Source organism: Balaenoptera ricei, chromosome 1 (genome assembly GCF_028023285.1).
Source record: "Balaenoptera ricei isolate mBalRic1 chromosome 1, mBalRic1.hap2, whole genome shotgun sequence".
Classification (NCBI taxonomy): domain Eukaryota; kingdom Metazoa; phylum Chordata; class Mammalia; order Artiodactyla; family Balaenopteridae; genus Balaenoptera; species Balaenoptera ricei.
Window position 1 is genome coordinate 140028244 of NC_082639.1, and position 72089 is coordinate 140100332.

Sequence of the window (72089 nt, forward strand, 5' to 3'; positions counted from 1 at the left end):
ACAATGCTCCACGTTGAGGTTTTCTCCATGCTCCGTTCTTCTCCATGCCCCATGCCCTTGTCATCACTATGCTACATGACCCTTTTCATCACAATGTTAAATGGTCATTATCATCAAAATGCTCCATGATCCTTGTAATCGCAATGCTCCATGGCACTTCTCATCACAATGCGCTATGACCCATATCATCACAATGTTCCATGCAGTGGTCTTCACCATGCTCCATGCCCTTGTCATCACAATTCTACATGACCCCTTTCATCACAAGGCTCCATGACAACTTTCATCCCAATGCTCGATGACACCTGTTTTCACAATTCTCATTGGCCCTTGTCATCACAATGTTACATGACCCCTGTCATCAAAAAGCCTCATGACCCCTGACATCACAATGCCCGATGACCCCTTACATCACAATTCTCCATGACTCTTGTCATCACAGTGTTCCATGCCCGAGTCATCACAATGTTCTATGAATTTATCATCACAATACTCCAAGGCCCTTGTCATCACAATGCTCCATGACCCTTGTAATCACAATGCTCCTTGACACTTGTCATCACAATGCTCCATGGCCCTTGTCATCACAATGCCCTATGGCGCTTCCCAACACAATGATCCATGACTCCTTTCATCACAATACTAAATCACCACTGTCACCACAAAGGTCCATGAACCGTTTCATAACAACGCTCCATGACCCATTTCATCACAATGCTCCATGAACGCTTTCATCACAATAAACCATGACCCATTCCATCAACATGCTCCAGTACCCCTTTCGTAAAAATGCTCCATGACCCCTGTCATCACAGTGCTCCATGCCCCCTGGCGTCACAATGCTCCATAACAACATATACCACAAAGCCCTATGACCCGTTTCATCACAATGCTAAAAGGCCCTTGTCATCAAAATGTTCGATGGAGCTTGTCATCACAATGCTCCATGCCCAATGTCATCAAAATGCTCCATGACCACATTCATCACAATGCTCCATGACACATTTCATCAAAATGATAAATGGCCCTTGTCATCACAATGCTCCATGGCGCTTCTCATCACAATGCTCCATACCCCCTGTCATCACAATGCCCCATAATCCCTTTTATCACAATAATACATCACCCCTTTCATTACAATACTCCAGTATGCCTTTCATCACAATGCTCCATGGCCCTTGTCATCACAATGCTCCATATCCACTGTCATCAAAATGATTCATTACCATTTTCATTACAATGATCCATGACCCGTCTCATCACAATGCTCCATGTTGAGGTCTTCTCCATGCTCCGGTCTTCTCCATGCTCCATGCCCTTGTCATCACAATGCAACATGGCCATTTTCATCACAATTGAAAATGGCCCTTATCATCAAAATTTTTCATGACCCTTGTCATCACAATGCTCCATGACGCCTGTCATCATAATGTTCCATGCTGTGGTCTTCACCATGCTCCATGCCCTTGTCATCACAATTCTACCGGACGCCTTTCATCATCATGCTCCATGACGAGTTTCATCCCAATGCTCCATGACACCTGTTGTCACAATTCTCCATGACTCTTGTCATCACAATGTTCCATGCCCGAGTCATTGCAATGTTCCAAGAATTTATCATCACAATGCTCCAAGGCACTTGTCATCACAATGCTCTATGTTCCTTGCCATCACAATGATCCTTGACTCTTTTCATCACAATGCTCCTTGACTCTTTTCATCACAATGCTCCATCACCACTGTCATCACAATGCTCCATGACCGCTGCCACAACTTTGCTCCAGGACCCTTTTCACAACAATGCTCCATGACCCATTTCATCACAATGCTCCATGAAGTCTTTCATCACAATGCTCCATGATCGCTATCATCACAATAAACCATGACCCATTCCATCAACATGCTGCAGTACCAATTTCATCACAATGCTCCATGGCCCCTCTTATCTCAATGCTCCATGACCCTTGTCATCCCAATGCTCCGTGACCACATTCATCACAAAACTCCATGACCCGTTTCATTACAATGCTAAAAGGCCCTTCTCATCAAAATGCTCCATGGCGCTTATCATCACAATGCACAATGCCCAATGTTACCACAATGCTCCTTGACCCCTTTCATCACAATGCTCCATGGCCCTTGTCATCACAATGCTCCATGGCCCTTGTCATCACAATGCTCCATTATCCATTTCATCACAATAATCCATGACCACTTTCATCACAATGCTCCAGACGCCTTTCATCACAATGCTCCATGACACCTGACATCACAATGCTTCATGACCCCAGTCATCACAGTGCTCCATGCCCCGTTTCATCCTAATGCTTCATGACACCTGTCATCACAATGCTCCATTGCCCTTGTTATCATAATGCTCCATGATCCCAGATATCACAATGCTCCGTGCCACATTTCTTCACAGTGATCCATGCCCCCGTCTTTACAATGCCCCATGACCACTGTCATCACAATTCTCCGTGACCACATTCATCACAAAGCTCCATGACACGGTTCATCACAATGCTAAATGGCTCTTGTCATCACAATGCTCCATGGCGCTTCTCATCACAATGCTCCATACCCCCTGTCATCACAATGTTCCATGCTGTGGTCTTCTCCATGCTCCATGCCCTTTTCATCACAATTCTACATGACCCCATTCACCACAATGCTCCATGACGAGTTTCATCCCAATGCTCCATGACACCTGTTGTCACAATTTTCCATAGCCCTTGTCATCACAATGCTCCATGACTCCTGTCAACAAAAAGCCTCATGACCCCTGTCATCACAATGCCCGATGACCCCTGACATCACAATTCTCCATGACTCTTGTCATCACAATATTCCATGCCCGAGTCATTACAATGTTCCAAGAATTTATCATCACAATCCTCCAAGGCACTTGTCATCACAATGCTCTATGGCCCTTGCCATCACAATGATCCTTGACTCTTTTCATCACAATGCCCCATCACCACTGTCATCACAATACTCCATGAACGCTTTCATCCAAAGGCTCCATGACACCTTTCTCAACAATGCTCCATGACCCATTTCATCACAGTGCCCAATGAACGCTTTCATCACAATGCTCCATGATCGCTATCATCACAATAAACCATGACCCATTCCATCAACATGCTGCAGTACCCATTTCATCACAATGCTCCATGGCCCCTGTTATCCCAAAGCTCCAAGACCCCTGTCATCACAGTGCTCCATGCCCCTTGTCATCACAATGCTCCATATCTACTGTCATCACAATGATTCATTACCACTTTCATCACAATGATCCATGACCCGTCTCATCACAATGCTCCACGTTGAGGTTTTCTCCATGCTCCGTTCTTCTCCATGCCCCATGCCCTTGTCATCACTATGCTACATGACCCTTTTCATCACAATGTTAAATGGTCATTATCATCAAAATGCTCCATGATCCTTGTAATCGCAATGCTCCATGGCACTTCTCATCACAATGCGCTATGACCCATATCATCACAATGTTCCATGCAGTGGTCTTCACCATGCTCCATGCCCTTGTCATCACAATTCTACATGACCCCTTTCATCACAAGGCTCCATGACAACTTTCATCCCAATGCTCGATGACACCTGTTTTCACAATTCTCATTGGCCCTTGTCATCACAATGTTACATGACCCCTGTCATCAAAAAGCCTCACGACCCCTGACATCACAATGCCCGATGACCCCTTACATCACAATTCTCCATGACTCTTGTCATCACAGTGTTCCATGCCCGAGTCATCACAATGTTCTATGAATTTATCATCACAATACTCCAAGGCCCTTGTCATCACAATGCTCCATGACCCTTGTAATCACAATGCTCCTTGACACTTGTCATCACAATGCTCCATGGCCCTTGTCATCACAATGCCCTATGGCGCTTCCCAACACAATGATCCATGACTCCTTTCATCACAATACTAAATCACCACTGTCACCACAAAGGTCCATGAACCGTTTCATAACAACGCTCCATGACCCATTTCATCACAATGCTCCATGAACGCTTTCATTACAATGCTCCATGATCGCTATCATCACAATAAACCATGACCCATTCCATCAACATGCTCCAGTACCCCTTTCGTAAAAATGCTCCATGACCCCTGTCATCACAGTGCTCCATGCCCCCTGGCGTCACAATGCTCCATAACAACATATACCACAAAGCCCTATGACCCGTTTCATCACAATGCTAAAAGGCCCTTGTCATCAAAATGTTCGATGGAGCTTGTCATCACAATGCTCCATGCCCAATGTCATCAAAATGCTCCGTGACCACATTCATCACAATGCTCCATGACACATTTCATCAAAATGATAAATGGCCCTTGTCATCACAATGCTCCATGGTGCTTCTCATCACAATGCTCCATACCCCCTGTCATCACAATGCCCCATAATCCCTTTTATCACAATAATACATCACCCCTTTCATTACAATACTCCAGTATGCCTTTCATCACAATGCTCCATGGCCCTTGTCATCACAATGCTCCATATCCACTGTCATCAAAATGATTCATTACCATTTTCATCACAATGATCCATGACCCGTCTCATCACAATGCTCCATGTTGAGGTCTTCTCCATGCTCCGGTCTTCTCCATGCTCCATGCCCTTGTCATCACAATGCAACATGGCCATTTTCATCACAATTGAAAATGGCCCTTATCATCAAAATTTTTCATGACCCTTGTCATCACAATGCTCCATGACGCCTGTCATCACAATGTTCCATGCTGTGGTCTTCACCATGCTCCATGCCCTTGTCATCACAATTCTACCGGACGCCTTTCATCATCATGCTCCATGACGAGTTTCATCCCAATGCTCCATGACACCTGTTGTCACAATTCTCCATGACTCTTGTCATCACAATGTTCCATGCCCGAGTCATTGCAATGTTCCAAGAATTTATCATCACAATGCTCCAAGGCACTTGTCATCACAATGCTCTATGTTCCTTGCCATCACAATGATCCTTGACTCTTTTCATCACAATGCTCCATCACCACTGTCATCACAATGCTCCATGACCGCTGCCACAACTTTGCTCCAGGACCCCTTTCACAACAATGCTCCATGACCCATTTCATCACAATGCTCCATGAAGTCTTTCATCACAATGCTCCATGATCGCTATCATCACAACAAACCATGACCCATTCCATCAACATGCTGCAGTACCAATTTCATCACAATGCTCCATGGCCCCTCTTATCTCAATGCTCCATGACCCTTGTCATCCCAATGCTCCGTGACCACATTCATCACAAAACTCCATGACCCGTTTCATTACAATGCTAAAAGGCCCTTCTCATCAAAATGCTCCATGGCGCTTATCAACACAATGCACAATGCCCAATGTTACCACAATGCTCCTTGACCCCTTTCATCACAATGCTCCATGGCCCTTGTCATCACAATGCTCCATGGCCCTTGTCATCACAATGCTCCATTATCCATTTCATCACAATAATCCATGACCACTTTCATCACAATGCTCCAGACGCCTTTCATCACAATGCTCCATGACACCTGACATCACAATGCTTCATGACCCCAGTCATCACAGTGCTCCATGCCCCGTTTCATCCTAATGCTTCATGACACCTGTCATCACAATGCTCCATTGCCCTTGTTATCATAATGCTCCATGATCCCAGATATCACAATGCTCCGTGCCACATTTCTTCACAGTGATCCATGCCCCCGTCTTTACAATGCCCCATGACCACTGTCATCACAATTCTCCGTGACCACATTCATCACAAAGCTCCATGACACGGTTCATCACAATGCTAAATGGCTCTTGTCATCACAATGCTCCATGGCGCTTCTCATCACAATGCTCCATACCCCCTGTCATCACAATGTTCCATGCTGTGGTCTTCTCCATGCTCCATGCCCTTTTCATCACAATTCTACATGACCCCATTCACCACAATGCTCCATGACGAGTTTCATCCCAATGCTCCATGACACCTGTTGTCACAATTTTCCATAGCCCTTGTCATCACAATGCTCCATGACTCCTGTCAACAAAAAGCCTCATGACCCCTGTCATCACAATGCCCGATGACCCCTGACATCACAATTCTCCATGACTCTTGTCATCACAATATTCCATGCCCGAGTCATTACAATGTTCCAAGAATTTATCATCACAATCCTCCAAGGCACTTGTCATCACAATGCTCTATGGCCCTTGCCATCACAATGATCCTTGACTCTTTTCATCACAATGCCCCATCACCACTGTCATCACAATACTCCATGAACGCTTTCATCCAAAGGCTCCATGACACCTTTCTCAACAATGCTCCATGACCCATTTCATCACAGTGCCCAATGAACGCTTTCATCACAATGCTCCATGATCGCTATCATCACAATAAACCATGACCCATTCCATCAACATGCTGCAGTACCCATTTCATCACAATGCTCCATGGCCCCTGTTATCCCAAAGCTCCAAGACCCCTGTCATCACAGTGCTCCATGCCCCTTGTCATCACAATGCTCCATATCCACTGTCATCACAATGATTCATTACCACTTTCATCACAATGATCCATGACCCGTCTCATCACAATGCTCCACGTTGAGGTTTTCTCCATGCTCCGTTCTTCTCCATGCCCCATGCCCTTGTCATCACTATGCTACATGACCCTTTTCATCACAATGTTAAATGGTCATTATCATCAAAATGCTCCATGATCCTTGTAATCGCAATGCTCCATGGCACTTCTCATCACAATGCGCTATGACCCATATCATCACAATGTTCCATGCAGTGGTCTTCACCATGCTCCATGCCCTTGTCATCACAATTCTACATGACCCCTTTCATCACAAGGCTCCATGACAACTTTCATCCCAATGCTCGATGACACCTGTTTTCACAATTCTCATTGGCCCTTGTCATCACAATGTTACATGACCCCTGTCATCAAAAAGCCTCACGACCCCTGACATCACAATGCCCGATGACCCCTTACATCACAATTCTCCATGACTCTTGTCATCACAGTGTTCCATGCCCGAGTCATCACAATGTTCTATGAATTTATCATCACAATACTCCAAGGCCCTTGTCATCACAATGCTCCATGACCCTTGTAATCACAATGCTCCTTGACACTTGTCATCACAATGCTCCATGGCCCTTGTCATCACAATGCCCTATGGCGCTTCCCAACACAATGATCCATGACTCCTTTCATCACAATACTAAATCACCACTGTCACCACAAAGGTCCATGAACCGTTTCATAACAACGCTCCATGACCCATTTCATCACAATGCTCCATGAACGCTTTCATTACAATGCTCCATGATCGCTATCATCACAATAAACCATGACCCATTCCATCAACATGCTCCAGTACCCCTTTCGTAAAAATGCTCCATGACCCCTATCATCACAGTGCTCCATGCCCCCTGGCGTCACAATGCTCCATAACAACATATACCACAAAGCCCTATGACCCGTTTCATCACAATGCTAAAAGGCCCTTGTCATCAAAATGTTCGATGGAGCTTGTCATCACAATGCTCCATGCCCAATGTCATCAAAATGCTCCGTGACCACATTCATCACAATGCTCCATGACACATTTCATCAAAATGATAAATGGCCCTTGTCATCACAATGCTCCATGGTGCTTCTCATCACAATGCTCCATACCCCCTGTCATCACAATGCCCCATAATCCCTTTTATCACAATAATACATCACCCCTTTCATTACAATACTCCAGTATGCCTTTCATCACAATGCTCCATGGCCCTTGTCATCACAATGCTCCATATCCACTGTCATCAAAATGATTCATTACCATTTTCATCACAATGATCCATGACCCGTCTCATCACAATGCTCCATGTTGAGGTCTTCTCCATGCTCCGGTCTTCTCCATGCTCCATGCCCTTGTCATCACAATGCAACATGGCCATTTTCATCACAATTGAAAATGGCCCTTATCATCAAAATTTTTCATGACCCTTGTCATCACAATGCTCCATGACGCCTGTCATCACAATGTTCCATGCTGTGGTCTTCACCATGCTCCATGCCCTTGTCATCACAATTCTACCGGACGCCTTTCATCATCATGCTCCATGACGAGTTTCATCCCAATGCTCCATGACACCTGTTGTCACAATTCTCCATGACTCTTGTCATCACAATGTTCCATGCCCGAGTCATTGCAATGTTCCAAGAATTTATCATCACAATGCTCCAAGGCACTTGTCATCACAATGCTCTATGTTCCTTGCCATCACAATGATCCTTGACTCTTTTCATCACAATGCTCCATCACCACTGTCATCACAATGCTCCATGACCGCTGCCACAACTTTGCTCCAGGACCCCTTTCACAACAATGCTCCATGACCCATTTCATCACAATGCTCCATGAAGTCTTTCATCACAATGCTCCATGATCGCTATCATCACAATAAACCATGACCCATTCCATCAACATGCTGCAGTACCAATTTCATCACAATGCTCCATGGCCCCTCTTATCTCAATGCTCCATGACCCTTGTCATCCCAATGCTCCGTGACCACATTCATCACAAAACTCCATGACCCGTTTCATTACAATGCTAAAAGGCCCTTCTCATCAAAATGCTCCATGGCGCTTATCAACACAATGCACAATGCCCAATGTTACCACAATGCTCCTTGACCCCTTTCATCACAATGCTCCATGGCCCTTGTCATCACAATGCTCCATGGCCCTTGTCATCACAATGCTCCATTATCCATTTCATCACAATAATCCATGACCACTTTCATCACAATGCTCCAGACGCCTTTCATCACAATGCTCCATGACACCTGACATCACAATGCTTCATGACCCCAGTCATCACAGTGCTCCATGCCCCGTTTCATCCTAATGCTTCATGACACCTGTCATCACAATGCTCCATTGCCCTTGTTATCATAATGCTCCATGATCCCAGATATCACAATGCTCCGTGCCACATTTCTTCACAGTGATCCATGCCCCCGTCTTTACAATGCCCCATGACCACTGTCATCACAATTCTCCGTGACCACATTCATCACAAAGCTCCATGACACGGTTCATCACAATGCTAAATGGCTCTTGTCATCACAATGCTCCATGGCGCTTCTCATCACAATGCTCCATACCCCCTGTCATCACAATGTTCCATGCTGTGGTCTTCTCCATGCTCCATGCCCTTTTCATCACAATTCTACATGACCCCATTCACCACAATGCTCCATGACGAGTTTCATCCCAATGCTCCATGACACCTGTTGTCACAATTTTCCATAGCCCTTGTCATCACAATGCTCCATGACTCCTGTCAACAAAAAGCCTCATGACCCCTGTCATCACAATGCCCGAAGACCCCTGACATCACAATTCTCCATGACTCTTGTCATCACAATATTCCATGCCCGAGTCATTACAATGTTCCAAGAATTTATCATCACAATCCTCCAAGGCACTTGTCATCACAATGCTCTATGGCCCTTGCCATCACAATGATCCTTGACTCTTTTCATCACAATGCCCCATCACCACTGTCATCACAATACTCCATGAACGCTTTCATCCAAAGGCTCCATGACACCTTTCTCAACAATGCTCCATGACCCATTTCATCACAATGCCCAATGAACGCTTTCATCACAATGCTCCATGATCACTATCATCACAATAAACCATGACCCATTCCATCAACATGCTGCAGTACCCATTTCATCACAATGCTCCATGGCCCCTGTTATCCCAAAGCTCCAAGACCCCTGTCATCACAGTGCTCCATGCCCCTTGTCATCACAATGCTCCATATCCCCTGTCATCACAATGATTCATTACCACTTTCATCACAATGATCCATGACCCGTCTCATCACAATGCTCCACGTTGAGGTTTTCTCCATGCTCCATTCTTCTCCATGCCCCATGCCCTTGTCATCACTATGCTACATGACCCTTTTCATCACAATGTTAAATGGTCATTATCATCAAAATGCTCCATGATCCTTGTAATCGCAATGCTCCATGGCACTTCTCATCACAATGCGCTATGACCCATATCATCACAATGTTCCATGCAGTGGTCTTCACCATGCTCCATGCCCTTGTCATCACAATTCTACATGACCCCTTTCATCACAAGGCTCCATGACAACTTTCATCCCAATGCTCGATGACACCTGTTTTCACAATTCTCATTGGCCCTTGTCATCACAATGTTACATGACCCCTGTCATCAAAAAGCCTCACGACCCCTGACATCACAATGCCCGATGACCCCTTACATCACAATTCTCCATGACTCTTGTCATCACAGTGTTCCATGCCCGAGTCATCACAATGTTCTATGAATTTATCATCACAATACTCCAAGGCCCTTGTCATCACAATGCTCCATGACCCTTGTAATCACAATGCTCCTTGACACTTGTCATCACAATGCTCCATGGCCCTTGTCATCACAATGCCCTATGGCGCTTCCCAACACAATGATCCATGACTCCTTTCATCACAATACTAAATCACCACTGTCACCACAAAGGTCCATGAACCGTTTCATAACAACGCTCCATGACCCATTTCATCACAATGCTCCATGAACGCTTTCATTACAATGCTCCATGATCGCTATCATCACAATAAACCATGACCCATTCCATCAACATGCTCCAGTACCCCTTTCGTAAAAATGCTCCATGACCCCTGTCATCACAGTGCTCCATGCCCCCTGGCGTCACAATGCTCCATAACAACATATACCACAAAGCCCTATGACCCGTTTCATCACAATGCTAAAAGGCCCTTGTCATCAAAATGTTCGATGGAGCTTGTCATCACAATGCTCCATGCCCAATGTCATCAAAATGCTCCGTGACCACATTCATCACAATGCTCCATGACACATTTCATCAAAATGATAAATGGCCCTTGTCATCACAATGCTCCATGGTGCTTCTCATCACAATGCTCCATACCCCCTGTCATCACAATGCCCCATAATCCCTTTTATCACAATAATACATCACCCCTTTCATTACAATACTCCAGTATGCCTTTCATCACAATGCTCCATGGCCCTTGTCATCACAATGCTCCATATCCACTGTCATCAAAATGATTCATTACCATTTTCATCACAATGATCCATGACCCGTCTCATCACAATGCTCCATGTTGAGGTCTTCTCCATGCTCCGGTCTTCTCCATGCTCCATGCCCTTGTCATCACAATGCAACATGGCCATTTTCATCACAATTGAAAATGGCCCTTATCATCAAAATTTTTCATGACCCTTGTCATCACAATGCTCCATGACGCCTGTCATCACAATGTTCCATGCTGTGGTCTTCACCATGCTCCATGCCCTTGTCATCACAATTCTACCGGACGCCTTTCATCATCATGCTCCATGACGAGTTTCATCCCAATGCTCCATGACACCTGTTGTCACAATTCTCCATGACTCTTGTCATCACAATGTTCCATGCCCGAGTCATTGCAATGTTCCAAGAATTTATCATCACAATGCTCCAAGGCACTTGTCATCACAATGCTCTATGTTCCTTGCCATCACAATGATCCTTGACTCTTTTCATCACAATGCTCCATCACCACTGTCATTACAATGCTCCATGACCGCTGCCACAACTTTGCTCCAGGACCCCTTTCACAACAATGCTCCATGACCCATTTCATCACAATGCTCCATGAAGTCTTTCATCACAATGCTCCATGATCGCTATCATCACAATAAACCATGACCCATTCCATCAACATGCTGCAGTACCAATTTCATCACAATGCTCCATGGCCCCTCTTATCTCAATGCTCCATGACCCTTGTCATCCCAATGCTCCGTGACCACATTCATCACAAAACTCCATGACCCGTTTCATTACAATGCTAAAAGGCCCTTCTCATCAAAATGCTCCATGGCGCTTATCAACACAATGCACAATGCCCAATGTTACCACAATGCTCCTTGACCCCTTTCATCACAATGCTCCATGGCCCTTGTCATCACAATGCTCCATGGCCCTTGTCATCACAATGCTCCATTATCCATTTCATCACAATAATCCATGACCACTTTCATCACAATGCTCCAGACGCCTTTCATCACAATGCTCCATGACACCTGACATCACAATGCTTCATGACCCCAGTCATCACAGTGCTCCATGCCCCGTTTCATCCTAATGCTTCATGACACCTGTCATCACAATGCTCCATTGCCCTTGTTATCATAATGCTCCATGATCCCAGATATCACAATGCTCCGTGCCACATTTCTTCACAGTGATCCATGCCCCCGTCTTTACAATGCCCCATGACCACTGTCATCACAATTCTCCGTGACCACATTCATCACAAAGCTCCATGACACGGTTCATCACAATGCTAAATGGCTCTTGTCATCACAATGCTCCATGGCGCTTCTCATCACAATGCTCCATACCCCCTGTCATCACAATGTTCCATGCTGTGGTCTTCTCCATGCTCCATGCCCTTTTCATCACAATTCTACATGACCCCATTCACCACAATGCTCCATGACGAGTTTCATCCCAATGCTCCATGACACCTGTTGTCACAATTTTCCATAGCCCTTGTCATCACAATGCTCCATGACTCCTGTCAACAAAAAGCCTCATGACCCCTGTCATCACAATGCCCGAAGACCCCTGACATCACAATTCTCCATGACTCTTGTCATCACAATATTCCATGCCCGAGTCATTACAATGTTCCAAGAATTTATCATCACAATCCTCCAAGGCACTTGTCATCACAATGCTCTATGGCCCTTGCCATCACAATGATCCTTGACTCTTTTCATCACAATGCCCCATCACCACTGTCATCACAATACTCCATGAACGCTTTCATCCAAAGGCTCCATGACACCTTTCTCAACAATGCTCCATGACCCATTTCATCACAATGCCCAATGAACGCTTTCATCACAATGCTCCATGATCACTATCATCACAATAAACCATGACCCATTCCATCAACATGCTGCAGTACCCATTTCATCACAATGCTCCATGGCCCCTGTTATCCCAAAGCTCCAAGACCCCTGTCATCACAGTGCTCCATGCCCCTTGTCATCACAATGCTCCATATCCCCTGTCATCACAATGATTCATTACCACTTTCATCACAATGATCCATGACCCGTCTCATCACAATGCTCCACGTTGAGGTTTTCTCCATGCTCCGTTCTTCTCCATGCCCCATGCCCTTGTCATCACTATGCTACATGACCCTTTTCATCACAATGTTAAATGGTCATTATCATCAAAATGCTCCATGATCCTTGTAATCGCAATGCTCCATGGCACTTCTCATCACAATGCGCTATGACCCATATCATCACAATGTTCCATGCAGTGGTCTTCACCATGCTCCATGCCCTTGTCATCACAATTCTACATGACCCCTTTCATCACAAGGCTCCATGACAACTTTCATCCCAATGCTCGATGACACCTGTTTTCACAATTCTCATTGGCCCTTGTCATCACAATGTTACATGACCTCTGTCATCAAAAAGCCTCATGACCCCTGACATCACAATGCCCGATGACCCCTTACATCACAATTCTCCATGACTCTTGTCATCACAGTGTTCCATGCCCGAGTCATCACAATGTTCTATGAATTTATCATCACAATACTCCAAGGCCCTTGTCATCACAATGCTCCATGACCCTTGTAATCACAATGCTCCTTGACACTTGTCATCACAATGCTCCATGGCCCTTGTCATCACAATGCCCTATGGCGCTTCCCAACACAATGATCCATGACTCCTTTCATCACAATACTAAATCACCACTGTCACCACAAAGGTCCATGAACCGTTTCATAACAACGCTCCATGACCCATTTCATCACAATGCTCCATGAACGCTTTCATTACAATGCTCCATGATCGCTATCATCACAATAAACCATGACCCATTCCATCAACATGCTCCAGTACCCCTTTCGTAAAAATGCTCCATGACCCCTGTCATCACAGTGCTCCATGCCCCCTGGCGTCACAATGCTCCATAACAACATATACCACAAAGCCCTATGACCCGTTTCATCACAATGCTAAAAGGCCCTTGTCATCAAAATGTTCGATGGAGCTTGTCATCACAATGCTCCATGCCCAATGTCATCAAAATGCTCCATGACCACATTCATCACAATGCTCCATGACACATTTCATCAAAATGATAAATGGCCCTTGTCATCACAATGCTCCATGGCGCTTCTCATCACAATGCTCCATACCCCCTGTCATCACAATGCCCCATAATCCCTTTTATCACAATAATACATCACCCCTTTCATTACAATACTCCAGTATGCCTTTCATCACAATGCTCCATGGCCCTTGTCATCACAATGCTCCATATCCACTGTCATCAAAATGATTCATTACCATTTTCATCACAATGATCCATGACCTGTCTCATCACAATGCTCCATGTTGAGGTCTTCTCCATGCTCTGTTCTTCTCCATGCTCCATGCCCTTGTCATCACAATGCAACATGGCCATTTTCATCACAATGTAAAATGGCCCTTATCATCAAAATTCTTCATGACCCTTGTCATCACAATGCTCCATGACGCCTGTCATCACAATGTTCCATGCTGTGGTCTTCACCATGCTCCATGCCCTTGTCATCACAATTCTACCGGACGCCTTTCATCATCATGCTCCATGACGAGTTTCATCCCAATGCTCCATGACACCTGTTGTCACAATTCTCCATGACCCTTGTCATCACAATGTTCCATGCCCGAGTCATTACCATGTTCCAAGAATTTATCATCACAATGCTCCAAGGCACTTGTCATCACAATGCTCTATGTTCCTTGCCATCACAACGATCCTTGACTCTTTTCATCACAATGCTCCGTCACCAGTATCATCACAATGCTCCATGACCGCTGTCACCACTTTGCTCCAGGACCCTTTTCACAACAATGCTCCATGACCCATTTCATCACAGTGCTCCATGAAGGCTTTCATCACAATGCTCCACGATCGCTATCATCACAATAAACCATGACCCATTCCATCAACATGCTGCAGTACCAATTTCATCACAATGCTCCATGGCCCCTCTTATCTCAATGCTCCATGACCCTTGTCATCCCAATGCTCCGTGACCACATTCATCACAAAACTCCATGACCCGTTTCATTACAATGCTAAAAGGCCCTTCTCATCAAAATGCTCCATGGCGCTTATCATCACAATGCTCAATGCCCAATGTCACCACAATGCTCCTTGACCCCTTTCATCACAATGCTCCATGGCCCTTGTCATCACAATGCTCCATGGCCCTTGTCATCACAATGCTCCATTATCCATTTCATCACAATAATCCATGACCACTTTCATCACAATGCTCCAGACGCCTTTCATCACAATGCTCCATGACACCTGACATCACAATGCTTCATGACCCCAGTCATCACAATGCTCCATGCCCCGTTTCATCCTAATGCTTCATGACAGCTTTCATCACAATGCTCAATGACCCCTGTCATCACAATGCTCCATTGCCCTTGTTATCATAATGCTCCATGATCCCTGATATCACAATGTTCCGTGACACATTTCTTCACAGTGATCCATGCCCCCGTATTCACAATGCCCCATGACCACTGTCATCACAATGCTCCGTGACCACATTCATCACAAAGCTCCATGACACGGTTCATCACAATGCTAAATGGCTCTTGTCATCACAATGCTCCATGGCGCTTCTCATCACAATGCTCCATACCCCCTGTCATCACAATGTTCCATGCTGTGGTCTTCTCCATGCTCCATGCCCTTTTCATCACAATTCTACATGACCCCTTTCACCACAATGCTCCATGACGAGTTTTATCCCAATGCTCCATGACACCTGTTGTCACAATTTTCCATAGCCCTTGTCATCACAATGCTCCATGACTCCTGTCAACAAAAAGCCTCATGAACCCTGTCATCACAATGCCCGATGACACCTGACATCACAATTCTCCATGACTCTTGTCATCACAATATTCCATGCCCGAGTCATTACAATGTTCCAAGAATTTATCATCACAATCCTCCAAGGCACTTGTCATCACAATGCTCTATGGCCCTTGCCATCACAATGATCCTTGACTCTTTTCATCACAATGCCCCATCACCACTGTCATCACAATGCTCCATGAACGCTTTCATCCAAAGGCTCCATGACCCTTGTCATCACAATGCTCCATGACCGCTGTCATCACATTGCTCCATGACACCTTTCACAACAATGCTCCGTAACCCATTTCATCACAATGCTCCATGAACGCTTTCATCACAATGCTCCATGATCGCTATCATCACAATAAACCATGACCCATTCCATCAACATGCTGCAGTACCCATTTCATCACAATGCTCCATGGCCCCTGTTATCCCAAAGCTCCAAGACCCCTGTCATCACAGTGCTCCATGCCCCTTGTCATCACAATGCTCCATATCCACTGTCATCACAATGATTCATTACCACTTTCATCACAATGATCCATGACCCGTCTCATCACAATGCTCCACGTTGAGGTTTTCTCCATGCTCCGTTCTTCTCCATGCCCCATGCCCTTGTCATCACTATGCTACATGACCCTTTTCATCACAATGTTAAATGGTCATTATCATCAAAATGCTCCATGATCCTTGTAATCGCAATGCTCCATGGCACTTCTCATCACAATGCGCTATGACCCATATCATCACAATGTTCCATGCAGTGGTCTTCACCATGCTCCATGCCCTTGTCATCACAATTCTACATGACCCCTTTCATCACAAGGCTCCATGACAACTTTCATCCCAATGCTCGATGACACCTGTTTTCACAATTCTCATTGGCCCTTGTCATCACAATGTTACATGACCCCTGTCATCAAAAAGCCTCATGACCCCTGACATCACAATGCCCGATGACCCCTTACATCACAATTCTCCATGACTCTTGTCATCACAGTGTTCCATGCCCGAGTCATCACAATGTTCTATGAATTTATCATCACAATACTCCAAGGCCCTTGTCATCACAATGCTCCATGACCCTTGTAATCACAATGCTCCTTGACACTTGTCATCACAATGCTCCATGGCCCTTGTCATCACAATGCTCCATGGCGCTTCTCATCACAATGCTCCATACCCCCTGTCATCACAATGCCCCATAATCCCTTTTATCACAATAATACATCACCCCTTTCATTACAATACTCCAGTATGCCTTTCATCACAATGCTCCATGGCCCTTGTCATCACAATGCTCCATATCCACTGTCATCAAAATGATTCATTACCATTTTCATCACAATGATCCATGACCCGTCTCATCACAATGCTCCATGTTGAGGTCTTCTCCATGCTCTGTTCTTCTCCATGCTCCATGCCCTTGTCATCACAATGCAACATGGCCATTTTCATCACAATTGAAAATGCCCCTTATCATCAAAATTCTTCATGACCCTTGTCATCACAATGCTCCATGACGCCTGTCATCACAATGTTCCATGCTGTGGTCTTCACCATGCTCCATGCCCTTGTCATCACAATTCTACCGGACGCCTTTTATCATCATGCTCCATGACGAGTTTCATCCCAATGCTCCATGACACCTGTTGTCACAATTCTCCATGACTCTTGTCATCACAATGTTCCATGCCCGAGTCATTACAATGTTCCAAGAATTTATCATCACAATGCTCCAAGGCACTTGTCATCACAATGCTCTATATTCCTTGCCATCACAATGATCCTTGACTCTTTTCATCACAATGCTCCATCACCAGTGTCATCACAATGCTCCATGACCGCTGTCACCACTTTGCTCCAGGACCCTTTTCACAACAATGCTCCATGACCCATTTCATCACAGTGCTCCATGAAGGCTTTCATCACAATGCTCCACGATCGCTATCATCACAATAAACCATGACCCATTCCATCAACATGCTGCAGTACCAATTTCATCACAATGCTCCATGGCCCCTCTTATCTCAATGCTCCATGACCCTTGTCATCCCAATGCTCCGTGACCACATTCATCACAAAACTCCATGACCCGTTTCATTACAATGCTAAAAGGCCCTTCTCATCAAAATGCTCCATGGCGCTTATCATCACAATGCTCAATGCCCAATGTCACCACAATGCTCCTTGACCCCTTTCATCACAATGCTCCATGGCCCTTGTCATCACAATGCTCCATTATCCATTTCATCACAATAATCCATGACCACTTTCATCACAATGCTCCAGACGCCTTTCATCACAATGCTCCATGACACCTGACTTCACAATGCTTCATGACCCCAGTCATCACAATGCTCCATGCCCCGTTTCATCCTAATGCTTCATGACAGCTTTCATCACAATGCTCAATGACCCCTGTCATCACAATGCTCCATTGCCCTTGTTATCATAATGCTCCATGATCCCTGATATCACAATGCTCCGTGACACATTTCTTCACAGTGATCCATGCCCCCGTATTCACAATGCCCCATGACCACTGTCATCACAATGCTCCGTGACCACATTCATCACAAAGCTCCATGACACGGTTCATCACAATGCTAAATGGCTCTTGTCATCACAATGCTCCATGGCGCTTCTCATCACAATGCTCCATACCCCCTGTCATCACAATGTTCCATGCTGTGGTCTTCTCCATGCTCCATGCCCTTTTCATCACAATTCTACATGACCCCTTTCACCACAATGCTCCATGACGAGTTTTATCCCAATGCTCCATGACACCTGTTGTCACAATTTTCCATAGCCCTTGTCATCACAATGCTCCATGACTCCTGTCAACAAAAAGCCTCATGAACCCTGTCATCACAATGCCCGATGACCCCTGACATCACAATTCTCCATGACTCTTGTCATCACAATATTCCATGCCCGAGTCATTACAATGTTCCAAGAATTTATCATCACAATCCTCCAAGGCACTTGTCATCACAATGCTCTATGGCCCTTGCCATCACAATGATCCTTGACTCTTTTCATCACAATGCCCCATCACCACTGTCATCACAATGCTCCATGAACGCTTTCATCCAAAGGCTCCATGACCCTTGTCATCACAATGCTCCATGACCGCTGTCATCACATTGCTCCATGACACCTTTCACAACAATGCTCCATTACCCATTTCATCAAAATGCTCCATGAACGCTTTCATCACAATGCTCCATGATCGCTATCATCACAATAAACCATGACCCATTCCATCAACATGCTGCAGTACCCATTTCATCACAATGCTCCATGGCCCCTGTTATCCCAAAGCTCCAAGACCCCTGTCATCACAGTGCTCCATGCCCCTTGTCATCACAATGCTCCATATCCACTGTCATCACAATGATTCATTACCACTTTCATCACAATGATCCATGACCCGTCTCATCACAATGCTCCACGTTGAGGTTTTCTCCATGCTCCGTTCTTCTCCATGCCCCATGCCCTTGTCATCACTATGCTACATGACCCTTTTCATCACAATGTTAAATGGTCATTATCATCAAAATGCTCCATGATCCTTGTAATCGCAATGCTCCATGGCACTTCTCATCACAATGCGCTATGACCCATATCATCACAATGTTCCATGCAGTGGTCTTCACCATGCTCCATGCCCTTGTCATCACAATTCTACATGACCCCTTTCATCACAAGGCTCCATGACAACTTTCATCCCAATGCTCGATGACACCTGTTTTCACAATTCTCATTGGCCCTTGTCATCACAATGTTACATGACCCCTGTCATCAAAAAGCCTCACGACCCCTGACATCACAATGCCCGATGACCCCTTACATCACAATTCTCCATGACTCTTGTCATCACAGTGTTCCATGCCCGAGTCATCACAATGTTCTATGAATTTATCATCACAATACTCCAAGGCCCTTGTCATCACAATGCTCCATGACCCTTGTAATCACAATGCTCCTTGACACTTGTCATCACAATGCTCCATGGCCCTTGTCATCACAATGCCCTATGGCGCTTCCCAACACAATGATCCATGACTCCTTTCATCACAATACTAAATCACCACTGTCACCACAAAGGTCCATGAACCGTTTCATAACAACGCTCCATGACCCATTTCATCACAATGCTCCATGAACGCTTTCATTACAATGCTCCATGATCGCTATCATCACAATAAACCATGACCCATTCCATCAACATGCTCCAGTACCCCTTTCGTAAAAATGCTCCATGACCCCTGTCATCACAGTGCTCCATGCCCCCTGGCGTCACAATGCTCCATAACAACATATACCACAAAGCCCTATGACCCGTTTCATCACAATGCTAAAAGGCCCTTGTCATCAAAATGTTCGATGGAGCTTGTCATCACAATGCTCCATGCCCAATGTCATCAAAATGCTCCATGACCACATTCATCACAATGCTCCATGACACATTTCATCAAAATGATAAATGGCCCTTGTCATCACAATGCTCCATGGCGCTTCTCATCACAATGCTCCATACCCCCTGTCATCACAATGCCCCATAATCCCTTTTATCACAATAATACATCACCCCTTTCATTACAATACTCCAGTATGCCTTTCATCACAATGCTCCATGGCCCTTGTCATCACAATTCTCCATATCCACTGTCATCAAAATGATTCATTACCATTTTCATCACAATGATCCATGACCCGTCTCATCACAATGCTCCATGTTGAGGTCTTCTCCATGCTCCGGTCTTCTCCATGCTCCATGCCCTTGTCATCACAATGCAACATGGCCATTTTCATCACAATTGAAAATGGCCCTTATCATCAAAATTTTTCATGACCCTTGTCATCACAATGCTCCATGACGCCTGTCATCACAATGTTCCATGCTGTGGTCTTCACCATGCTCCATGCCCTTGTCATCACAATTCTACCGGACGCCTTTCATCATCATGCTCCATGACGAGTTTCATCCCAATGCTCCATGACACCTGTTGTCACAATTCTCCATGACTCTTGTCATCACAATGTTCCATGCCCGAGTCATTGCAATGTTCCAAGAATTTATCATCACAATGCTCCAAGGCACTTGTCATCACAATGCTCTATGTTCCTTGCCATCACAATGATCCTTGACTCTTTTCATCACAATGCTCCATCACCACTGTCATCACAATGCTCCATGACCGCTGCCACAACTTTGCTCCAGGACCCCTTTCACAACAATGCTCCATGACACATTTCATCACAATGCTCCATGAAGTCTTTCATCACAATGCTCCATGATCGCTATCATCACAATAAACCATGACCCATTCCATCAACATGCTGCAGTACCAATTTCATCACAATGCTCCATGGCCCCTCTTATCTCAATGCTCCATGACCCTTGTCATCCCAATGCTCCGTGACCACATTCGTCACCAAACTCCATGACCCGTTTCATTACAATGCTAAAAGGCCCTTCTCATCAAAATGCTCCATGGCGCTTATCATCACAATGCACAATGCCCTATGTTACCACAATGCTCCTTGACCCCTTTCATCACAATGCTCCATGGCCCTTGTCATCACAATGCTCCATGGCCCTTGTCATCACAATGCTCCATTATCCATTTCATCACAATAATCCATGACCACTTTCATCACAATGCTCCAGACGCCTTTCATCACAATGCTCCATGACACCTGACATCACAATGCTTCATGACCCCAGTCATCACAGTGCTCCATGCCCCGTTTCATCCTAATGCTTCATGACACCTGTCATCACAATGCTCCATTGCCCTTGTTATCATAATGCTCCATGATCCCAGATATCACAATGCTCCGTGCCACATTTCTTCACAGTGATCCATGCCCCCGTCTTTACAATGCCCCATGACCACTGTCATCACAATTCTCCGTGACCACATTCATCACAAAGCTCCATGACACGGTTCATCACAATGCTAAATGGCTCTTGTCATCACAATGCTCCATGGCGCTTCTCATCACAATGCTCCATACCCCCTGTCATCACAATGTTCCATGCTGTGGTCTTCTCCATGCTCCATGCCCTTTTCATCACAATTCTACATGACCCCATTCACCACAATGCTCCATGACGAGTTTCATCCCAATGCTCCATGACACCTGTTGTCACAATTTTCCATAGCCCTTGTCATCACAATGCTCCATGACTCCTGTCAACAAAAAGCCTCATGACCCTTGTCATCACAATGCCCGATGACTCCTGACATCACAATTCTCCATGACTCTTGTCATCACAATATTCCATGCCCGAGTCATTACAATGTTCCAAGAATTTATCATCACAATCCTCCAAGGCACTTGTCATCACAATGCTCTATGGCCCTTGCCATCACAATGATCCTTGACTCTTTTCATCACAATGCCCCATCACCACTGTCATCACAATACTCCATGAACGCTTTCATCCAAAGGCTCCATGACACCTTTCTCAACAATGCTCCATGACCCATTTCATCACAATGCCCAATGAACGCTTTCATCACAATGCTCCATGATCGCTATCATCACAATAAACCATGACCCATTCCATCAACATGCTGCAGTACCCATTTCATCACAATGCTCCATGGCCCCTGTTATCCCAAAGCTCCAAGACCCCTGGCATCACAGTGCTCCATGCCCCTTGTCATCACAATGCTCCATATCCCCTGTCATCACAATGATTCATTACCACTTTCATCACAATGATCCATGACCCGTCTCATCACAATGCTCCACGTTGAGGTTTTCTCCATGCTCCGTTCTTCTCCATGCCCCATGCCCTTGTCATCACTATGCTACATGACCCTTTTCATCACAATGTTAAATGGTCATTATCATCAAAATGCTCCATGATCCTTGTAATCGCAATGCTCCATGGCACTTCTCATCACAATGCGCTATGACCCATATCATCACAATGTTCCATGCAGTGGTCTTCACCATGCTCCATGCCCTTGTCATCACAATTCTACATGACCCCTTTCATCACAAGGCTCCATGACAACTTTCATCCCAATGCTCGATGACACCTGTTTTCACAATTCTCATTGGCCCTTGTCATCACAATGTTACATGACCCCTGTCATCAAAAAGCCTCATGACCCCTGACATCACAATGCCCGATGACCCCTTACATCACAATTCTCCATGACTCTTGTCATCACAGTGTTCCATGCCCGAGTTATCACAATGTTCTATGAATTTATCATCACAATACTCCAAGGCCCTTGTCATCACAATGCTCCATGACCCTTGTAATCACAATGCTCCTTGACACTTGTCATCACAATGCTCCATGGCCCTTGTCATCACAATGCCCTATGGCGCTTCCCAACACAATGATCCATGACTCCTCTCATCACAATACTAAATCACCACTGTCACCACAAAGGTCCATGAACCGTTTCATAACAACGCTCCATGACCCATTTCATCACAATGCTCCATGAACGCTTTCATTACAATGCTCCATGATCGCTATCATCACAATAAACCATGACCCATTCCATCAACATGCTCCAGTACCCCTTTCGTAGAAATGCTCCATGACCCCTGTCATCACAGTGCTCCATGCCCCCTGGCGTCACAATGCTCCATAACAACATATACCACAAAGCCCTATGACCCGTTTCATCACAATGCTAAAAGGCCCTTGTCATCAAAATGTTCGATGGAGCTTGTCATCACAATGCTCCATGCCCAATGTCATCAAAATGCTCCATGACCACATTCATCACAATGCTCCATGACACATTTCATCAAAATGATAAATGGCCCTTGTCATCACAATGCTCCATGGCGCTTCTCATCACAATGCTCCATACCCCCTGTCATCACAATGCCCCATAATCCCTTTTATCACAATAATACATCACCCCTTTCATTACAATACTCCAGTATGCCTTTCATCACAATGCTCCATGGCCCTTGTCATCACAATGCTCCATATCCACTGTCATCACAATGATTCATTACCATTTTCATCACAATGATCCATGACCCGTCTCATCACAATACTCCATGTTGAGGTCTTCTCCATGCTCTGTTCTTCTCCATGCTCCATGCCCTTGTCATCACAATGCAACATGGCCATTTTCATCACAATGTAAAATGGCCCTTATCATCAAAATTCTTCATGACCCTTGTCATCACAATGCTCCATGACGCCTGTCATCACAATGTTCCATGCTGTGGTCTTCACCATGCTCCATGCCCTTGTCATCACAATTCTACCGGACGCCTTTCATCATCATGCTCCATGACGAGTTTCATCCCAATGCTCCATGACACCTGTTGTCACAATTCTCCATGACTCTTGTCATCACAATGTTCCATGCCCGAGTCATTACAATGTTCCAAGAATTTATCATCACAATGCTCCAAGGCACTTGTCATCACAATGCTCTATGTTCCTTGCCATCACAACGATCCTTGACTCTTTTCATCACAATGCTCCGTCACCAGTGTCATCACAATGCTCCATGACCGCTGTCACCACTTTGCTCCAGGACCCTTTTCACAACAATGCTCCATGACCCATTTCATCACAGTGCTCCATGAAGGCTTTCATCACAATGCTCCACGATCGCTATCATCACAATAAACCATGACCCATTCCATCAACATCCTGCAGTACCAATTTCATCACAATGCTCCATGGCCCCTCTTATCTCAATGCTCCATGACCCTTGTCATCCCAATGCTCCGTGACCACATTCATCACAAAACTCCATGACCCGTTTCATTACAATGCTAAAAGGCCCTTCTCATCAAAATGCTCCATGGCGCTTATCATCACAATGCTCAATGCCCAATGTCACCACAATGCTCCTTGACCCCTTTCATCACAATGCTCCATGGCCCTTGTCATCACAATGCTCCATGGCCCTTGTCATCACAATGCTCCATTATCCATTTCATCACAATAATCCATGACCACTTTCATCACAATGCTCCAGACGCCTTTCATCACAATGCTCCATGACACCTGACATCACAATGCTTCATGACCCCAGTCATCACAATGCTCCATGCCCCGTTTCATCCTAATGCTTCATGACAGCTTTCATCACAATGCTCAATGACCCCTGTCATCACAATGCTCCATTCCCCTTGTTATCATAATGCTCCATGATCCCTGATATCACAATGTTCCGTGACACATTTCTTCACAGTGATCCATGCCCCCGTATTCACAATGCCCCATGACCGCTGTCATCACAATGCTCCGTGACCACATTCATCACAAAGCTCCATGACACGTTTCATCACAATGCTAAATGGTTCTTGTCATCACAATGCTCCATGGCGCTTCTCATCACAATGCTCCATACCCCCTGTCATCACAATGTTCCATGCTGTGGTCTTCTCCATGCTCCATGCCCTTTTCATCACAATTCTACATGACCCCTTTCACCACAATGCTCCATGACGAGTTTTATCCCAATGCTCCATGACACCTGTTGTCACAATTTTCCATAGCCCTTGTCATCACAATGCTCCATGACTCCTGTCAACAAAAAGCCTCATGACCCCTGTCATCACAATGCCCGATGACCCCTGACATCACAATTCTCCATGACTCTTGTCATCACAATATTCCATGCCCGAGTCATTACAATGTTCCAAGAATTTATCATCACAATCCTCCAAGGCACTTGTCATCACAATGCTCTATGGCCCTTGCCATCACAATGATCCTTGACTCTTTTCATCACAATGCCCCATCACCACTGTCATCACAATGCTCCATGAACGCTTTCATCCAAAGGCTCCATGACCCTTGTCATCACAATGCTCCATGACCGCTGTCATCACATTGCTCCATGACACCTTTCACAACAATGCTCCATGACCCATTTCATCAAAATGCTCCATGAACGCTTTCATCACAATGCTCCATGATCGCTATCATCACAATAAACCATGACCCATTCCATCAACATGCTGCAGTACCCATTTCATCACAATGCTCCATGGCCCCTGTTATCCCAAAGCTCCAAGACCCCTGGCATCACAGTGCTCCATGCCCCTTGTCATCACAATGCTCCATATCCACTGTCATCACAATGATTCATTACCACTTTCATCACAATGATCCATGACCCGTCTCATCACAATGCTCCACGTTGAGGTTTTCTCCATGCTCCGTTCTTCTCCATGCCCCATGCCCTTGTCATCACTATGCTACATGACCCTTTTCATCACAATGTTAAATGGTCATTATCATCAAAATGCTCCATGATCCTTGTAATCGCAATGCTCCATGGCACTTCTCATCACAATGCGCTATGACCCATATCATCACAATGTTCCATGCAGTGGTCTTCACCATGCTCCATGCCCTTGTCATCACAATTCTACATGACCCCTTTCATCACAAGGCTCCATGACAACTTTCATCCCAATGCTCGATGACACCTGTTTTCACAATTCTCATTGGCCCTTGTCATCACAATGTTACATGACCCCTGTCATCAAAAAGCCTCATGACCCCTGACATCACAATGCCCGATGACCCCTTACATCACAATTCTCCATGACTCTTGTCATCACAGTGTTCCATGCCCGAGTCATCACAATGTTCTATGAATTTATCATCACAATACTCCAAGGCCCTTGTCATCACAATGCTCCATGACCCTTGTAATCACAATGCTCCTTGACACTTGTCATCACAATGCTCCATGGCCCTTGTCATCACAATGCCCTATGGCGCTTCCCAACACAATGATCCATGACTCCTTTCGTCACAATACTAAATCACCACTGTCACCACAAAGGTCCATGAACCGTTTCATAACAACGCTCCATGACCCATTTCATCACAATGCTCCATGAACGCTTTCATTACAATGCTCCATGATCGCTATCATCACAATAAACCATAACCCATTCCATCAACATGCTCCAGTACCCCTTTCGTAAAAATGCTCCATGACCCCTGTCATCACAGTGCTCCATGCCCCCTGGCGTCACAATGCTCCATAACAACATATACCACAAAGCCCTATGACCCGTTTCATCACAATGCTAAAAGGCCCTTGTCATCAAAATGTTCGATGGAGCTTGTCATCACAATGCTCCATGCCCAATGTCATCAAAATGCTCCATGACCACATTCATCACAATGCTCCATGACACATTTCATCAAAATGATAAATGGCCCTTGTCATCACAATGCTCCATGGCGCTTCTCATCACAATGCTCCATACCCCCTGTCATCACAATGCCCCATAATCCCTTTTATCACAATAATACATCACCCCTTTCATTACAATACTCCAGTATGCCTTTCATCACAATGCTCCATGGCCCTTGTCATCACAATGCTCCATATCCACTGTCATCAAAATGATTCATTACCATTTTCATCACAATGATCCATGACCCGTCTCATCACAATGCTCCATGTTGAGGTCTTCTCCATGCTCTGTTCTTCTCCATGCTCCATGCCCTTGTCATCACAATGCAACATGGCCATTTTCATCACAATTGAAAATGGCCCTTATCATCAAAATTCTTCATGACCCTTGTCATCACAATGCTCCATGACGCCTGTCATCACAATGTTCCATGCTGTGGTCTTCACCATGCTCCATGCCCTTGTCATCACAATTCTACCAGACGCCTTTTATCATCATGCTCCATGACGAGTTTCATCCCAATGCTCCATGACACCTGTTGTCACAATTCTCCATGACTCTTGTCATCACAATGTTCCATGCCCGAGTCATTACAATGTTCCAAGAATTTATCATCACAATGCTCCAAGGCACTTGTCATCACAATGCTCTATGTTCCTTGCCATCACAATGATCCTTGACTCTTTTCATCACAATGCTCCATCACCAGTGTCATCACAATGCTCCATGACCGCTGCCACAACTTTGCTCCAGGACCCCTTTCACAACAATGCTCCATGACCCATTTCATCACAGTGCTCCATGAAGGCTTTCATCACAATGCTCCACGATCGCTATCATCACAATAAACCATGACCCATTCCATCAACATGCTGCAGTACCAATTTCATCACAATGCTCCATGGCCCCTCTTATCTCAATGCTCCATGACCCTTGTCATCCCAATGCTCCGTGACCACATTCATCACAAAACTCCATGACCCGTTTCATTACAATGCTAAAAGGCCCTTCTCATCAAAATGCTCCATGGCGCTTATCATCACAATGCTCAATGCCCAATGTCACCACAATGCTCCTTGACCCCTTTCATCACAATGCTCCATGGCCCTTGTCATCACAATGCTCCATGGCCCTTGTCATCACAATGCTCCATTATCCATTTCATCACAATAATCCATGACCACTTTCATCACAATGCTCCAGACGCCTTTCATCACAATGCTCCATGACACCTGACATCACAATGCTTCATGACCCCAGTCATCACAATGCTCCATGCCCCGTTTCATCCTAATGCTTCATGACAGCTTTCATCACAATGCTCAATGACCCCTGTCATCACAATGCTCCATTGCCCTTGTTATCATAATGCTCCATGATCCCTGATATCACAATGCTCCGTGACACATTTCTTCACAGTGATCCATGCCCCCGTATTCACAATGCCCCATGACCACTGTCATCACAATGCTCCGTGACCACATTCATCACAAAGCTCCATGACACGGTTCATCACAATGCTAAATGGCTCTTGTCATCACAATGCTCCATGGCGCTTCTCATCACAATGCTCCATACCCCCTGTCATCACAATGTTCCATGCTGTGGTCTTCTCCATGCTCCATGCCCTTTTCATCACAATTCTACATGACCCCTTTCACCACAATGCTCCATGACGAGTTTTATCCCAATGCTCCATGACACCTGTTGTCACAATTTTCCATAGCCCTTGTCATCACAATGCTCCATGACTCCTGTCAACAAAAAGCCTCATGAACCCTGTCATCACAATGCCCGATGACCCCTGACATCACAATTCTCCATGACTCTTGTCATCACAATATTCCATGCCCGAGTCATTACAATGTTCCAAGAATTTATCATCACAATCCTCCAAGGCACTTGTCATCACAATGCTCTATGGCCCTTGCCATCACAATGATCCTTGACTCTTTTCATCACAATGCCCCATCACCACTGTCATCACAATGCTCCATGAACGCTTTCATCCAAAGGCTCCATGACCCTTGTCATCACAATGCTCCATGACCGCTGTCATCACATTGCTCCATGACACCTTTCACAACAATGCTCCATGACCCATTTCATCAAAATGCTCCATGAACGCTTTCATCACAATGCTCCATGATCGCTATCATCACAATAAACCATGACCCATTCCATCAACATGCTGCAGTACCCATTTCATCACAATGCTCCATGGCCCCTGTTATCCCAAAGCTCCAAGACCCCTGGCATCACAGTGCTCCATGCCCCTTGTCATCACAATGCTCCATATCCACTGTCATCACAATGATTCATTACCACTTTCATCACAATGATCCATGACCCGTCTCATCACAATGCTCCACGTTGAGGTTTTCTCCATGCTCCGTTCTTCTCCATGCCCCATGCCCTTGTCATCACTATGCTACATGACCCTTTTCATCACAATGTTAAATGGTCATTATCATCAAAATGCTCCATGATCCTTGTAATCGCAATGCTCCATGGCACTTCTCATCACAATGCGCTATGACCCATATCATCACAATGTTCCATGCAGTGGTCTTCACCATGCTCCATGCCCTTGTCATCACAATTCTACATGACCCCTTTCATCACAAGGCTCCATGACAACTTTCATCCCAATGCTCGATGACACCTGTTTTCACAATTCTCATTGGCCCTTGTCATCACAATGTTACATGACCCCTGTCATCAAAAAGCCTCATGACCCCTGACATCACAATGCCCGATGACCCCTTACATCACAATTCTCCATGACTCTTGTCATCACAGTGTTCCATGCCCGAGTCATCACAATGTTCTATGAATTTATCATCACAATACTCCAAGGCCCTTGTCATCACAATGCTCCATGACCCTTGTAATCACAATGCTCCTTGACACTTGTCATCACAATGCTCCATGGCCCTTGTCATCACAATGCCCTATGGCGCTTCCCAACACAATGATCCATGACTCCTTTCATCACAATACTAAATCACCACTGTCACCACAAAGGTCCATGAACCGTTTCATAACAACGCTCCATGACCCATTTCATCACAATGCTCCATGAACGCTTTCATTACAATGCTCCATGATCGCTATCATCACAATAAACCATGACCCATTCCATCAACATGCTCCAGTACCCCTTTCGTAAAAATGCTCCATGACCCCTGTCATCACAGTGCTCCATGCCCCCTGGCGTCACAATGCTCCATAACAACATATACCACAAAGCCCTATGACCCGTTTCATCACAATGCTAAAAGGCCCTTGTCATCAAAATGTTCGATGGAGCTTGTCATCACAATGCTCCATGCCCAATGTCATCAAAATGCTCCATGACCACATTCATCACAATGCTCCATGACACATTTCATCAAAATGATAAATGGCCCTTGTCATCACAATGCTCCATGGCGCTTCTCATCACAATGCTCCATACCCCCTGTCATCACAATGCCCCATAATCCCTTTTATCACAATAATACATCACCCCTTTCATTACAATACTCCAGTATGCCTTTCATCACAATGCTCCATGGCCCTTGTCATCACAATGCTCCATATCCACTGTCATCAAAATGATTCATTACCATTTTCATCACAATGATCCATGACCCGTCTCATCACAATGCTCCATGTTGAGGTCTTCTCCATGCTCCGGTCTTCTCCATGCTCCATGCCCTTGTCATCACAATGCAACATGGCCATTTTCATCACAATTGAAAATGGCCCTTATCATCAAAATTTTTCATGACCCTTGTCATCACAATGCTCCATGACGCCTGTCATCACAATGTTCCATGCTGTGGTCTTCACCATGCTCCATGCCCTTGTCATCACAATTCTACCGGACGCCTTTCATCATCATGCTCCATGACGAGTTTCATCCCAATGCTCCATGACACCTGTTGTCACAATTCTCCATGACTCTTGTCATCACAATGTTCCATGCCCGAGTCATTGCAATGTTCCAAGAATTTATCATCACAATGCTCCAAGGCACTTGTCATCACAATGCTCTATGTTCCTTGCCATCACAATGCTCCTTGACTCTTTTCATCACAATGCTCCATCACCACTGTCATCACAATGCTCCATGACCGCTGCCACAACTTTGCTCCAGGACCCCTTTCACAACAATGCTCCATGACCCATTTCATCACAGTGCTCCATGAAGGCTTTCATCACAATGCTCCACGATCGCTATCATCACAATAAACCATGACCCATTCCATCAACATGCTGCAGTACCAATTTCATCACAATGCTCCATGGCCCCTCTTATCTCAATGCTCCATGACCCTTGTCATCCCAATGCTCCGTGACCACATTCATCACAAAACTCCATGACCCGTTTCATTACAATGCTAAAAGGCCCTTCTCATCAAAATGCTCCATGGCGCTTATCATCACAATGCACAATGCCCAATGTTACCACAATGCTCCTTGACCCCTTTCATCACAATGCTCCATGGCCCTTGTCATCACAATGCTCCATGACGCCTGTCATCACAATGTTCCATGCTGTGGTCTTCACCATGCTCCATGCCCTTGTCATCACAATTCTACCGGACGCCTTTCATCATCATGCTCCATGACGAGTTTCATCCCAATGCTCCATGACACCTGTTGTCACAATTCTCCATGACTCTTGTCATCACAATGTTCCATGCCCGAGTCATTACCATGTTCCAAGAATTTATCATCACAATGCTCCAAGGCACTTGTCATCACAATGCTCTATGTTCCTTGCCATCACAACGATCCTTGACTCTTTTCATCACAATGCTCCGTCACCAGTGTCATCACAATGCTCCATGACCGCTGTCACCACTTTGCTCCAGGACCCTTTTCACAACAATGCTCCATGACCCATTTCATCACAGTGCTCCATGAAGGCTTTCATCACAATGCTCCACGATTGCTATCATCACAATAAACCATGACCCATTCCATCAACATGCTGCAGTACCAATTTCATCACAATGCTCCATGGCCCCTCTTATCTCAATGCTCCATGACCCTTGTCATCCCAATGCTCCGTGACCACATTCATCACAAAACTCCATGACCCGTTTCATTACAATGCTAAAAGGCCCTTCTCATCAAAATGCTCCATGGCGCTTATCATCACAATGCTCAATGCCCAATGTCACCACAATGCTCCTTGACCCCTTTCATCACAATGCTCCATGGCCCTTGTCATCACAATGCTCCATGGCCCTTGTCATCACAATGCTCCATTATCCATTTCATCACAATAATCCATGACCACTTTCATCACAATGCTCCAGACGCCTTTCATCACAATGCTCCATGACACCTGACATCACAATGCTTCATGACCCCAGTCATCACAATGCTCCATGCCCCGTTTCATCCTAATGCTTCATGACAGCTTTCATCACAATGCTCAATGACCCCTGTCATCACAATGCTCCATTGCCCTTGTTATCATAATGCTCCATGATCCCTGATATCACAATGCTCCGTGACACATTTCTTCACAGTGATCCATGCCCCCGTATTCACAATGCCCCATGACCACTGTCATCACAATGCTCCGTGACCACATTCATCACAAAGCTCCATGACACGGTTCATCACAATGCTAAATGGCTCTTGTCATCACAATGCTCCATGGCGCTTCTCATCACAATGCTCCATACCCCCTGTCATCACAATGTTCCATGCTGTGGTCTTCTCCATGCTCCATGCCCTTTTCATCACAATTCTACATGACCCCTTTCACCACAATGCTCCATGACGAGTTTTATCCCAATGCTCCATGACACCTGTTGTCACAATTTTCCATAGCCCTTGTCATCACAATGCTCCATGACTCCTGTCAACAAAAAGCCTCATGAACCCTGTCATCACAATGCCCGATGACCCCTGACATCACAATTCTCCATGACTCTTGTCATCACAATATTCCATGCCCGAGTCATTACAATGTTCCAAGAATTTATCATCACAATCCTCCAAGGCACTTGTCATCACAATGCTCTATGGCCCTTGCCATCACAATGATCCTTGACTCTTTTCATCACAATGCCCCATCACCACTGTCATCACAATGCTCCATGAACGCTTTCATCCAAAGGCTCCATGACCCTTGTCATCACAATGCTCCATGACCGCTGTCATCACATTGCTCCATGACACCTTTCACAACAATGCTCCATGACCCATTTCATCAAAATGCTCCATGAACGCTTTCATCACAATGCTCCATGATCGCTATCATCACAATAAACCATGACCCATTCCATCAACATGCTGCAGTACCCATTTCATCACAATGCTCCATGGCCCCTGTTATCCCAAAGCTCCAAGACCCCTGGCATCACAGTGCTCCATGCCCCTTGTCATCACAATGCTCCATATCCACTGTCATCACAATGATTCATTACCACTTTCATCACAATGATCCATGACCCGTCTCATCACAATGCTCCACGTTGAGGTTTTCTCCATGCTCCGTTCTTCTCCATGCCCCATGCCCTTGTCATCACTATGCTACATGACCCTTTTCATCACAATGTTAAATGGTCATTATCATCAAAATGCTCCATGATCCTTGTAATCGCAATGCTCCATGGCACTTCTCATCACAATGCGCTATGACCCATATCATCACAATGTTCCATGCAGTGGTCTTCACCATGCTCCATGCCCTTGTCATCACAATTCTACATGACCCCTTTCATCACAAGGCTCCATGACAACTTTCATCCCAATGCTCGATGACACCTGTTTTCACAATTCTCATTGGCCCTTGTCATCACAATGTTACATGACCCCTGTCATCAAAAAGCCTCATGACCCCTGACATCACAATGCCCGATGACCCCTTACATCACAATTCTCCATGACTCTTGTCATCACAGTGTTCCATGCCCGAGTCATCACAATGTTCTATGAATTTATCATCACAATACTCCAAGGCCCTTGTCATCACAATGCTCCATGACCCTTGTAATCACAATGCTCCTTGACACTTGTCATCACAATGCTCCATGGCCCTTGTCATCACAATGCCCTATGGCGCTTCCCAACACAATGATCCATGACTCCTTTCATCACAATACTAAATCACCACTGTCACCACAAAGGTCCATGAACCGTTTCATAACAACGCTCCATGACCCATTTCATCACAATGCTCCATGAACGCTTTCATTACAATGCTCCATGATCGCTATCATCACAATAAACCATGACCCATTCCATCAACATGCTCCAGTACCCCTTTCGTAAAAATGCTCCATGACCCCTGTCATCACAGTGCTCCATGCCCCCTGGCGTCACAATGCTCCATAACAACATATACCACAAAGCCCTATGACCCGTTTCATCACAATGCTAAAAGGCCCTTGTCATCAAAATGTTCGATGGAGCTTGTCATCACAATGCTCCATGCCCAATGTCATCAAAATGCTCCATGACCACATTCATCACAATGCTCCATGACACATTTCATCAAAATGATAAATGGCCCTTGTCATCACAATGCTCCATGGCGCTTCTCATCACAATGCTCCATACCCCCTGTCATCACAATGCCCCATAATCCCTTTTATCACAATAATACATCACCCCTTTCATTACAATACTCCAGTATGCCTTTCATCACAATGCTCCATGGCCCTTGTCATCACAATGCTCCATATCCACTGTCATCAAAATGATTCATTACCATTTTCATCACAATGATCCATGACCCGTCTCATCACAATGCTCCATGTTGAGGTCTTCTCCATGCTCCGGTCTTCTCCATGCTCCATGCCCTTGTCATCACAATGCAACATGGCCATTTTCATCACAATTGAAAATGGCCCTTATCATCAAAATTTTTCATGACCCTTGTCATCACAATGCTCCATGACGCCTGTCATCACAATGTTCCATGCTGTGGTCTTCACCATGCTCCATGCCCTTGTCATCACAATTCTACCGGACGCCTTTCATCATCATGCTCCATGACGAGTTTCATCCCAATGCTCCATGACACCTGTTGTCACAATTCTCCATGACTCTTGTCATCACAATGTTCCATGCCCGAGTCATTGCAATGTTCCAAGAATTTATCATCACAATGCTCCAAGGCACTTGTCATCACAATGCTCTATGTTCCTTGCCATCACAATGCTCCTTGACTCTTTTCATCACAATGCTCCATCACCACTGTCATCACAATGCTCCATGACCGCTGCCACAACTTTGCTCCAGGACCCCTTTCACAACAATGCTCCATGACCCATTTCATCACAGTGCTCCATGAAGGCTTTCATCACAATGCTCCACGATCGCTATCATCACAATAAACCATGACCCATTCCATCAACATGCTGCAGTACCAATTTCATCACAATGCTCCATGGCCCCTCTTATCTCAATGCTCCATGACCCTTGTCATCCCAATGCTCCGTGACCACATTCATCACAAAACTCCATGACCCGTTTCATTACAATGCTAAAAGGTCCTTCTCATCAAAATGCTCCATGACGCTTATCATCACACTGCTCAATGCCCAATGTCACCACAATGCTCCTTGACCCCTTTCATCACAATGCTCCATGGCCCTTGTCATCACAATGCTCCATTATCCATTTCATCACAATAATCCATGACCACTTTCATCACAATGCTCCAGACGCCTTTCATCACAATGCTCCATGACACCTGACATCACAATGCTTCATGACCCCAGTCATCACAATGCTCCATGCCCCGTTTCATCCTAATGCTTCATGACAGCTTTCATCACAATGCTCAATGACCCCTGTCATCACAATGCTCCATTGCCCTTGTTATCATAATGCTCCATGATCCCTGATATCACAATGCTCCGTGACACATTTCTTCACAGTGATCCATGCCCCCATATTCACAATGCCCCATGACCACTGTCATCACAATGCTCCGTGACCACATTCATCACAAAGCTCCATGACACGTTTCATCACAATGCTAAATGGCTCTTGTCATCACAATGCTCCATGGCGCTTCTCATCACAATGCTCCATACCCCCTGTCATCACAATGTTCCATGCTGTGGTCTTCTCCATGCTCCATGCCCTTTTCATCACAATTCTACATGACCCCTTTCACCACAATGCTCCATGACGAGTTTTATCCCAATGCTCCATGACACCTGTTGTCACAATTTTCCATAGCCCTTGTCATCACAATGCTCCATGACTCCTGTCAACAAAAAGCCTCATGAACCCTGTCATCACAATGCCCGATGACCCCTGACATCACAATTCTCCATGACTCTTGTCATCACAATATTCCATGCCCGAGTCATTACAATGTTCCAAGAATTTATCATCACAATCCTCCAAGGCACTTGTCATCACAATGCTCTATGGCCCTTGCCATCACAATGATCCTTGACTCTTTTCATCACAATGCCCCATCACCACTGTCATCACAATGCTCCATGAACGCTTTCATCCAAAGGCTCCATGACCCTTGTCATCACAATGCTCCATGACCGCTGTCATCACATTGCTCCATGACACCTTTCACAACAATGCTCCATGACCCATTTCATCAAAATGCTCCATGAACGCTTTCATCACAATGCTCCATGATCGCTATCATCACAATCAACCATGACCCATTCCATCAACATGCTGCAGTACCCATTTCATCACAATGCTCCATGGCCCCTGTTATCCCAAAGCTCCAAGACCCCTGGCATCACAGTGCTCCATGCCCCTTGTCATCACAATGCTCCATATCCACTGTCATCACAATGATTCATTACCACTTTCATCACAATGATCCATGACCCGTCTCATCACAATGCTCCACGTTGAGGTTTTCTCCATGCTCCGTTCTTCTCCATGCCCCATGCCCTTGTCATCACTATGCTACATGACCCTTTTCATCACAATGTTAAATGGTCATTATCATCAAAATGCTCCATGATCCTTGTAATCGCAATGCTCCATGGCACTTCTCATCACAATGCGCTATGACCCATATCATCACAATGTTCCATGCAGTGGTCTTCACCATGCTCCATGCCCTTGTCATCACAATTCTACATGACCCCTTTCATCACAAGGCTCCATGACAACTTTCATCCCAATGCTCGATGACACCTGTTTTCACAATTCTCATTGGCCCTTGTCATCACAATGTTACATGACCCCTGTCATCAAAAAGCCTCATGACCCCTGACATCACAATGCCCGATGACCCCTTACATCACAATTCTCCATGACTCTTGTCATCACAGTGTTCCATGCCCGAGTCATCACAATGTTCTATGAATTTATCATCACAATACTCCAAGGCCCTTGTCATCACAATGCTCCATGACCCTTGTAATCACAATGCTCCTTGACACTTGTCATCAAAATGCTCCATGGCCCTTGTCATCACAATGCCCTATGGCGCTTCCCAACACAATGATCCATGACTCCTTTCATCACAATACTAAATCACCACTGTCACCACAAAGGTCCATGAACCGTTTCATAACAAGGCTCCATGACCCATTTCATCACAATGCTCCATGAACGCTTTCATTACAATGCTCCATGATCGCTATCATCACAATAAACCATGACCCATTCCATCAACATGCTCCAGTACCCCTTTCGTAAAAATGCTCCATGGCCCCTGTTATCACAATGCTCAATGACCCTTGTCCTCACAATGCTCCATGAACCCTGACATCACAATGCTCCATGACCCCTGTCATCACAGTGCTCCATGCCCCCTGGCATCACAATGCTCCATAACAACATATACCACAAAGCCCTATGACCCGTTTCATCACAATGCTAAAAGGCCCTTGTCATCAAAATGTTCGATGGAGCTTGTCATCACAATGCTCCATGCCCAATGTCATCAAAATGCTCCATGACCACATTCATCACAATGCTCCATGACACGTTTCATCACAATGCTAAATGGTCCTTGTCATCACAATGCTCCATGGCGCTTCTCATCACAATGCTCCATACCCCCTGTCATCACAATGCCCCATAATCCCTTTTATCACAATAATACATCACCCCTTTCATTACAATACTCCAGTATGCCTTTCATCACAATGCTCCATGGCCCTTGTCATCACAATGCTCCATATCCACTGTCATCAAAATGATTCATTACCATTTTCATCACAATGATCCATGACCCGTCTCATCACAATGCTCCATGTTGAGGTCTTCTCCATGCTCCGGTCTTCTCCATGCTCCATGCCCTTGTCATCACAATGCAACATGGCCATTTTCATCACAATGTAAAATGGCCCTTATCATCAAAATTCTTCATGACCCTTGTCATCACAATGCTCTATGACGCCTGTCATCACAATGTTCCATGCTGTGGTCTTCACCATGCTCCATGCCCTTGTCATCACAATTCTACCGGACGCCTTTCAGCATCATGCTCCATGAGGAGTTTCATCCCAATGCTCCATGACACCTGTTGTCACAATTCTCCATGGCCCTTTTCATCACAATGCTCCATGACACATGTCAACAAAAAGCCTCATGACCCCTGTCATCACAAGGCCGATGACCCCTGACATCACAATTCTCCATGACTCTTGTCATCACAATATTCCATGCCCGAGTCATTACAATGTTCCAAGAATTTATCATCACAATCCTCCAAGGCACTTGTCATCACAATGCTCTATGGCCCTTGCCATCACAATGATCCTTGACTCTTTTCATCACAATGCCCCATCACCACTGTCATCACAATGCTCCATGAACGCTTTCATCCAAAGGCTCCATGACCCTTGTCATCACAATGCTCCATGACCGCTGTCATCACATTGCTCCATGACACCTTTCACAACAATGCTCCATGACCCATTTCATCAAAATGCTCCATGAACGCTTTCATCACAATGCTCCATGATCGCTATCATCACAATAAACCATGACCCATTCCATCAACATGCTGCAGTACCCATTTCATCACAATGCTCCATGGCCCCTGTTATCCCAAAGCTCCAAGACCCCTGTCATCACAGTGCTCCATGCCCCTTGTCATCACAATGCTCCATATCCCCTGTCATCACAATGATTCATTACCACTTTCATCACAATGATCCATGACCCGTCTCATCACAATGCTCCACGTTGAGGTTTTCTCCATGCTCCGTTCTTCTCCATGCCCCATGCCCTTGTCATCACTATGCTACATGACCCTTTTCATCACAATGTTAAATGGTCATTATCATCAAAATGCTCCATGATCCTTGTAATCGCAATGCTCCATGGCACTTCTCATCACAATGCGCTATGACCCATATCATCACAATGTTCCATGCAGTGGTCTTCACCATGCTCCATGCCCTTGTCATCACAATTCTACATGACCCCTTTCATCACAAGGCTCCATGACAACTTTCATCCCAATGCTCGATGACACCTGTTTTCACAATTCTCATTGGCCCTTGTCATCACAATGTTACATGACCCCTGTCATCAAAAAGCCTCATGACCCCTGACATCACAATGCCCGATGACCCCTTACATCACAATTCTCCATGACTCTTGTCATCACAGTGTTCCATGCCCGAGTCATCACAATGTTCTATGAATTTATCATCACAATACTCCAAGGCCCTTGTCATCACAATGCTCCATGACCCTTGTAATCACAATGCTCCTTGACACTTGTCATCACAATGCTCCATGGCCCTTGTCATCACAATGCCCTATGGCGCTTCCCAACACAATGATCCATGACTCCTTTCGTCACAATACTAAATCACCACTGTCACCACAAAGGTCCATGAACCGTTTCATAACAACGCTCCATGACCCATTTCATCACAATGCTCCATGAACGCTTTCATTACAATGCTCCATGATCGCTATCATCACAATAAACCATGACCCATTCCATCAACATGCTCCAGTACCCCTTTCGTAAAAATGCTCCATGACCCCTGTCATCACAGTGCTCCATGCCCCCTGGCGTCACAATGCTCCATAACAACATATACCACAAAGCCCTATGACCCGTTTCATCACAATGCTAAAAGGCCCTTGTCATCAAAATGTTCGATGGAGCTTGTCATCACAATGCTCCATGCCCAATGTCATCAAAATGCTCCATGACCACATTCATCACAATGCTCCATGACACATTTCATCAAAATGATAAATGGCCCTTGTCATCACAATGCTCCATGGTGCTTCTCATCACAATGCTCCATACCCCCTGTCATCACAATGCCCCATAATTCCTTTTATCACAATAATACATCACCCCTTTCATTACAATACTCCAGTATGCCTTTCATCACAATGCTCCATGGCCCTTGTCATCACAATGCTCCATATCCACTGTCATCAAAATGATTCATTACCATTTTCATCACAATGATCCATGACCCGTCTCATCACAATGCTCCATGTTGAGGTCTTCTCCATGCTCTGTTCTTCTCCATGCTCCATGCCCTTGTCATCACAATGCAACATGGCCATTTTCATCACAATTGAAAATGGCCCTTATCATCAAAATTCTTCATGACCCTTGTCATCACAATGCTCCATGACGCCTGTCATCACAATGTTCCATGCTGTGGTCTTCACCATGCTCCATGCCCTTGTCATCACAATTCTACCAGACGCCTTTTATCATCATGCTCCATGACGAGTTTCATCCCAATGCTCCATGACACCTGTTGTCACAATTCTCCATGACTCTTGTCATCACAATGTTCCATGCCCGAGTCATTACAATGTTCCAAGAATTTATCATCACAATGCTCCAAGGCACTTGTCATCACAATGCTCTATGTTCCTTGCCATCACAATGATCCTTGACTCTTTTCATCACAATGCTCCATCACCAGTGTCATCACAATGCTCCATGACCGCTGTCACCACTTTGCTCCAGGACCCTTTTCACAACAATGCTCCATGACCCATTTCATCACAGTGCTCCATGAAGGCTTTCATCACAATGCTCCACGATCGCTATCATCACAATAAACCATGACCCATTCCATCAACATGCTGCAGTACCAATTTCATCACAATGCTCCATGGCCCCTCTTATCTCAATGCTCCATGACCCTTGTCATCCCAATGCTCCGTGACCACATTCATCACAAAACTCCATGACCCGTTTCATTACAATGCTAAAAGGTCCTTCTCATCAAAATGCTCCATGACGCTTATCATCACACTGCTCAATGCCCAATGTCACCACAATGCTCCTTGACCCCTTTCATCACAATGCTCCATGGCCCTTGTCATCACAATGCTCCATTATCCATTTCATCACAATAATCCATGACCACTTTCATCACAATGCTCCAGACGCCTTTCATCACAATGCTCCATGACACCTGACATCACAATGCTTCATGACCCCAGTCATCACAATGCTCCATGCCCCGTTTCATCCTAATGCTTCATGACAGCTTTCATCACAATGCTCAATGACCCCTGTCATCACAATGCTCCATTGCCCTTGTTATCATAATGCTCCATGATCCCTGATATCACAATGCTCCGTGACACATTTCTTCACAGTGATCCATGCCCCCATATTCACAATGCCCCATGACCACTGTCATCACAATGCTCCGTGACCACATTCATCACAAAGCTCCATGACACGTTTCATCACAATGCTAAATGGCTCTTGTCATCACAATGCTCCATGGCGCTTCTCATCACAATGCTCCATACCCCCTGTCATCACAATGTTCCATGCTGTGGTCTTCTCCATGCTCCATGCCCTTTTCATCACAATTCTACATGACCCCTTTCACCACAATGCTCCATGACGAGTTTTATCCCAATGCTCCATGACACCTGTTGTCACAATTTTCCATAGCCCTTGTCATCACAATGCTCCATGACTCCTGTCAACAAAAAGCCTCATGAACCCTGTCATCACAATGCCCGATGACCCCTGACATCACAATTCTCCATGACTCTTGTCATCACAATATTCCATGCCCGAGTCATTACAATGTTCCAAGAATTTATCATCACAATCCTCCAAGGCACTTGTCATCACAATGCTCTATGGCCCTTGCCATCACAATGATCCTTGACTCTTTTCATCACAATGCCCCATCACCACTGTCATCACAATGCTCCATGAACGCTTTCATCCAAAGGCTCCATGACCCTTGTCATCACAATGCTCCATGACCGCTGTCATCACATTGCTCCATGACCCCTTTCACAACAATGCTCCGTGACCCATTTCATCAAAATGCTCCATGAACGCTTTCATCACAATGCTCCATGATCGCTATCATCACAATAAACCATGACCCATTCCATCAACATGCTGCAGTACCCATTTCATCACAATGCTCCATGGCCCCTGTTATCCCAAAGCTCCAAGACCCCTGGCATCACAGTGCTCCATGCCCCTTGTCATCACAATGCTCCATATCCACTGTCATCACAATGATTCATTACCACTTTCATCACAATGATCCATGACCCGTCTCATCACAATGCTCCACGTTGAGGTTTTCTCCATGCTCCGTTCTTCTCCATGCCCCATGCCCTTGTCATCACTATGCTACATGACCCTTTTCATCACAATGTTAAATGGTCATTATCATCAAAATGCTCCATGATCCTTGTAATCGCAATGCTCCATGGCACTTCTCATCACAATGCGCTATGACCCATATCATCACAATGTTCCATGCAGTGGTCTTCACCATGCTCCATGCCCTTGTCATCACAATTCTACATGACCCCTTTCATCACAAGGCTCCATGACAACTTTCATCCCAATGCTCGATGACACCTGTTTTCACAATTCTCATTGGCCCTTGTCATCACAATGTTACATGACCCCTGTCATCAAAAAGCCTCATGACCCCTGACATCACAATGCCCGATGACCCCTTACATCACAATTCTCCATGACTCTTGTCATCACAGTGTTCCATGCCCGAGTCATCACAATGTTCTATGAATTTATCATCACAATACTCCAAGGCCCTTGTCATCACAATGCTCCATGACCCTTGTAATCACAATGCTCCTTGACACTTGTCATCACAATGCTCCATGGCCCTTGTCATCACAATGCCCTATGGCGCTTCCCAACACAATGATCCATGACTCCTTTCATCACAATACTAAATCACCACTGTCACCACAAAGGTCCATGAACCGTTTCATAACAAGGCTCCATGACCCATTTCATCACAATGCTCCATGAACGCTTTCATTACAATGCTCCATGATCGCTATCATCACAATAAACCATGACCCATTCCATCAACATGCTCCAGTACCCCTTTCGTAAAAATGCTCCATGGCCCCTGTTATCACAATGCTCAATGACCCTTGTCCTCACAATGCTCCATGAACCCTGACATCACAATGCTCCATGACCCCTGTCATCACAGTGCTCCATGCCCCCTGGCATCACAATGCTCCATAACAACATATACCACAAAGCCCTATGACCCGTTTCATCACAATGCTAAAAGGCCCTTGTCATCAAAATGTTCGATGGAGCTTGTCATCACAATGCTCCATGCCCAATGTCATCAAAATGCTCCATGACCACATTCATCACAATGCTCCATGACACGTTTCATCACAATGCTAAATGGTCCTTGTCATCACAATGCTCCATGGCGCTTCTCATCACAATGCTCCATACCCCCTGTCATCACAATGCCCCATAATCCCTTTTATCACAATAATACATCACCCCTTTCATTACAATACTCCAGTATGCCTTTCATCACAATGCTCCATGGCCCTTGTCATCACAATGCTCCATATCCACTGTCATCAAAATGATTCATTACCATTTTCATCACAATGATCCATGACCCGTCTCATCACAATGCTCCATGTTGAGGTCTTCTCCATGCTCCGGTCTTCTCCATGCTCCATGCCCTTGTCATCACAATGCAACATGGCCATTTTCATCACAATGTAAAATGGCCCTTATCATCAAAATTCTTCATGACCCTTGTCATCACAATGCTCTATGACGCCTGTCATCACAATGTTCCATGCTGTGGTCTTCACCATGCTCCATGCCCTTGTCATCACAATTCTACCGGACGCCTTTCAGCATCATGCTCCATGAGGAGTTTCATCCCAATGCTCCATGACACCTGTTGTCACAATTCTCCATGGCCCTTTTCATCACAATGCTCCATGACACATGTCAACAAAAAGCCTCATGACCCCTGTCATCACAAGGCCGATGACCCCTGACATCACAATTCTCCATGACTCTTGTCATCACAATATTCCATGCCCGAGTCATTACAATGTTCCAAGAATTTATCATCACAATCCTCCAAGGCACTTGTCATCACAATGCTCTATGGCCCTTGCCATCACAATGATCCTTGACTCTTTTCATCACAATGCCCCATCACCACTGTCATCACAATGCTCCATGAACGCTTTCATCCAAAGGCTCCATGACCCTTGTCATCACAATGCTCCATGACCGCTGTCATCACATTGCTCCATGACACCTTTCACAACAATGCTCCATGACCCATTTCATCAAAATGCTCCATGAACGCTTTCATCACAATGCTCCATGATCGCTATCATCACAATAAACCATGACCCATTCCATCAACATGCTGCAGTACCCATTTCATCACAATGCTCCATGGCCCCTGTTATCCCAAAGCTCCAAGACCCCTGTCATCACAGTGCTCCATGCCCCTTGTCATCACAATGCTCCATATCCCCTGTCATCACAATGATTCATTACCACTTTCATCACAATGATCCATGACCCGTCTCATCACAATGCTCCACGTTGAGGTTTTCTCCATGCTCCGTTCTTCTCCATGCCCCATGCCCTTGTCATCACTATGCTACATGACCCTTTTCATCACAATGTTAAATGGTCATTATCATCAAAATGCTCCATGATCCTTGTAATCGCAATGCTCCATGGCACTTCTCATCACAATGCGCTATGACCCATATCATCACAATGTTCCATGCAGTGGTCTTCACCATGCTCCATGCCCTTGTCATCACAATTCTACATGACCCCTTTCATCACAAGGCTCCATGACAACTTTCATCCCAATGCTCGATGACACCTGTTTTCACAATTCTCATTGGCCCTTGTCATCACAATGTTACATGACCCCTGTCATCAAAAAGCCTCATGACCCCTGACATCACAATGCCCGATGACCCCTTACATCACAATTCTCCATGACTCTTGTCATCACAGTGTTCCATGCCCGAGTCATCACAATGTTCTATGAATTTATCATCACAATACTCCAAGGCCCTTGTCATCACAATGCTCCATGACCCTTGTAATCACAATGCTCCTTGACACTTGTCATCACAATGCTCCATGGCCCTTGTCATCACAATGCCCTATGGCGCTTCCCAACACAATGATCCATGACTCCTTTCGTCACAATACTAAATCACCACTGTCACCACAAAGGTCCATGAACCGTTTCATAACAACGCTCCATGACCCATTTCATCACAATGCTCCATGAACGCTTTCATTACAATGCTCCATGATCGCTATCATCACAATAAACCATGACCCATTCCATCAACATGCTCCAGTACCCCTTTCGTAAAAATGCTCCATGACCCCTGTCATCACAGTGCTCCATGCCCCCTGGCGTCACAATGCTCCATAACAACATATACCACAAAGCCCTATGACCCGTTTCATCACAATGCTAAAAGGCCCTTGTCATCAAAATGTTCGATGGAGCTTGTCATCACAATGCTCCATGCCCAATGTCATCAAAATGCTCCATGACCACATTCATCACAATGCTCCATGACACATTTCATCAAAATGATAAATGGCCCTTGTCATCACAATGCTCCATGGTGCTTCTCATCACAATGCTCCATACCCCCTGTCATCACAATGCCCCATAATTCCTTTTATCACAATAATACATCACCCCTTTCATTACAATACTCCAGTATGCCTTTCATCACAATGCTCCATGGCCCTTGTCATCACAATGCTCCATATCCACTGTCATCAAAATGATTCATTACCATTTTCATCACAATGATCCATGACCCGTCTCATCACAATGCTCCATGTTGAGGTCTTCTCCATGCTCTGTTCTTCTCCATGCTCCATGCCCTTGTCATCACAATGCAACATGGCCATTTTCATCACAATTGAAAATGGCCCTTATCATCAAAATTCTTCATGACCCTTGTCATCACAATGCTCCATGACGCCTGTCATCACAATGTTCCATGCTGTGGTCTTCACCATGCTCCATGCCCTTGTCGTCACAATTCTACCAGACGCCTTTTATCATCATGCTCCATGACGAGTTTCATCCCAATGCTCCATGACACCTGTTGTCACAATTCTCCATGACTCTTGTCATCACAATGTTCCATGCCCGAGTCATTACAATGTTCCAAGAATTTATCATCACAATGCTCCAAGGCACTTGTCATCACAATGCTCTATGTTCCTTGCCATCACAATGATCCTTGACTCTTTTCATCACAATGCTCCATCACCAGTGTCATCACAATGCTCCATGACCACTGTCACCACTTTGCTCCAGGACCCTTTTCACAACAATGCTCCATGACCCATTTCATCACAGTGCTCCATGAAGGCTTTCATCACAATGCTCCACGATCGCTATCATCACAATAAACCATGACCCATTCCATCAACATGCTGCAGTACCAATTTCATCACAATGCTCCATGGCCCCTCTTATCTCAATGCTCCATGACCCTTGTCATCCCAATGCTCCGTGACCACATTCATCACAAAACTCCATGACCCGTTTCATTACAATGCTAAAAGGTCCTTCTCATCAAAATGCTCCATGACGCTTATCATCACACTGCTCAATGCCCAATGTCACCACAATGCTCCTTGACCCCTTTCATCACAATGCTCCATGGCCCTTGTCATCACAATGCTCCATTATCCATTTCATCACAATAATCCATGACCACTTTCATCACAATGCTCCAGACGCCTTTCATCACAATGCTCCATGACATCTGACATCACAATGCTTCATGACCCCAGTCATCACAATGCTCCATGCCCCGTTTCATCCTAATGCTTCATGACAGCTTTCATCACAATGCTCAATGACCCCTGTCATCACAATGCTCCATTGCCCTTGTTATCATAATGCTCCATGATCCCTGATATCACAATGCTCCGTGACACATTTCTTCACAGTGATCCATGCCCCCATATTCACAATGCCCCATGACCACTGTCATCACAATGCTCCGTGACCACATTCATCACAAAGCTCCATGACACGTTTCATCACAATGCTAAATGGCTCTTGTCATCACAATGCTCCATGGCGCTTCTCATCACAATGCTCCATACCCCCTGTCATCACAATGTTCCATGCTGTGGTCTTCTCCATGCTCTATGCCCTTTTCATCACAATTCTACATGACCCCTTTCACCACAATGCTCCATGACGAGTTTTATCCCAATGCTCCATGACACCTGTTGTCACAATTTTCCATAGCCCTTGTCATCACAATGCTCCATGACTCCTGTCAACAAAAAGCCTCATGAACCCTGTCATCACAATGCCCGATGACCCCTGACATCACAATTCTCCATGACTCTTGTCATCACAATATTCCATGCCCGAGTCATTACAATGTTCCAAGAATTTATCATCACAATCCTCCAAGGCACTTGTCATCACAATGCTCTATGGCCCTTGCCATCACAATGATCCTTGACTCTTTTCATCACAATGCCCCATCACCACTGTCATCACAATGCTCCATGAACGCTTTCATCCAAAGGCTCCATGACCCTTGTCATCACAATGCTCCATGACCGCTGTCATCACATTGCTCCATGACCCCTTTCACAACAATGCTCCGTGACCCATTTCATCAAAATGCTCCATGAACGCTTTCATCACAATGCTCCATGATCGCTATCATCACAATAAACCATGACCCATTCCATCAACATGCTGCAGTACCCATTTCATCACAATGCTCCATGGCCCCTGTTATCCCAAAGCTCCAAGACCCCTGGCATCACAGTGCTCCATGCCCCTTGTCATCACAATGCTCCATATCCACTGTCATCACAATGATTCATTACCACTTTCATCACAATGATCCATGACCCGTCTCATCACAATGCTCCACGTTGAGGTTTTCTCCATGCTCCGTTCTTCTCCATGCCCCATGCCCTTGTCATCACTATGCTACATGACCCTTTTCATCACAATGTTAAATGGTCATTATCATCAAAATGCTCCATGATCCTTGTAATCGCAATGCTCCATGGCACTTCTCATCACAATGCGCTATGACCCATATCATCACAATGTTCCATGCAGTGGTCTTCACCATGCTCCATGCCCTTGTCATCACAATTCTACATGACCCCTTTCATCACAAGGCTCCATGACAACTTTCATCCCAATGCTCGATGACACCTGTTTTCACAATTCTCATTGGCCCTTGTCATCACAATGTTACATGACCCCTGTCATCAAAAAGCCTCATGACCCCTGACATCACAATGCCCGATGACCCCTTACATCACAATTCTCCATGACTCTTGTCATCACAGTGTTCCATGCCCGAGTCATCACAATGTTCTATGAATTTATCATCACAATACTCCAAGGCCCTTGTCATCACAATGCTCCATGACCCTTGTAATCACAATGCTCCTTGACACTTGTCATCACAATGCTCCATGGCCCTTGTCATCACAATGCCCTATGGCGCTTCCCAACACAATGATCCATGACTCCTTTCATCACAATACTAAATCACCACTGTCACCACAAAGGTCCATGAACCGTTTCATAACAAGGCTCCATGACCCATTTCATCACAATGCTCCATGAACGCTTTCATTACAATGCTCCATGATCGCTATCATCACAATAAACCATGACCCATTCCATCAACATGCTCCAGTACCCCTTTCGTAAAAATGCTCCATGGCCCCTGTTATCACAATGCTCAATGACCCTTGTCCTCACAATGCTCCATGAACCCTGACATCACAATGCTCCATGACCCCTGTCATCACAGTGCTCCATGCCCCCTGGCATCACAATGCTCCATAACAACATATACCACAAAGCCCTATGACCCGTTTCATCACAATGCTAAAAGGCCCTTGTCATCAAAATGTTCGATGGAGCTTGTCATCACAATGCTCCATGCCCAATGTCATCAAAATGCTCCATGACCACATTCATCACAATGCTCCATGACACGTTTCATCACAATGCTAAATGGTCCTTGTCATCACAATGCTCCATGGCGCTTCTCATCACAATGCTCCATACCCCCTGTCATCACAATGCCCCATAATCCCTTTTATCACAATAATACATCACCCCTTTCATTACAATACTCCAGTATGCCTTTCATCACAATGCTCCATGGCCCTTGTCATCACAATGCTCCATATCCACTGTCATCAAAATGATTCATTACCATTTTCATCACAATGATCCATGACCCGTCTCATCACAATGCTCCATGTTGAGGTCTTCTCCATGCTCCGGTCTTCTCCATGCTCCATGCCCTTGTCATCACAATGCAACATGGCCATTTTCATCACAATGTAAAATGGCCCTTATCATCAAAATTCTTCATGACCCTTGTCATCACAATGCTCTATGACGCCTGTCATCACAATGTTCCATGCTGTGGTCTTCACCATGCTCCATGCCCTTGTCATCACAATTCTACCGGACGCCTTTCAGCATCATGCTCCATGAGGAGTTTCATCCCAATGCTCCATGACACCTGTTGTCACAATTCTCCATGGCCCTTTTCATCACAATGCTCCATGACACATGTCAACAAAAAGCCTCATGACCCCTGTCATCACAAGGCCGATGACCCCTGACATCACAATTCTCCATGACTCTTGTCATCACAATATTCCATGCCCGAGTCATTACAATGTTCCAAGAATTTATCATCACAATCCTCCAAGGCACTTGTCATCACAATGCTCTATGGCCCTTGCCATCACAATGATCCTTGACTCTTTTCATCACAATGCCCCATCACCACTGTCATCACAATGCTCCATGAACGCTTTCATCCAAAGGCTCCATGACCCTTGTCATCACAATGCTCCATGACCGCTGTCATCACATTGCTCCATGACACCTTTCACAACAATGCTCCATGACCCATTTCATCAAAATGCTCCATGAACGCTTTCATCACAATGCTCCATGATCGCTATCATCACAATAAACCATGACCCATTCCATCAACATGCTGCAGTACCCATTTCATCACAATGCTCCATGGCCCCTGTTATCCCAAAGCTCCAAGACCCCTGTCATCACAGTGCTCCATGCCCCTTGTCATCACAATGCTCCATATCCCCTGTCATCACAATGATTCATTACCACTTTCATCACAATGATCCATGACCCGTCTCATCACAATGCTCCACGTTGAGGTTTTCTCCATGCTCCGTTCTTCTCCATGCCCCATGCCCTTGTCATCACTATGCTACATGACCCTTTTCATCACAATGTTAAATGGTCATTATCATCAAAATGCTCCATGATCCTTGTAATCGCAATGCTCCATGGCACTTCTCATCACAATGCGCTATGACCCATATCATCACAATGTTCCATGCAGTGGTCTTCACCATGCTCCATGCCCTTGTCATCACAATTCTACATGACCCCTTTCATCACAAGGCTCCATGACAACTTTCATCCCAATGCTCGATGACACCTGTTTTCACAATTCTCATTGGCCCTTGTCATCACAATGTTACATGACCCCTGTCATCAAAAAGCCTCATGACCCCTGACATCACAATGCCCGATGACCCCTTACATCACAATTCTCCATGACTCTTGTCATCACAGTGTTCCATGCCCGAGTCATCACAATGTTCTATGAATTTATCATCACAATACTCCAAGGCCCTTGTCATCACAATGCTCCATGACCCTTGTAATCACAATGCTCCTTGACACTTGTCATCACAATGCTCCATGGCCCTTGTCATCACAATGCCCTATGGCGCTTCCCAACACAATGATCCATGACTCCTTTCGTCACAATACTAAATCACCACTGTCACCACAAAGGTCCATGAACCGTTTCATAACAACGCTCCATGACCCATTTCATCACAATGCTCCATGAACGCTTTCATTACAATGCTCCATGATCGCTATCATCACAATAAACCATGACCCATTCCATCAACATGCTCCAGTACCCCTTTCGTAAAAATGCTCCATGACCCCTGTCATCACAGTGCTCCATGCCCCCTGGCGTCACAATGCTCCATAACAACATATACCACAAAGCCCTATGACCCGTTTCATCACAATGCTAAAAGGCCCTTGTCATCAAAATGTTCGATGGAGCTTGTCATCACAATGCTCCATGCCCAATGTCATCAAAATGCTCCATGACCACATTCATCACAATGCTCCATGACACATTTCATCAAAATGATAAATGGCCCTTGTCATCACAATGCTCCATGGTGCTTCTCATCACAATGCTCCATACCCCCTGTCATCACAATGCCCCATAATTCCTTTTATCACAATAATACATCACCCCTTTCATTACAATACTCCAGTATGCCTTTCATCACAATGCTCCATGGCCCTTGTCATCACAATGCTCCATATCCACTGTCATCAAAATGATTCATTACCATTTTCATCACAATGATCCATGACCCGTCTCATCACAATGCTCCATGTTGAGGTCTTCTCCATGCTCTGTTCTTCTCCATGCTCCATGCCCTTGTCATCACAATGCAACATGGCCATTTTCATCACAATTGAAAATGGCCCTTATCATCAAAATTCTTCATGACCCTTGTCATCACAATGCTCCATGACGCCTGTCATCACAATGTTCCATGCTGTGGTCTTCACCATGCTCCATGCCCTTGTCGTCACAATTCTACCAGACGCCTTTTATCATCATGCTCCATGACGAGTTTCATCCCAATGCTCCATGACACCTGTTGTCACAATTCTCCATGACTCTTGTCATCACAATGTTCCATGCCCGAGTCATTACAATGTTCCAAGAATTTATCATCACAATGCTCCAAGGCACTTGTCATCACAATGCTCTATGTTCCTTGCCATCACAATGATCCTTGACTCTTTTCATCACAATGCTCCATCACCAGTGTCATCACAATGCTCCATGACCACTGTCACCACTTTGCTCCAGGACCCTTTTCACAACAATGCTCCATGACCCATTTCATCACAGTGCTCCATGAAGGCTTTCATCACAATGCTCCACGATCGCTATCATCACAATAAACCATGACCCATTCCATCAACATGCTGCAGTACCAATTTCATCACAATGCTCCATGGCCCCTCTTATCTCAATGCTCCATGACCCTTGTCATCCCAATGCTCCGTGACCACATTCATCACAAAACTCCATGACCCGTTTCATTACAATGCTAAAAGGTCCTTCTCATCAAAATGCTCCATGACGCTTATCATCACACTGCTCAATGCCCAATGTCACCACAATGCTCCTTGACCCCTTTCATCACAATGCTCCATGGCCCTTGTCATCACAATGCTCCATTATCCATTTCATCACAATAATCCATGACCACTTTCATCACAATGCTCCAGACGCCTTTCATCACAATGCTCCATGACATCTGACATCACAATGCTTCATGACCCCAGTCATCACAATGCTCCATGCCCCGTTTCATCCTAATGCTTCATGACAGCTTTCATCACAATGCTCAATGACCCCTGTCATCACAATGCTCCATTGCCCTTGTTATCATAATGCTCCATGATCCCTGATATCACAATGCTCCGTGACACATTTCTTCACAGTGATCCATGCCCCCATATTCACAATGCCCCATGACCACTGTCATCACAATGCTCCGTGACCACATTCATCACAAAGCTCCATGACACGTTTCATCACAATGCTAAATGGCTCTTGTCATCACAATGCTCCATGGCGCTTCTCATCACAATGCTCCATACCCCCTGTCATCACAATGTTCCATGCTGTGGTCTTCTCCATGCTCTATGCCCTTTTCATCACAATTCTACATGACCCCTTTCACCACAATGCTCCATGACGAGTTTTATCCCAATGCTCCATGACACCTGTTGTCACAATTTTCCATAGCCCTTGTCATCACAATGCTCCATGACTCCTGTCAACAAAAAGCCTCATGAACCCTGTCATCACAATGCCCGATGACCCCTGACATCACAATTCTCCATGACTCTTGTCATCACAATATTCCATGCCCGAGTCATTACAATGTTCCAAGAATTTATCATCACAATCCTCCAAGGCACTTGTCATCACAATGCTCTATGGCCCTTGCCATCACAATGATCCTTGACTCTTTTCATCACAATGCCCCATCACCACTGTCATCACAATGCTCCATGAACGCTTTCATCCAAAGGCTCCATGACCCTTGTCATCACAATGCTCCATGACCGCTGTCATCACATTGCTCCATGACCCCTTTCACAACAATGCTCCATGACCCATTTCATCAAAATGCTCCATGAACGCTTTCATCACAATGCTCCATGATCGCTATCATCACAATAAACCATGACCCATTCCATCAACATGCTGCAGTACCCATTTCATCACAATGCTCCATGGCCCCTGTTATCCCAAAGCTCCAAGACCCCTGGCATCACAGTGCTCCATGCCCCTTGTCATCACAATGCTCCATATCCCCTGTCATCACAATGATTCATTACCACTTTCATCACAATGATCCATGACCCGTCTCATCACAATGCTCCACGTTGAGGTTTTCTCCATGCTCCGTTCTTCTCCATGCCCCATGCCCTTGTCATCACTATGCTACATGACCCTTTTCATCACAATGTTAAATGGTCATTATCATCAAAATGCTCCATGATCCTTGTAATCGCAATGCTCCATGGCACTTCTCATCACAATGCGCTATGACCCATATCATCACAATGTTCCATGCAGTGGTCTTCACCATGCTCCATGCCCTTGTCATCACAATTCTACATGACCCCTTTCATCACAAGGCTCCATGACAACTTTCATCCCAATGCTCGATGACACCTGTTTTCACAATTCTCATTGGCCCTTGTCATCACAATGTTACATGACCCCTGTCATCAAAAAGCCTCATGACCCCTGACATCACAATGCCCGATGACCCCTTACATCACAATTCTCCATGACTCTTGTCATCACAGTGTTCCATGCCCGAGTCATCACAATGTTCTATGAATTTATCATCACAATACTCCAAGGCCCTTGTCATCACAATGCTCCATGACCCTTGTAATCACAATGCTCCTTGACACTTGTCATCACAATGCTCCATGGCCCTTGTCATCACAATGCCCTATGGCGCTTCCCAACACAATGATCCATGACTCCTTTCATCACAATACTAAATCACCACTGTCACCACAAAGGTCCATGAACCGTTTCATAACAAGTCTCCATGACCCATTTCATCACAATGCTCCATGAACGCTTTCATTACAATGCTCCATGATCGCTATCATCACAATAAACCATGACCCATTCCATCAACATGCTCCAGTACCCCTTTCGTAAAAATGCTCCATGGCCCCTGTTATCACAATGCTCAATGACCCTTGTCCTCACAATGCTCCATGAACCCTGACATCACAATGCTCCATGACCCCTGTCATCACAGTGCTCCATGCCCGCTGGCATCACAATGCTCCATAACAACATATACCACAAAGCCCTATGACCCGTTTCATCACAATGCTAAAAGGCCCTTGTCATCAAAATGTTCGATGGAGCTTGTCATCACAATGCTCCATGCCCAATGTCATCAAAATGCTCCATGACCACATTCATCACAATGCTCCATGACACGTTTCATCACAATGCTAAATGGTCCTTGTCATCACAATGCTCCATGGCGCTTCTCATCACAATGCTCCATACCCCCTGTCATCACAATGCCCCATAATCCCTTTTATCACAATAATACATCACCCCTTTCATTACAATACTCCAGTATGCCTTTCATCACAATGCTCCATGGCCCTTGTCATCACAATGCTCCATATCCACTGTCATCAAAATGATTCATTACCATTTTCATCACAATGATCCATGACCCGTCTCATCACAATGCTCCATGTTGAGGTCTTCTCCATGCTCCGGTCTTCTCCATGCTCCATGCCCTTGTCATCACAATGCAACATGGCCATTTTCATCACAATGTAAAATGGCCCTTATCATCAAAATTCTTCATGACCCTTGTCATCACAATGCTCTATGACGCCTGTCATCACAATGTTCCATGCTGTGGTCTTCACCATGCTCCATGCCCTTGTCATCACAATTCTACCGGACCCCTTTCAGCATCATGCTCCATGAGGAGTTTCATCCCAATGCTCCATGACACCTGTTGTCACAATTCTCCATGGCCCTTTTCATCACAATGCTCCATGACACATGTCAACAAAAAGCCTCATGACCCCTGTCATCACAAGGCCGATGACCCCTGACATCACAATTCTCCATGACTCTTGTCATCACAATATTCCATGCCCGAGTCATTACAATGTTCCAAGAATTTATCATCACAATCCTCCAAGGCACTTGTCATCACAATGCTCTATGGCCCTTGCCATCACAATGATCCTTGACTCTTTTCATCACAATGCCCCATCACCACTGTCATCACAATGCTCCATGAACGCTTTCATCCAAAGGCTCCATGACCCTTGTCATCACAATGCTCCATGACCGCTGTCATCACATTGCTCCATGACACCTTTCACAACAATGCTCCATGACCCATTTCATCAAAATGCTCCATGAACGCTTTCATCACAATGCTCCATGATCGCTATCATCACAATAAACCATGACCCATTCCATCAACATGCTGCAGTACCCATTTCATCACAATGCTCCATGGCCCCTGTTATCCCAAAGCTCCAAGACCCCTGGCATCACAGTGCTCCATGCCCCTTGTCATCACAATGCTCCATATCCACTGTCATCACAATGATTCATTACCACTTTCATCACAATGATCCATGACCCGTCTCATCACAATGCTCCACGTTGAGGTTTTCTCCATGCTCCGTTCTTCTCCATGCCCCATGCCCTTGTCATCACTATGCTACATGACCCTTTTCATCACAATGTTAAATGGTCATTATCATCAAAATGCTCCATGATCCTTGTAATCGCAATGCTCCATGGCACTTCTCATCACAATGCGCTATGACCCATATCATCACAATGTTCCATGCAGTGGTCTTCACCATGCTCCATGCCCTTGTCATCACAATTCTACATGACCCCTTTCATCACAAGGCTCCATGACAACTTTCATCCCAATGCTCGATGACACCTGTTTTCACAATTCTCATTGGCCCTTGTCATCACAATGTTACATGACCCCTGTCATCAAAAAGCCTCATGACCCCTGACATCACAATGCCCGATGACCCCTTACATCACAATTCTCCATGACTCTTGTCATCACAGTGTTCCATGCCCGAGTCATCACAATGTTCTATGAATTTATCATCACAATACTCCAAGGCCCTTGTCATCACAATGCTCCATGACCCTTGTAATCACAATGCTCCTTGACACTTGTTATCACAATGCTCCATGGCCCTTGTCATCACAATGCCCTATGGCGCTTCCCAACACAATGATCCATGACTCCTTTCGTCACAATACTAAATCACCACTGTCACCACAAAGGTCCATGAACCGTTTCATAACAACGCTCCATGACCCATTTCATCACAATGCTCCATGAACGCTTTCATTACAATGCTCCATGATCGCTATCATCACAATAAACCATGACCCATTCCATCAACATGCTCCAGTACCCCTTTCGTAAAAATGCTCCATGACCCCTGTCATCACAGTGCTCCATGCCCCCTGGCGTCACAATGCTCCATAACAACATATACCACAAAGCCCTATGACCCGTTTCATCACAATGCTAAAAGGCCCTTGTCATCAAAATGTTCGATGGAGCTTGTCATCACAATGCTCCATGCCCAATGTCATCAAAATGCTCCATGACCACATTCATCACAATGCTCCATGACACATTTCATCAAAATGATAAATGGCCCTTGTCATCACAATGCTCCATGGTGCTTCTCATCACAATGCTCCATACCCCCTGTCATCACAATGCCCCATAATTCCTTTTATCACAATAATACATCACCCCTTTCATTACAATACTCCAGTATGCCTTTCATCACAATGCTCCATGGCCCTTGTCATCACAATGCTCCATATCCACTGTCATCAAAATGATTCATTACCATTTTCATCACAATGATCCATGACCCGTCTCATCACAATGCTCCATGTTGAGGTCTTCTCCATGCTCTGTTCTTCTCCATGCTCCATGCCCTTGTCATCACAATGCAACATGGCCATTTTCATCACAATTGAAAATGGCCCTTATCATCAAAATTCTTCATGACCCTTGTCATCACAATGCTCCATGACGCCTGTCATCACAATGTTCCATGCTGTGGTCTTCACCATGCTCCATGCCCTTGTCATCACAATTCTACCGGACGCCTTTTATCATCATGCTCCATGACGAGTTTCATCCCAATGCTCCATGACACCTGTTGTCACAATTCTCCATGACTCTTGTCAACACAATGTTCCATGCCCGAGTCATTACAATGTTCCAAGAATTTATCATCACAATGCTCCAAGGCACTTGTCATCACAATGCTCTATGTTCCTTGCCATCACAATGATCCTTGACTCTTTTCATCACAATGCTCCATCACCAGTGTCATCACAATGCTCCATGACCGCTGTCACCACTTTGCTCCAGGACCCTTTTCACAACAATGCTCCATGACCCATTTCATCACAGTGCTCCATGAAGGCTTTCATCACAATGCTCCACGATCGCTATCATCACAATAAACCATGACCCATTCCATCAACATGCTGCAGTACCAATTTCATCACAATGCTCCATGGCCCCTCTTATCTCAATGCTCCATGACCCTTGTCATCCCAATGCTCCGTGACCACATTCATCACAAAACTCCATGACCCGTTTCATTACAATGCTAAAAGGTCCTTCTCATCAAAATGCTCCATGACGCTTATCATCACACTGCTCAATGCCCAATGTCACCACAATGCTCCTTGACCCCTTTCATCACAATGCTCCATGGCCCTTGTCATCACAATGCTCCATTATCCATTTCATCACAATAATCCATGACCACTTTCATCACAATGCTCCAGACGCCTTTCATCACAATGCTCCATGACATCTGACATCACAATGCTTCATGACCCCAGTCATCACAATGCTCAATGCCCCGTTTCATCCTAATGCTTCATGACAGCTTTCATCACAATGCTCAATGACCCCTGTCATCACAATGCTCCATTGCCCTTGTTATCATAATGCTCCATGATCCCTGATATCACAATGCTCCGTGACACATTTCTTCACAGTGATCCATGCCCCCATATTCACAATGCCCCATGACCACTGTCATCACAATGCTCCGTGACCACATTCATCACAAAGCTCCATGACACGTTTCATCACAATGCTAAATGGCTCTTGTCATCACAATGCTCCATGGCGCTTCTCATCACAATGCTCCATACCCCCTGTCATCACAATGTTCCATGCTGTGGTCTTCTCCATGCTCCATGCCCTTTTCATCACAATTCTACATGACCCCTTTCACCACAATGCTCCATGACGAGTTTTATCCCAATGCTCCATGACACCTGTTGTCACAATTTTCCATAGCCCTTGTCATCACAATGCTCCATGACTCCTGTCAACAAAAAGCCTCATGAACCCTGTCATCACAATGCCCGATGACCCCTGACATCACAATTCTCCATGACTCTTGTCATCACAATATTCCATGCCCGAGTCATTACAATGTTCCAAGAATTTATCATCACAATCCTCCAAGGCACTTGTCATCACAATGCTCTATGGCCCTTGCCATCACAATGATCCTTGACTCTTTTCATCACAATGCCCCATCACCACTGTCATCACAATGCTCCATGAACGCTTTCATCCAAAGGCTCCATGACCCTTGTCATCACAATGCTCCATGACCGCTGTCATCACATTGCTCCATGACACCTTTCACAACAATGCTCCATGACCCATTTCATCAAAATGCTCCATGAACGCTTTCATCACAATGCTCCATGATCGCTATCATCACAATAAACCATGACCCATTCCATCAACATGCTGCAGTACCCATTTCATCACAATGCTCCATGGCCCCTGTTATCCCAAAGCTCCAAGACCCCTGGCATCACAGTGCTCCATGCCCCTTGTCATCACAATGCTCCATATCCACTGTCATCACAATGATTCATTACCACTTTCATCACAATGATCCATGACCCGTCTCATCACAATGCTCCACGTTGAGGTTTTCTCCATGCACCGTTCTTCTCCATGCCCCATGCCCTTCTCATCACTATGCTACATGACCCTTTTCATCACAATGTTAAATGGTCATTATCATCAAAATGCTCCATGATCCTTGTAATCGCAATGCTCCATGGCACTTCTCATCACAATGCGCTATGACCCATATCATCACAATGTTCCATGCAGTGGTCTTCATCATGCTCCATGCCCTTGTCATCACAATTCTACATGACCCCTTTCATCACAAGGCTCCATGACAACTTTCATCCCAATGCTCGATGACACCTGTTGTCAAAATTCTCATTGGCCCTTGTCATCACAATGCTACATGTCCCCTGTCATCAAAAAGCCTCACGACCCCTGACATTACAATTCCCGATGACTCCTTACATCACAATTCTCCATGACTCTTGTCATCACAGTGTTCCATGCCCGAGTCATCACAATGTTCTATGAATTTATCATCACAATACTCCAAGGCCCTTGTCATCACAATGCTCCATGACCCTTGTAATCACAATGCTCCTTGACACTTGTCATCACAATGCTCCATGGCCCTTGTCATCACAATGCCCTATGGCGCTTCCCAACACAATGATCCATGACTCCTTTCATCACAATACTAAATCACCACTGTCACCACAAAGGTCCATGAACCGTTTCATAACAACGCTCCATGACCCATTTCATCACAATGCTCCATGAACGCTTTCATTACAATGCTCCATGATCGCTATCATCACAATAAACCATGACCCATTCCATCAACATGCTCCAGTACCCCTTTCGTAAAAATGCTCCATGACCCCTGTCATCACAGTGCTCCATGCCCCCTGGCGTCACAATGCTCCATAACAACATATACCACAAAGCCCTATGACCCGTTTCATCACAATGCTAAAAGGCCCTTGTCATCAAAATGTTCGATGGAGCTTGTCATCACAATGCTCCATGCCCAATGTCATCAAAATGCTCCATGACCACATTCATCACAATGCTCCATGACACATTTCATCAAAATGATAAATGGCCCTTGTCATCACAATGCTCCATGGTGCTTCTCATCACAATGCTCCATACCCCCTGTCATCACAATGCCCCATAATTCCTTTTATCACAATAATACATCACCCCTTTCATTACAATACTCCAGTATGCCTTTCATCACAATGCTCCATGGCCCTTGTCATCACAATGCTCCATATCCACTGTCATCAAAATGATTCATTACCATTTTCATCACAATGATCCATGACCCGTCTCATCACAATGCTCCATGTTGAGGTCTTCTCCATGCTCTGTTCTTCTCCATGCTCCATGCCCTTGTCATCACAATGCAACATGGCCATTTTCATCACAATTGAAAATGGCCCTTATCATCAAAATTCTTCATGACCCTTGTCATCACAATGCTCCATGACGCCTGTCATCACAATGTTCCATGCTGTGGTCTTCACCATGCTCCATGCCCTTGTCATCACAATTCTACCGGACGCCTTTCATCATCATGCTCCATGACGAGTTTCATCCCAATGCTCCATGACACCTGTTGTCACAATTCTCCATGACTCTTGTCATCACAATGTTCCATGCCCGAGTCATTACAATGTTCCAAGAATTTATCATCACAATGCTCCAAGGCACTTGTCATCACAATGCTCTATGTTCCTTGCCATTACAATGATCCTTGACTCTTTTCATCACAATGCTCCATCACCAGTGTCATCACAATGCTCCATGACCGCTGTCACCACTTTGCTCCAGGACCCTTTTCACAACAATGCTCCATGACCCATTTCATCACAGTGCTCCATGAAGGCTTTCATCACAATGCTCCACGATCGCTATCATCACAATAAACCATGACCCATTCCATCAACATGCTGCAGTACCAATTTCATCACAATGCTCCATGGCCCCTCTTATCTCAATGCTCCATGACCCTTGTCATCCCAATGCTCCGTGACCACATTCATCACAAAACTCCATGACCCGTTTCATTACAATGCTAAAAGGCCCTTCTCATCAAAATGCTCCATGGCGCTTATCATCACAATGCTCAATGCCCAATGTCACCACAATGCTCCTTGACCCCTTTCATCACAATGCTCCATGGCCCTTGTCATCACAATGCTCCATGGCCCTTGTCATCACAATGCTCCATTATCCATTTCATCACAATAATCCATGACCACTTTCATCACAATGCTCCAGACGCCTTTCATCACAATGCTGCATGACACCTGACATCACAATGCTTCATGACCCCAGTCATCACAATGCTCCATGCCCCGTTTCATCCTAATGCTTCATGACAGCTTTCATCACAATGCTCAATGACCCCTGTCATCACAATGCTCCATTGCCCTTGTTATCATAATGCTCCATGATCCCTGATATCACAATGCTCCGTGACACATTTCTTCACAGTGATCCATGCCCCCGTATTCACAATGCCCCATGACCACTGTCATCACAATGCTCCGTGACCACATTCATCACAAAGCTCCATGACACGTTTCATCACAATGCTAAATGGCTCTTGTCATCACAATGCTCCATGGCGCTTCTCATCACAATGCTCCATACCCCCTGTCATCACAATGTTCCATGCTGTGGTCTTCTCCATGCTCCATGCCCTTTTCATCACAATTCTACATGACCCCTTTCACCACAATGCTCCATGACGAGTTTTATCCCAATGCTCCATGACACCTGTTGTCACAATTTTCCATAGCCCTTGTCATCACAATGCTCCATGACTCCTGTCAACAAAAAGCCTCATGAACCCTGTCATCACAATGCCCGATGACCCCTGACATCACAATTCTCCATGACTCTTGTCATCACAATATTCCATGCCCGAGTCATTACAATGTTCCAAGAATTTATCATCACAATCCTCCAAGGCACTTGTCATCACAATGCTCTATGGCCCTTGCCATCACAATGATCCTTGACTCTTTTCATCACAATGCCCCATCACCACTGTCATCACAATGCTCCATGAACGCTTTCATCCAAAGGCTCCATGACCCTTGTCATCACAATGCTCCATGACCGCTGTCATCACATTGCTCCATGACCCCTTTCAGAACAATGCTCCATGACCCATTTCATCAAAATGCTCCATGAACGCTTTCATCACAATGCTCCATGATCGCTATCATCACAATAAACCATGACCCATTCCATCAACATGCTGCAGTACCCATTTCATCACAATGCTCCATGGCCCCTGTTATCCCAAAGCTCCAAGACCCCTGGCATCACAGTGCTCCATGCCCCTTGTCATCACAATGCTCCATATCCACTGTCATCACAATGATTCATTACCACTTTCATCACAATGATCCATGACCCGTCTCATCACAATGCTCCACGTTGAGGTTTTCTCCATGCTCCGTTCTTCTCCATGCCCCATGCCCTTGTCATCACTATGCTACATGACCCTTTTCATCACAATGTTAAATGGTCATTATCATCAAAATGCTCCATGATCCTTGTAATCGCAATGCTCCATGGCACTTCTCATCACAATGCGCTATGACCCATATCATCACAATGTTCCATGCAGTGGTCTTCACCATGCTCCATGCCCTTGTCATCACAATTCTACATGACCCCTTTCATCACAAGGCTCCATGACAACTTTCATCCCAATGCTCGATGACACCTGTTTTCACAATTCTCATTGGCCCTTGTCATCACAATGTTACATGACCCCTGTCATCAAAAAGCCTCATGACCCCTGACATCACAATGCCCGATGACCCCTTACATCACAATTCTCCATGACTCTTGTCATCACAGTGTTCCATGCCCGAGTCATCACAATGTTCTATGAATTTATCATCACAATACTCCAAGGCCCTTGTCATCACAATGCTCCATGACCCTTGTAATCACAATGCTCCTTGACACTTGTCATCACAATGCTCCATGGCCCTTGTCATCACAATGCCCTATGGCGCTTCCCAACACAATGATCCATGACTCCTTTCGTCACAATACTAAATCACCACTGTCACCACAAAGGTCCATGAACCGTTTCATAACAACGCTCCATGACCCATTTCATCACAATGCTCCATGAACGATTTAATTACAATGCTCCATGATCGCTATCATCACAATAAACCATGACCCATTCCATCAACATGCTCCAGTACCCCTTTCGTAAAAATGCTCCATGACCCCTGTCATCACAGTGCTCCATGCCCCCTGGCGTCACAATGCTCCATAACAACATATACCACAAAGCCCTATGACCCGTTTCATCACAATGCTAAAAGGCCCTTGTCATCAAAATGTTCGATGGAGCTTGTCATCACAATGCTCCATGCCCAATGTCATCAAAATGCTCCATGACCACATTCATCACAATGCTCCATGACACATTTCATCAAAATGATAAATGGCCCTTGTCATCACAATGCTCCATGGTGCTTCTCATCACAATGCTCCATACCCCCTGTCATCACAATGCCCCATAATTCCTTTTATCACAATAATACATCACCCCTTTCATTACAATACTCCAGTATGCCTTTCATCACAATGCTCCATGGCCCTTGTCATCACAATGCTCCATATCCACTGTCATCAAAATGATTCATTACCATTTTCATCACAATGATCCATGACCCGTCTCATCACAATGCTCCATGTTGAGGTCTTCTCCATGCTCTGTTCTTCTCCATGCTCCATGCCCTTGTCATCACAATGCAACATGGCCATTTTCATCACAATTGAAAATGGCCCTTATCATCAAAATTCTTCATGACCCTTGTCATCACAATGCTCCATGACGCCTGTCATCACAATGTTCCATGCTGTGGTCTTCACCATGCTCCATGCCCTTGTCATCACAATTCTACCGGACGCCTTTTATCATCATGCTCCATGACGAGTTTCATCCCAATGCTCCATGACACCTGTTGTCACAATTCTCCATGACTCTTGTCAACACAATGTTCCATGCCCGAGTCATTACAATGTTCCAAGAATTTATCATCACAATGCTCCAAGGCACTTGTCATCACAATGCTCTATGTTCCTTGCCATCACAATGATCCTTGACTCTTTTCATCACAATGCTCCATCACCAGTGTCATCACAATGCTCCATGACCGCTGTCACCACTTTGCTCCAGGACCCTTTTCACAACAATGCTCCATGACCCATTTCATCACAGTGCTCCATGAAGGCTTTCATCACAATGCTCCACGATCGCTATCATCACAATAAACCATGACCCATTCCATCAACATGCTGCAGTACCAATTTCATCACAATGCTCCATGGCCCCTCTTATCTCAATGCTCCATGACCCTTGTCATCCCAATGCTCCGTGACCACATTCATCACAAAACTCCATGACCCGTTTCATTACAATGCTAAAAGGTCCTTCTCATCAAAATGCTCCATGACGCTTATCATCACACTGCTCAATGCCCAATGTCACCACAATGCTCCTTGACCCCTTTCATCACAATGGTCCATGGCCCTTGTCATCACAATGCTCCATTATCCATTTAATCACAATAATCCATGACCACTTTCATCACAATGCTCCAGACGCCTTTCATCACAATGCTCCATGACATCTGACATCACAATGCTTCATGACCCCAGTCATCACAATGCTCCATGCCCCGTTTCATCCTAATGCTTCATGACAGCTTTCATCACAATGCTCAATGACCCCTGTCATCACAATGCTCCATTGCCCTTGTTATCATAATGCTCCATGATCCCTGATATCACAATGCTCCGTGACACATTTCTTCACAGTGATCCATGCCCCCATATTCACAATGCCCCATGACCACTGTCATCACAATGCTCTGTGACCACATTCATCACAAAGCTCCATGACACGTTTCATCACAATGCTAAATGGCTCTTGTCATCACAATGCTCCATGGCGCTTCTCATCACAATGCTCCATACCCCCTGTCATCACAATGTTCCATGCTGTGGTCTTCTCCATGCTCCATGCCCTTTTCATCACAATTCTACATGACCCCTTTCACCACAATGCTCCATGACGAGTTTTATCCCAATGCTCCATGACACCTGTTGTCACAATTTTCCATAGCCCTTGTCATCACAATGCTCCATGACTCCTGTCAACAAAAAGCCTCATGAACCCTGTCATCACAATGCCCGATGACCCCTGACATCACAATTCTCCATGACTCTTGTCATCACAATATTCCATGCCCGAGTCATTACAATGTTCCAAGAATTTATCATCACAATCCTCCAAGGCACTTGTCATCACAATGCTCTATGGCCCTTGCCATCACAATGATCCTTGACTCTTTTCATCACAATGCCCCATCACCACTGTCATCACAATGCTCCATGAACGCTTTCATCCAAAGGCTCCATGACCCTTGTCATCACAATGCTCCATGACCGCTGTCATCACATTGCTCCATGACACCTTTCACAACAATGCTCCATGACCCATTTCATCAAAATGCTCCATGAACGCTTTCATCACAATGCTCCATGATCGCTATCATCACAATAAACCATGACCCATTCCATCAACATGCTGCAGTACCCATTTCATCACAATGCTCCATGGCCCCTGTTATCCCAAAGCTCCAAGACCCCTGGCATCACAGTGCTCCATGCCCCTTGTCATCACAATGCTCCATATCCACTGTCATCACAATGATTCATTACCACTTTCATCACAATGATCCATGACCCGTCTCATCACAATGCTCCACGTTGAGGTTTTCTCCATGCACCGTTCTTCTCCATGCCCCATGCCCTTCTCATCACTATGCTACATGACCCTTTTCATCACAATGTTAAATGGTCATTATCATCAAAATGCTCCATGATCCTTGTAATCGCAATGCTCCATGGCACTTCTCATCACAATGCGCTATGACCCATATCATCACAATGTTCCATGCAGTGGTCTTCACCATGCTCCATGCCCTTGTCATCACAATTCTACATGACCCCTTTCATCACAAGGCTCCATGACAACTTTCATCCCAATGCTCGATGACACCTGTTGTCAAAATTCTCATTGGCCCTTGTCATCACAATGCTACATGTCCCCTGTCATCAAAAAGCCTCACGACCCCTGACATTACAATTCCCGATGACTCCTTACATCACAATTCTCCATGACTCTTGTCATCACAGTGTTCCATGCCCGAGTCATCACAATGTTCTATGAATTTATCATCACAATACTCCAAGGCCCTTGTCATCACAATGCTCCATGACCCTTGTAATCACAATGCTCCTTGACACTTGTCATCACAATGCTCCATGGCCCTTGTCATCACAATGCCCTATGGCGCTTCCCAACACAATGATCCATGACTCCTTTCATCACAATACTAAATCACCACTGTCACCACAAAGGTCCATGAACCGTTTCATAACAACGCTCCATGACCCATTTCATCACAATGCTCCATGAACGCTTTCATTACAATGCTCCATGATCGCTATCATCACAATAAACCATGACCCATTCCATCAACATGCTCCAGTACCCCTTTCGTAAAAATGCTCCATGACCCCTGTCATCACAGTGCTCCATGCCCCCTGGCGTCACAATGCTCCATAACAACATATACCACAAAGCCCTATGACCCGTTTCATCACAATGCTAAAAGGCCCTTGTCATCAAAATGTTCGATGGAGCTTGTCATCACAATGCTCCATGCCCAATGTCATCAAAATGCTCCATGACCACATTCATCACAATGCTCCATGACACATTTCATCAAAATGATAAATGGCCCTTGTCATCACAATGCTCCATGGCGCTTCTCATCACAATGCTCCATACCCCCTGTCATCACAATGCCCCATAATCCCTTTTATCACAATAATACATCACCCCTTTCATTACAATACTCCAATATGCCTTTCATCACAATGCTCCATGGCCCTTGTCATCACAATGCTCCATATCCACTGTCATCAAAATGATTCATTACCATTTTCATCACAATGATCCATGACCCGTCTCATCACAATGCTCCATGTTGAGGTCTTCTCCATGCTCTGTTCTTCTCCATGCTCCATGCCCTTGTCATCACAATGCAACATGGCCATTTTCATCACAATTGAAAATGGCCCTTATCATCAAAATTCTTCATGACCCTTGTCATCACAATGCTCCATGACGCCTGTCATCACAATGTTCCATGCTGTGGTCTTCACCATGCTCCATGCCCTTGTCATCACAATTCTACCGGACGCCTTTCATCATCATGCTCCATGACGAGTTTCATCCCAATGCTCCATGACACCTGTTGTCACAATTCTCCATGACTCTTGTCATCACAATGTTCCATGCCCGAGTCATTACAATGTTCCAAGAATTTATCATCACAATGCTCCAAGGCACTTGTCATCACAATGCTCTATGTTCCTTGCCATCACAATGATCCTTGACTCTTTTCATCACAATGCTCCATCACCAGTGTCATCACAATGCTCCATGACCGCTGTCACCACTTTGCTCCAGGACCCTTTTCACAACAATGCTCCATGACCCATTTCATCACAGTGCTCCATGAAGGCTTTCATCACAATGCTCCACGATCGCTATCATCACAATAAACCATGACCCATTCCATCAACATGCTGCAGTACCAATTTCATCACAATGCTCCATGGCCCCTCTTATCTCAATGCTCCATGACCCTTGTCATCCCAATGCTCCGTGACCACATTCATCACAAAACTCCATGACCCGTTTCATTACAATGCTAAAAGGCCCTTCTCATCAAAATGCTCCATGGCACTTATCATCACAATGCTCAATGCCCAATGTCACCACAATGCTCCTTGACCCCTTTCATCACAATGCTCCATGGCCCTTGTCATCACAATGCTCCATGGCCCTTGTCATCACAATGCTCCATTATCCATTTCATCACAATAATCCATGACCACTTTCATCACAATGCTCCAGACGCCTTTCATCACAATGCTCCATGACACCTGACATCACAATGCTTCATGACCCCAGTCATCACAATGCTCCATGCCCCGTTTCATCCTAATGCTTCATGACAGCTTTCATCACAATGCTCAATGACCCCTGTCATCACAATGCTCCATTGCCCTTGTTATCATAATGCTCCATGATCCCTGATATCACAATGCTCCGTGACACATTTCTTCACAGTGATCCATGCCCCCGTATTCACAATGCCCCATGACCACTGTCATCACAATGCTCCGTGACCACATTCATCACAAAGCTCCATGACACGTTTCATCACAATGCTAAATGGCTCTTGTCATCACAATGCTCCATGGCGCTTCTCATCACAATGCTCCATACCCCCTGTCATCACAATGTTCCATGCTGTGGTCTTCTCCATGCTCCATGCCCTTTTCATCACAATTCTACATGACCCCTTTCACCACAATGCTCCATGACGAGTTTTATCCCAATGCTCCATGACACCTGTTGTCACAATTTTCCATAGCCCTTGTCATCACAATGCTCCATGACTCCTGTCAACAAAAAGCCTCATGAACCCTGTCATCACAATGCCCGATGACCCCTGACATCACAATTCTCCATGACTCTTGTCATCACAATATTCCATGCCCGAGTCATTACAATGTTCCAAGAATTTATCATCACAATCCTCCAAGGCACTTGTCATCACAATGCTCTATGGCCCTTGCCATCACAATGATCCTTGACTCTTTTCATCACAATGCCCCATCACCACTGTCATCACAATGCTCCATGAACGCTTTCATCCAAAGGCTCCATGACCCTTTTCATCACAATGCTCCATGACCGCTGTCATCACATTGCTCCATGACACCTTTCACAACAATGCTCCATGACCCATTTCATCAAAATGCTCCATGAACGCTTTCATCACAATGCTCCATGATCGCTATCATCACAATAAACCATGACCCATTCCATCAACATGCTGCAGTACCCATTTCATCACAATGCTCCATGGCCCCTGTTATCCCAAAGCTCCAAGACCCCTGTCATCACAGTGCTCCATGCCCCTTGTCATCACAATGCTCCATATCCACTGTCATCACAATGATTCATTACCACTTTCATCACAATGATCCATGACCCGTCTCATCACAATGCTCCACGTTGAGGTTTTCTCCATGCTCCGTTCTTCTCCATGCCCCATGCCCTTGTCATCACTATGCTACATGACCCTTTTCATCACAATGTTAAATGGTCATTATCATCAAAATGCTCCATGATCCTTGTAATCGCAATGCTCCATGGCACTTCTCATCACAATGCGCTATGACCCATATCATCACAATGTTCCATGCAGTGGTCTTCACCATGCTCCATGCCCTTGTCATCACAATTCTACATGACCCCTTTCATCACAAGGCTCCATGACAACTTTCATCCCAATGCTCGATGACACCTGTTTTCACAATTCTCATTGGCCCTTGTCATCACAATGTTACATGACCCCTGTCATCAAAAAGCCTCATGACCCCTGACATCACAATGCCCGATGACCCCTTACATCACAATTCTCCATGACTCTTGTCATCACAGTGTTCCATGCCCGAGTCATCACAATGTTCTATGAATTTATCATCACAATACTCCAAGGCCCTTGTCATCACAATGCTCCATGTCCCTTGTAATCACAATGCTCCTTGACACTTGTCATCACAATGCTCCATGGCCCTTGTCATCACAATGCCCTATGGCGCTTCCCAACACAATGATCCATGACTCCTTTCATCACAATACTAAATCACCACTGTCACCACAAAGGTCCATGAACCGTTTCATAACAACGCTCCATGACCCATTTCATCACAATGCTCCATGAACGCTTTCATTACAATGCTCCATGATCGCTATCATCACAATAAACCATGACCCATTCCATCAACATGCTCCAGTACCCCTTTCGTAAAAATGCTCCATGGCCCCTGTTATCACAATGCTCAATGACCCTTGTCCTCACAATGCTCCATGAACCCTGACATCACAATGCACCATGACCCCTGTCATCACAGTGCTCCATGCCCCTTGGCATCACAATGCTCCATAACAACATATACCACAAAGCCCTATGACCCGTTTCATCACAATGCTAAAAGGCCCTTGTCATCAAAATGTTCGATGGAGCTTGTCATCACAATGCTCCATGCCCAATGTCATCAAAATGTTCCATGACCACATTCATCACAATGCTCCATGACAGGTTTCATCACAATGCTAAATGGTCCTTGTCATCACAATGCTCCATGGCGCTTCTCATCACAATGCTCCATACCCCCTGTCATCACAATGCCCCATAATCCCTTTTATCACAATAATACATCACCCCTTTCATTACAATACTCCAGTATGCCTTTCATCACAATGCTCCATGGCCCTTGTCATCACAATGCTCCATATCCACTGTCATCAAAATGATTCATTACCATTTTCATCACAATGATCCATGACCCGTCTCATCACAATGCTCCATGTTGAGGTCTTCTCCATGCTCCGGTCTTCTCCATGCTCCATGCCCTTGTCATCACAATGCAACATGGCCATTTTCATCACAATGTAAAATGGCCCTTATCATCAAAATCCTTCATGACCATTGTCATCACAATGCTCCATGACGCCTGTCATCACAATGTTCCATGCTGTGGTCTTCACCATGCTCCATGCCCTTGTCATCACAATTCTACCGGACGCCTTTCAGCATCATGCTCCATGAGGAGTTTCATCCCAATGCTCCATGACACCTGTTGTCACAATTCTCCATGGCCCTTTTCATCACAATGCTCCATGACCCATGTCAACAAAAAGCCTCATGACCCCTGTCATCACAAGGCCGATGACCCCTGACATCACAATTCTCCATGACTCTTGTCATCACAATATTCCATGCCCGAGTCATTACAATGTTCCAAGAATTTATCATCACAATCCTCCAAGGCACTTGTCATCACAATGCTCTATGGCCCTTGCCATCACAATGATCCTTGACTCTTTTCATCACAATGCCCCATCACCACTGTCATCACAATGCTCCATGAACGCTTTCATCCAAAGGCTCCATGACCCTTGTCATCACAATGCTCCATGACCGCTGTCATCACATTGCTCCATGACACCTTTCACAACAATGCTCCATGACCCATTTCATCAAAATGCTCCATGAACGCTTTCATCACAATGCTCCATGATCGCTATCATCACAATAAACCATGACCCATTCCATCAACATGCTGCAGTACCCATTTCATCACAATGCTCCATGGCCCCTGTTATC